The sequence below is a fragment of the Portunus trituberculatus genome, chromosome 41 (genome assembly GCF_017591435.1).
Source record: "Portunus trituberculatus isolate SZX2019 chromosome 41, ASM1759143v1, whole genome shotgun sequence".
Taxonomy (NCBI): Eukaryota; Metazoa; Arthropoda; class Malacostraca; order Decapoda; family Portunidae; genus Portunus; species Portunus trituberculatus.
In genome coordinates this window covers 12,981,496-13,053,584 of record NC_059295.1, presented here as the reverse complement: position 1 = coordinate 13,053,584, position 72,089 = coordinate 12,981,496, and the positions used below count along the sequence as shown (strand labels likewise).

The window sequence follows — 72,089 nt, the reverse complement described above, 5'->3', positions numbered from 1 at the left end:
ATGTAGGATAGACGGCATTCCTTCACTACTGTAAACTGAGAGAGTGGAAATTGCAACTTTGCTAGCATTGCAGGGTATTATAAGCCTCATTTATAGCAACATCTAGTCAGTCAATTTAAGTTTATAGTTCATCCAAAAGTTCTTATAAACTTTATATATATATATATATATATATATATATATATATATATATATATATATATATATATATATATATATATATATATATATATATGTGTGTGTGTGTGTGTGTGTGTGTGTGTGTGTGTGTGTGTGTGTGTGTGTGTGTGTGTACATGTTTTAGATGTTATTGGTATAATAGCAATTGTTATCAAATGCTATGATGTACTTTTAGTTTAGTTAGGGGGTAAAACTATACTTTTATATATACCTTTCCCTCTTCAAAAGTGAATAAAAATTTTTTGTTCATTCATGAACTTAAAAATGCACCACAAAAACAATTACAAAAGTTCTTATTGAGTAATGAGGTCTACATGTGTCTCAAGTGATGCTTTAAGAAATTGCCTGGAACTTTTTTTTCCTTGTGTCACTTGCAATTAAGGGAGATGGAAGGGTTGTCTTGATACCTGGCAATATGATTAGGCAATTTTATACCAGATGTATTTCTTTTGAATAGTTATCTATCATTTATTTTAAAAATGGCAGCAACTATGACAACAGTTTCAATCAGTCCAAAAGAAATTACTAGATTAACGTTGTATTTCGGTCTCTTTTATTCCTGTTAATTTTTGGTGTGGTCTTGAAACTACCATCTTTTATTTGTTACATTTACTACCTACTGCAATATATTGATTAAAAAAAAAATCACTCACAATAAGTAATACATGGTACTTCATGCTTCATTAAAAAATTAATAAATGAAATAAAAAAAAATGAAAGAGGGAAGACATTTGCATACATAAAACAACAAACATTTCCTCATGTATCAAGTTTTTAGTGCTGTACTAGGAGATAGGACACCTCCTCTCTATCTGTACAAGGGCAACTGACCTTGTGTTTTGTTGAGCATTTTTCTATTCATATACTAGTATATACAATGAGAATCATGCAAAATGTATATGAGAGTAGAACAAGGCAGTTATTTAGTTTTCTTAGTTATTTTTGGATTTGATATTGCTCATCCTCTTCTGGTGTTGGAAGTTGCTTTTTCTATTCCATTAGCAGACCTTATACTAGAGGAAGGGATGAACTTAAAGGTATAGTGTAAAAAATGTACACCAAATTTACTTATACTTAAGGTGGTGGCCTAGTGGATAAGGTGGTGAGTGTAGGATTGGGCAGACGTCCACGCGTAGGTTCAAATCCCACCATGTACCGTCTTGATACTTTGCCATTTGTCGAGTGGTTTACTGTTACAGTAATACTCCGCTTAATGAGCATTCGTCTAACGAATTTCCGGTTTAACATACTATATAAAGTTGGACCAAAAAGTCTGCATAACGTACAACCACATCCGTTTTAGTGAATTTTCTGGGTTTGAATGTTCCGGGTGAGAGACCAAACGCGGCAGCTTCACTGTGATTGGCTGGCTCCCCACCTCTGTTTAACGCTCCTGGGGCCGGATCCAAGAAACTGGTTATTGTCTATGTTGGTACAGACAGCCTTCATAGCAACCTCCTCACATACCAACCTTCGTAAAATAACATCCACAAAGATTCGTTGCTGTTGAAGGGTGGAAGTTGGTAACCTGCATAAAAGTGCTCATTGGCTGCCAGGAGCTCGATCCAAGAAACTTTAACAACGTCAGAGCAACCTCCTGCTGCGAAATGGCATCCATGAACGCTTGGAGGGATGGTAACGAGGTTGCTAATTACTAATGAAATACCACGGTATTTCATTAGTAATTCACTATCACTCAGTGCCACGGAGTCGAGGTTATCCTTATGGCATGAGCGTATATGAATACTAAGATATGATATCCACTATAGCAGGCAATAGAGGAGTGGAAACATAAATTTAATGTTGTGGTGAAAACAACACGCAAGCTAAAAAGGTCACAAGAAGAAGAAGCTGCTGAGTCACCGTGAGTCTCCGCCTCCTCTGTGGCCAATCTCATCTCTGCTTTATTTTTTGGTATTCCATGTAAGATTTCACTTTATGCATTACAAAACAATCCTTTCTAGGGGGCAAGGTTTGTAAAAAGCTAATAGAAATGTTGTTTTGTGAACATAAATGCATATACAGGCAAGCCCCGCTTAACGAAGGTTCACACAACGAAATTTCGCTACAACGAAGGTTTAATTTTACTACCATCTACTCGTTTAACAAACACCAAACTCGCTTTAACGAAGTTTTATCCAGGTAATATTTTCCAAGTTTGAAAGCACCGCCGTATCATGCAAGCCGACAGGCTTTTTAATTCACCAGCGCCTCTCGTGGACAACACGCGCACCACTCACTCCCCCTGTTCAAAACAATAACAGTGTCAGCAGCAGCTCATCTTCCCTCACTCAACTTACCACCAAAACGCCCTGCAATGTCATCTAGCGTTGCTAAGAAGACCAGGAAGTCTCTTACTCTCGAAGTGAAGCTGGATATTATTCACAGACACGAGAGGCCAGAAAACTAATAACATTGTTTGCCACCATCTTGACTACATCTACTGTCTCTATTATTTTCAAGTCAACAGACTCTATTAAGAAGGCTGGTGAGACCGTATCTTCCTTGCAAGCTAAAAGAACCACCCGAACTCGTGACTCTACAATGGAAAGCCTTGTGGAAATGTGGTACATAAGTTTTGTATGCGGTACAATGATGCGTCCTTTGTTTACATTCCACAGGTTGCCGGTTAGTGTCTTTCCCGTTTCACTCTCCCTCCCTTCATAAATTTAAGATCATCAACATTATAAAGTTATGTACATACATACATTAGTGTACATCATAATGACCTAAATTAAACTGCCTAAATGTATAACTTCATAATTTTTACTTTCACTAAACCTTTCACTGTACTATGATGCACTCTCACTTTGTTTACTCTCAATGGAAGTTCAAGTCAGGGGTTAAACTTGTTATAATCGGTTCGCTTAACAAAGTTTTGCTTAACGAAGGTTTTTTAGGAACGTAACCCCTTTGTTAAGCAGGGGTTGCCCGTATAAGACAGTAACACCACCTCAAGAGGTACGTAGTGTTCCCAGCACCCTCAGAGCAACCTGATAGCAACCTTGTCACCGTCCCTCCAAGCGTTCATGGATGCCATTTCGCTGCAGGAGGAGGCTCTGACGTTGTAAAAGAATCTTGGATCCAACTCCTGGTGCTGGTATTGGCTGCCTCAGTCTCACTCTCTCCCATTCCACAGTACGAAGAGGTTGACCTGCATTTCTGCTCCGCTTAACGTGTTTTCGCCGCTTAACACGTTACCCGCGTTACTGCAATACGCTAGACTCTACCTCACCGCGGCGAACTTTGATCTGCTCCGGCATAAATTACAGTGGAGCTATCAGTGAGAGAATTTGTACATAGCTTGTCTAACTTCCAATAACTCATATGACATCATAAAAGTAGTGGTACACCGGTGGCCCAATACACTGCAAAACGTATATATAATATTTTTCTAACCCATGTGGTAAGTTGAGGACCAGCCCAAAATGCATCCCCCCTATTTCCATCATTTCCTATGGGAAAATTACGTCCGCTTAACGAATTTTCGCTCTACGAACAGCTTTGACACCCCCTATCCTGTTCGTTAAGCAGAGTATTGCTGTACCTACATGTCACCATGATATCCAGGTTCTAGGTGATTACATCAAAGATGTGCTTGGGTGGTGATGTGGGCCCTAATATGGGTACCATTATAAATAAAACTGCCTGCGCCACTAATGGGTGGAAGCTTAACAGCACTTCCCATACTCTTCAAGTATACCTACAGGCACTATAGACCTCTCCTTAGATAAAACAGTCAATTGAACAAGGCCATTACCCTCATATTGCTATCTCTTACTCCCAAAGCAACTCATCTACTTCCAGGAAATTATATTGAACAATGATAGTTAACTTCTGTGAGAGCTGTATTCCAATACATTAAAGTCATGCATAATGAAGTGCATGTGTGTAAAATTATCTTTAAGTATTTTTATTACATTGTTAGCATCAATACATATAGTTTCATTAAACATGACAATGTTGTTTTTTCCCCATCTTAAAGAATATAATTGATTGCACCTGCATGACTAATATGTGGAGGGAATAGACTTGATGGCATTTGATGCCTTCAGGTGAAATATTTATTCTTCCAAAAGACTAAAAAATGCTCAACCTTACCATTTCTTATTAGTATTTCATCATAGTAACTCTCATTTAACTAATGTCATTATCTTTTGAGGCTACAGCTGTGTTATGTGTATACTATATACTATATACAATGTGCATGTTGCTAAAACTAAACAAACTAAGAAGTAATGCTTCTGAATCTACTTCTTGAATTTTAGGCTATAAAGAGATTACATAGTCAGTCATCTTTGCTATGAATTGTTCTATGTGCATTTTACTCTCATTGGATTATTGACTTCAAACATTTGCAAGAAGTCTCACACTGAGCCAAGTACATGAAAATGCAAATTAACCATTTAAACTTTGTTTTTCCCAATAGGTCTCACCAGTTAGATTATGTAGTTTTATTTGATGTTTATATTGTTAAATATTAGATTATTATTCTGAATATGAAATTACACAATGAGAAAATGCCATAACTTATATCTTCATATTTCTTTTTAATGATATAATAATCAATAATGAAGTAGAATATTGTTCTCACTAACCATAACCTACCAACCAATATGGTAAAAAAAAAAAAATGCTTGGAAAATGGAATTTGTTATGGTATTCTGTAAAAGACTGGATAAGAACCTGACTGAAATTCAGATTAATATCAATAAGTGATTTGAGTATGTCCTATGTGAGTTATGCATTCACTATGTCATGTTCATCAAAAATTAAGATATCCAGCATGGCATGTGAAAATCTGTTTATTTGTGAATAGGTGGGAGTTCATTGTTATATAGATTAGACAACTAAATAATACTCCACCTGAAATTAGGAGATATGATATATAATTGTCTTGGCATTTGTTTAAATGTCACAAAACTAACTCATAATTAATCAAGTATCATGAGAATGTGAGTCCACAGACACTTCATGTTGATATATTACTGTATATTATTGATATGGGTAATCAGATAAGGGATGAGGTTTACTCAGCATTTTAAATAATGACGTAATCTACACTTCTTTATATTTTATAAGTAGTGAGGTAACTTTTTTTCTGTCTCTCTCTCTCCACATATACTGGTGTCAGGGATACTGAAATTCAGTATGACAATAAACTAAGGTATATGAGGATAAATTACAAAATAGATTTGTTTAATGGGTTAGTCAGCTGTGTTATTGTGAATCATGTCAAAGCAGCAGTTGTCTTTGTATAGTACAACTCAAACTCGTATGTGTGTATAGGTATGTATGAAGGTTCACAACATACAAACACATAAAATAAATTCTACCTAATACATGAGTAAGTATTGTGGTGTGCACATTCATTGATCTACTTAGTGACTTTGTGAATGAGCATTTAGTGTTACTGAGGCCTATTGTTGTGGTTGTCTGAAAGCTTTGCACACACTTAAAAGATTTTCAATTTAAAATGGCATTTGATTATCTAAAGCATTTAACAATTAATTTAGACATGTCATAGTATAAGTAATCACTCAACTGGTACTTATATGAAACTAACAGTTTTTTGTCATCTCATCCTGTACTTACATCATTTATATCATTAGTATGTAGTTTGAATGTACATGTAATTTGTTGGTGTGAAAGGTAATACAGCCAAGTTGCCACTGATATAGAAGAGAAGTTCTGCTTTAGTTTTAATTAAACCATGGGCAGAAGATAGCTATGGTTCTGACCTAGCAGTGATAGAGTCTCCCAAAAGTAAAATATAAATATTTCCAGAATACGTACAACACTCAAATTCTTTATGTATAACAAATATATACAAGTTCATAGAACATCACAAAATTAATGAATAAAAACTGGTTCACTACAGTAAGACCTATATATTTTCATGTCCCTGACTAAATTTTCTTAACTTCAGATACTCGTGGACAATTAAATACTGATACTAACTTTGGATTACCAGTACAGTGCAGAAATAATAATGAAAAATACCATACCAAAGTATTGTTTACATAAACAGCTGATGAACATTAATATTTATACCAGCTCATAATGTCAGTATTTTTTTTCCAGTTTTTATATCTTCCCAAGTTGATGTTCCAATGTTCATTATTTGGATGCAAAGTCTTTGTCACAAAATGCAAGTGATGAAACAATAGTTTACTAATGGCATAAGCAAGTGACTTTAGTGTTGTAGTTCCTTGAACAAAGCTACATAGTTGCCAAGTATGCAGGCATAGGTTGGTCGCTAAATGGTATCATTCCACGGGATGGAAGTAGCAGGGATGGTGACTTACAGCATGGCTTGGAAGCAAGCTGATCCCCCTGTGTTAAACTTGATTTATGTTACCATACCATTTGTTAGTGGCAACCTGACTGTAATTTCATTAAGTCCACTTGGAGTTTTCTTTCAATTGTAGTATGTGAAGATGCACTAAAAGCATAAAAGTGCATTAATTACAAATTCTCTTTTGTTACTGATTGTTATTATTGTCATTATTATTATTATTATTATTATTATTATTATTATTATTATTATTATTATTATTATCAATGCTATTATTTTTTTATTTTATCTATTTACATATTTTGTGGTATTGGGTGGTGAGGAAGCAGGATGTTATTTAGCTTAGTTTTATAAATAATCACAGTCACTATATGATGACAACAAGTTTCCTCAAGAAATGCTAATAATAAGCAGTGACAATGTGAAATCACTGAAAGAAGCTCTGCTACTGCTGCCTAATTAATGTATTTTGTAAGCATATAATGTCATGATGACCTACTTTTATAACAATATGGTTTTATTTTATAACCATTTTATATAACTACTCTGGAATTGCATAGGAATGTAATACAATAGGACTGTTTGCGGGAAAATGCCAGAATGTTCTAGGATTTTAGTGTCTTACTATTTGAGAATTACTCAGGCAGTGTTGAGCAGCTTGGTTATATTTCAGTTAAAATTGTAGTTATTTATTATGATTGTTATTCTAATTGTACATTATTTATCACCTTGGCATTTCAAAACACACACTTAAACTGCTAGCTCAGTGGTAATATCCTTCAGTGTCATTTAGCAAGTTCACATTGTCAAGGAATTTTTAATGATGAGCAAATAGCTACTATCCTTCTTTAACACACACACACACACACACACACACACACACACACACACACACACACACAGGATAGTAAGTAGGTAGCTCAAGTTTCCATGGTATCTACTCCATGCTAAATCAACAGCATCAAAGGAGGTATGCTTAAATTATGAAGATTTTGACCACAGACTTTTTTTTGAGTGAGCTAGGCATGCTAAATGTCAGATCATTATCTTGTAGATTACAGCAATGCTATTTGAAAATTATTAAAGTATCATTACTGGTTTTTATATTATTCTGGATGAGGAATCATTGTTATACGATATAAATTTATCCTTATCCACATCGTATGTACATGATCATTGCTAGTGGTAATGGTGAACAGATCATGTGATCTGCATCATATCATCTTACAAACATTTCATACTTAAATTATTTTCAACATAGCTGAAAATAATCTCATAGTACAGTGAGGTCTGTGACAACATTTGATGCTGGTAACACAAATAGAATAATGAACTGGATTACCAAGAAAATTATCAATCAAATATTGAATAAGTTTCATTAAACCCTTCTTTGCCCTGCAAACATCCATACCATCCATCCATCCATCATCCTGCAGGGCCCAAGAACATCCCCACCAACCATACATCCCCCTTCAGGTATTATTAATGTCCATGTAACCCATGCAAGTTGGTGCTCACATGCACTCCAGTGCCAGTAACCATGAACTATGAACTAACCAGCATAACATACAGCCAGTAGTAATCTCAATGTCACATTCCTCATAAGTTTGAGTGTTTTTGTAGTATTTTGTTTACCTACACTACCAAAATTGTTGTCATCAGAAGACTGTGACAAAGAACAAACAGGAACATGCAGGAGATAGGAACACCACATAAGTTCATTGATATGATAACCTAAGGATAGTTAAGTTTCATTTTATATATATATATATATATATATATATATATATATATATATATATATATATATATATATATATATATATATATATATATATATATATATACAGTGATACCTTGAGATATGAGCTGCCTGAGATACAAGTTTTTTTTAGATAAGTGCTACAATTTGGTAAATTTTTTATTTTGAGACACAAGCAAAGTTTTGAGATACGAGTCATGCTTGGGGATGTTGCTGCTGTAGTCAGGGATTTGACACGTCGGTCCAGCCTCAGCTATGTGTTTCCTGTGGATCTCATGCACTGTTATTGTTGTTTCATCATTTTCACACTACTTACTGATCTTTTTTATTGTCTTAAGAAAGTGCAGTTTTAATAATATTTATGTTTAATGTTTACATGTGAATGGTGCCTATATCCTTTTCTCCTTTCTCCTCCTCCTTTACCATTTACCACCATTAACTGAAAACATGTCTCCAAGGTAAGAACACTGAACATTCTTTTGCTATTATATCATATATTTTCATGCATTGATAAAGCATGCTTGTGTACGTAACTGAAAAGGCAAAGCAAATTTCTCTTATCTCCACTACTTCCTCCACCAACGCTTATCACAAAGGGAGGGGGAATGTAAATAAACCTCTACCCCGGCTCCTCTCTCTCTCTCTCTCTCTCTCTCTCTCTCTCTCTCTCTCTCTCTCTCTCTCTCTCTCTCTCCCTACTAGCATTTGAATTGACCAAATCATAGCTCGTATTTAAAAAACTCGCATCTCAGGCAGCTCATATCTCAAGGTAGCACTGAAATATACATAACAATAAAAATAAGTAACCTGCTCCATATATATATATATATATATATATATATATATATATATATATATATATATATATATATATATATATATATATATATATATATATATATATATATATATATATATATATATATATATATATATATATATATACACACACACACACACACACACACACAGTGTGGAACGCCACTATTCATACACTATCCATTCAAGGAGGCTGTACAAATGGCAAATCATTTTTTTTTTTTTTTTTTTTTTTTCATATAAAATCATCTAAACTAGATAAATTAATTCCAGATCCACAGATGATTGCTTATATAACCCTTAACTGACGGTAATCATCCATGTATGCACACACCATCCAGTTTTGAGGTTGGTGGTGATGGCTGGCTAGCCTGTTATATTTATATGTTCACCTGTTGCTTTATCAGACAATGGAGAGGGGAGTTTCTTTTATCTTTGGTTACCTCTTAGGATTCATCATACATTTCATTATGATGAATGAATGAGCTTGCATTGTATTTTATGATTATAATTCCTTTTCTTAAGTATGTTGTCATTGTTCATGTGTTTGTGTGGGGAGGGAGAGAGAGAGAGAGAGAGAGAGAGAGAGAGAGAGAGAGAGAGAATTATCAAGTTTTCATACACACACACACACACACACACACACAGAGGACCGAGGTTCGATTCCCCAGCCGGATGGAGATATTTGGGTGTGTCTCCTTTCACGTGTAGCCCCTGTTCACCTAGCAGTGAGTAGGTACGGGATGTAAATCGAGGAGTTGTGACCTTGTTGTCCCGGTGTGTGGTGTGTGCCTGGTCTCAGGCCTATCCGAAGATCGGAAATAATGAGCTCTGAGCTCGTTCCGTAGGGTAACGTCTGGCTGTCTCGTCAGAGACTGCAGCAGATCAAACAGTGAAACACAAACACACACACACTTGCTTTTTTAAACAAAAATAATAAAGGGTGGCAATAAAATAGCACAAAATTTCACAAAGCTTGCATATATGATGCTTTACATACAGAAGCTAGCACAAGACTGTCCTGAAGCGAGTGTACATTGCAGTCAGTAACAAGGCAACACCATATGAATGGCAAGTTAAAATTTACGTGAAAAAGTTGTATGATTTGTGAGGTGTACAAATGGTGGAGTTCCACAGTACATAATATATATATATATATATATATATATATATATATATATATATATATATATATATATATATATATATATATATATATATATATATACGTGTATATATATGGTTAACAAATCACTTTACAGATTAAGTTAATCATCATGGACCTTTCTGCATATTGTCATTTCAAATATACATGAAAGTTACTCAACTCTACAGTTTGTAATCAATACTTCAAAAGGATGCTTTGAAAAAAAATAACCATGTTAGCATCTAGCTCACCCATAAAAGGAAAAAAGAATAATTCCTGTGGTGTAAAGCACTGTTGATCTTTGCTGTAGACAGTCCTTTTTGTAGAGTTCAATAATTTTCACTAATTTCATATATTCTAAAAAAATCATAAATCCTAAAACTGAATAAGCTAGTGTGACTGCTGTACTTGCTCAAATAGCAACTCATTTTTATATGCCTAGAATGAAAGTGTCCCTAAACCTAGATTAGCATTTGTGATGCACTAATAAATACATCACCATTATGTTGAAAGAAGAATTGCTTAAGAAAATACCATGTATATGTATGCCACTTGCAACAGGACTAGATTTTGCTTCATTGTAAATCTTGATCTTCCTTTTTGCAAGTCACACAAATTTTCTACAGATTTTGTATCAGTTCTGTAAGTTAAGTGTACTCAGTACATGTATTACTGATAGCCAAGCACTTATGTAAGAAGAAAAAACTATATGAATTGAGCATTTATCCCATACAGCAGTGGCTTGGCTGAGTGACATCATCCTCATTTACTTTCTGTCACTTACGACTCATTTGTTCTTGAGAGCAAATTTGTGTCACTCAGTAATTTATATGAATGTTATTCTGTAAGCTGTTAAAATGTTGACAGTATAATAGCAGTAATCTGTTATAACTCTGTGGTCATCACATTGGAAATCCTTAAAAAATCAGCATTATATCTACACCAGTTAGGAGCTGTTGTCTATGTAGTCAATTGATATGTAAGGCATATGGAAACAATGCTTTAAATTTATTGCTGATCAAAAATTTTACTTTTATAGACAGTACTGAAATATTTTTGTGGAACCTCACTAATCACAACAAAATCAGTAACAGGATAAAACAAATCCTATATTATGTGTTGAAGAATTTATCCTGATAAATTCCATAGGCTCTCCAGTACGTCTAATCATAAGTGACCACTGCCAATTCTTTCATGATTGTGAAGTGTTTGGTGTAATTTGGTCTGCACAATCATAAGAAATTTTACTTATAAAAGATAAATTGGCCATCATGATTACATATGACCTCCATCCATGAGTGAGACTATGATCATAAATGTGAAATTCTTTTAGGTTAGTGATAAAGATTCAGAAGTTGAGAAAGTAAAAGATGACTAAAAATAAATCAAATTTATAGTAATATAACATGTATGTTAAAGCTCCCACTTCTTAGATATACTTTTTAATGGTGTAGGTAAATTATTTTATACATACATGAAATTTATACCTTGTTTTTCTATATAACTAAATGTTCAATCTTTTCCCAGAAATCATCTTTGATGCACCTTCATCTAATCGTTACATGTTAAGAGCCAAATTCACATACTAGAATTGACCTCATTAGTGTAACATTGGGTTACTCATTAAAAATTTTGGGAAAGTGAATAGAACCATTTGTTATAATGACATATGGTACTTTTTATAAAATCTTGTTGCCAGTACTTGATTATTTGTAATGTCTTTCATGTTGTGTATTTATACCCATTGGCATTAAATGTCAGAATATTTATAGTCTTCTCATTTGCCTACTGTTGTAGCATGAAGCAGGAAGACATCTGCTATTAGCTTTGTAAGGCATTCCTGGAAGTTGTATGGTAAGAGATAGGGAAACACTCCTCAAAGGCTTATCATCAAAACATCATCTTGTACTCTTGACCCTTACTGCCCAGCAAGATCTAATTGCACTAGTTCAAGGGGTGCTGTGAACTTTCCATTAAAGCTAGTTTTAATCTCACTGAATGTTTCCCTTTGTGTCTCACAACTCAAGGGGGCAGTCACAGCCTGCTTTCTAAAGACAACTCTCCTTCTTCACACAAAACTACATGCACTTACCACACACATATCCTTTACTTAAAATTCAATATTTAAAAATGACAACTCCAAATTAAGCCTCAGACTCCCCTTCTGGGGAGAGGATCTGAAATGTCCCCAGGTTGCATTGCTCTTTTGGTGGTGATCCAAAATATCTTCACACCTCCCTCAACTTTTTCTTCAGTAACTTCTGCAACATTCAGTCTTCGATCTCAATCTGTAGAACACCACCTCTCCTCTACTAAACCTCATTTTCTTTTCCTCTCCAAAACACAGCTGTCTGAAGCAACTGACAGTAGCCTCTTCTCTGATCCTTCATACTTTATCTTCATTTTCATTCTAAAGCTGGATGTTGTGTTGTCTTGCACAATGACTTAACTTGCTCCTGTGCCTATGCTCTCAAATCTTCCGAGTTTTAAACCATCTGGTTTTGACTCGAAAGTCACTCTCAAACTAAATTTATCTGTGCTGTATATCTCTCCCCTAACTCCTCTGACTATAGTAAATTCTTTGACTATTTAACTTCCAAAGTGGAGCACATTCTGTCCCTCTATCCTTTTCTGGAGATCTCCATCCTGAGAGATTTCAATGTTCACCACCACCTTAGGCTTTCCTCTCCCTTCAATAACCATCTAGGTGAACTAGCCTTCAACTTTGCTATCTTCCATGACCTGGAACAACTGGTGCAACACCTTACACGCATTCCTGACTGTCTTGAAGATACGCCCAATATTCTTGATCTTTTCCTTATTTCTAGTCCTGCTTATGCTGTTACCCTATCTTCTCCGTTGGACTCCTCCAATCACAATCTCATTTCTGTATCTTGCCCTATTTCCCCAATTCCTCCTCAGAATCCCCCAAACTAGAGGTGCCTCCAGCATTTTGCCTCTGCCAGTTGGGGTATTTGAGGAGGTATTATGCTGATTTTCCCTGGAATGATTACTGTTTTCGTGTCAGAGACCTATCCCTGTGTGCTGAACACATAATAGAGGTGATAGTACACAGGTGCAGTACATAGCATGGTTAATAGGTACTCGGTGAGCGGGGCGTGTGTGGGCAGAGTTATGCTACATCACAACTGACTGTTGCCTTGCGTGTGCCATGTTGTGTACCTATTCAAGGCGTGCTATGTACCACCTGACTTTTTTGCAACTGCTGTACACGGTACTTTCTGCGCTCAGTACTTCTGCATACTGTACCTACACCTGTGTATCTGGCATGGAGGCATACATTTCTCATTCTTTTTCTCAACCTAACCTTCTAAACCTGGGTTTAACACAGCTTGTTCTTGTGCTATACATGATATAGGTTGCCCACAAAAGGTACTTGAGCCTTCCATCTGAATCTCATGCACTTTATATTTCTGTATGGAATCATGCTGTCTGTTCTTCAACTTGCCAAACACTCTTTCATAAAAATATATTAGACATATCAAAAGCTTTAGATAGAGTCTGGCACAAAGCTTTTAAAACTACCCTCCTACAGTTTCTATCCTTCTTTCTGCAATTTTATCTCAAGTTTCCTTTCTGACTATTCTATTGCAGTCGTGGTAGACGGCCACTGTTCTCCTAAATCTATTAATAGTGGTGTTCCTCAGGGTTCTGTCCTGTCACCTACTCTCTTTCTGTTATTCATTAATGATCTTCTTAACCAAACTTCTTGCCCTATCCATTCCTATGCTGATAATCTTTCCACATCCTTTCAGAGATGACCAACCCTTCAGGAAGTCAACAGATCATGCAAAGATGCCACAGAACGCCTGATTTCTGATTAGGGCAGAGAAAACTTAGTAGTGTTCAATGCCTCTAAAATTCAATTCCTACATCTATCAACTCAACACAATGTTCCAAACAACTATCCCCTCTTCTTCAATAACATTCAACTGTCTCCCTTTTCCACAATGAATACCTCGGTCTGTCCTTTACTCATAATCTTAACTGGAAACTTCACATCTCATCTCTTACTAAAACAGCTTCTATAAAGTTAGGCGTTCTGAGGCATCTCCGTCAGTTTTTCTCGCCCCTCTAACTGCTAACTCTGTACAAGGGCCTTATCCGTCCTTGTATAGTGTACTCTTCACATGTTTGGGAGGTTCTACTCACAAGTTTTATTAGACCAGGAGGAATCAAAAGCTTTTTGTCTTGTCAACTCCACTCCTCTGACTGACTGTCTTCAGCCTCTTTCTTACAACTGAAATATTGTATCTCTTTCTATCTTTTATTGTTATTTTCATGCTAACTGCTCTACTGATCTTGCTAACTGCATGCCTCCCCTCCTCCTACGACCTTGCTGCACAAGGCTTTCTTTTTCCTCTCATCCCTATTCTGTCTACTTCTCTAATACATGAGTTAACCAGTATTCTCAATCATTCATGCCTTTCTCTGGTAAACTCTGGAACTTCATGCCTGCTTCTGTACTTTTCATCTTACTACAACTTGACTTCTTTTAAGAGGGAAGTTTCATGACATTTGTCCCTGTATTTTCCCAAATTCTTTACCAATCTTTAAGGAAATTTGCATTTCAAGTTGGTCTTTTTTTTTTTCTTTTGTTGCCTTTGGCTAGTTTCCCTCTTGCATAAAATAAAAAAAATGTCATACCTATTGTCCATCCATCATTTCTTATTATTGTCATTAATGCTACAATCTCTTCTAGGAGGACTCTCTCTCAGAGCTTCCAGTTTCCCCATTCATATTTTTCTACGCGTTACTTTTTCCTAAAGAGATTTTGCATTCTCCTTACTGTTGATTTCCTTCCACCCTCTCATAATCTTCACATTTATATACTTCATTCCTATTAAGCACAATTGCCTCCTTTTTTATATAACATTTTCTTAAATCCTCTATGTGGTTATCAGTTAACAAATATCTATTTCTATCTCTTCCAATTTACTCTAACAATAATAATGATCTTTTTTACTTCTCTTTGTCGGCAATTTTTCTGCTTCTTTCTTTGATATTACCTTACATCAGTGGTTCCCAACCTGTGGTACGCATACTACTAGTTTAACATGAAGACTTTCCAGGTGGTGCATGAGCATTTTTGGGATCATAATCAATTTTTAGTTAAATTTAATTAATTTCTTTCATTATTGCATAGATCAACTAGTGAAGAAGAAATAGATGCATTCCTCACATTAAACTGAGTTGTGTTCCTTGTTGTTTGTTCATTTGTATGTTCTACAAGTGAATAAACTGATATTTGCTGGAACTGAGTTTCTGTGGAACTAGGTGGTACAGGGGAACTGAATGGAACCTCCATGTGGTACTTGCTCCGGAGAAGGTTGGGAAACACTGGCTTACATAAATGGGAAAAGCAATACAAGTATAAAATATATACCTAAATTCAATTGAATCTTTATTCTAACATCAGTAGAATTAAATTTCATGTGGAGATTAAATTCTATAAGTGAAAAGAGAAACTATGAAAAAAATCACAAGAAAAAATTACATAATAATTTACATTTTATAATTCATGTCAATTCTTATTCAATATAACAAATTATTTACTATATACAGTACAATGAAAATAGAGAAAATTGAGAACTTTCTTATCATTCTGTATAGAATGCCAATCACTTACTCAAAAGATCAGATTTATAGTTGTCTTTTATTTTTTGTAATGCTTCCAGTTTCAATCTTTCCTGCCTATTCTTAATTTTTTTTTCTTCTTCCTTTTTCATCAATTCCTTGATAAGGAATTCTGGCAAATGCTTGCTCTTCCAGGTCTTTGGAATGGGCTTCTCCTTAGTTTGCCGCAAGAAGTCCTTCACATACTCCTCAGCATCAAATGCATCATATCTGCGTACTTTGGCCATCTGTTCTGCCTATAAAAGTACAAGAAAATTCCATTTTTATTAGATTAATAGTCATATCCTTAAAAATTTTAATAATTACATATTCTTTAATAAAATGTAGAATATACTGTAATAACATACAAATTATGCTAATAGTATACTAACGTATCAATGCATACCTCAAAATTTGTTCATAATAGATAGGTAAGTCACATGAGGGGATGGTCATGAAATACTTAATAACAGAATGTTGGCTCACATCCTAGTACGTATGGGAAACCCCCATATAATTTTTCTCTTGCAACATACCTGAAATTGCTTCTCTTTCCTATACTCCCTTTTCTGTCTTACTTTTGCCCAGACAAACTTCATCTTCTTACGTAGTTTCTTCAACTTGTGTTTCCTCATTTTTTTTCTTCTTGTAATAATCAACCTTGCTGCTTGTTTCTCAGCTACCTGTTAAATAAAAAAGACATAATTATTATCAATATGTTTGAGAAAGTAAGAAAATCTTACTGTGAAAAATATCCATCAACTGTGTAGAAATGCAGCAGTTTCTAAACATATGAAAATGAAATTTAACATGGGTGAAACAAGATATATAAACAGCATAAATTTGGCCATGTTTAAAGAAAAACACAGAAGAGATGAATGAAGCATAAACAGTGCCTATTTTGAAAATGCAGTAGAGTATCAATACAAATTCCACAGAGTATGGAAAAGCTGTTATCTGTCAAATGTTAAATCATCCTAACACATAACCTCTCTTTCAAAAGTAAAGATCCCTAATCAAGAAGGAAACTTTTGAACACTGAGAAGGCTTATGGAAATAGATGATAGGTAGCATCTTCTGATACCCTCACATCTAGGTAATTAACCCCTTGGCTACCGATGACAAACCATAGTACGTCCTATGAAATAATCATTACCAAACCAATGAAGTATATGCATACACCATCACTCCAATAGGGCTTCATCTACTCAGTGTGTTTTTGTTTTTTTATTCAGTGACAAAGTGACTAACTGGCACCTTTTGTTTTCAAGGACATTGGGTAAGTTGGCTTAGTGGGGGGGGATCATGAGGCCTGAGGGGAGGGGGTGGTGACTGGCAAGCAGTGTGCCAGTGTCGCGTAATGGCATTGTCATTGTCATCCTTGAGTGATTCTGAAGGTGATCTGGATCTATTAGATGAATTACAGGATTCTGAGAACATTGAAACTCAATCGGAAGGCCTCATTAGTGACTCAGATGAGGAATATTTGCCAGAAAATGACAGTGAGGCCAGTAGCTACGAGGAAGAAAGTGATGAAAGCAGCGAGGATGACGAGCGGCCAAGTAGCCCTGCACTGCATGCTTCCCTCCACACTTTCTTTTATCTGATCCCTTTGCTGACCAGCATCCTGATACTATTCTGGTCCTGACTGAGGATTTTTCTGGCGTTCATCCTGATGTACCAAGGAATGACATGAGTGCTTTGAACTGCTTCCAGCTATTCATGTCAGACGAGCTGGTAGAGTCGCTGTGTTTGTGGACCAATGTTCATGTAGCCAAGTTTTTCATGGACAACCCAACAATTAATCTCCAAAAGTGGGAAAAAAGTGGCTTGATGTCACAAGGGACGAAATGAAATGTCTTCCTATGTCTGCAACCCCAACAAAACAGTGCAAGTGGATGGGGGGTTATGCAGCATGGGAATGACGAAGTCAGTAGCGAAGGGGTTAATATTTTCCTTATAAAGAAGGATTAGATACCTTATCATTTACCAGTAAGTATATAAGGTATACATAACCATATGTGAAAATTTCATGCCATCTGATAAATACAAATAGCAAGACAGGGATGAAATGGGTAAAAATATTTAGGAGCCAATATCTCAGAGTGGTTTTTACACCTTCCATCTTACAAAATCAGTAATGAATGATATTAATATCAATAATAATAATAATAATAATAATAATAATAATAATAATAATAATTGTGATAGAAACAAAAATTACATAATGACCTTAAATCCCAACAAGTTTTTTGAAAGTGACAAGCAATAATTCACAAGAGAATTAAACAAACACAAAGCCTCATTTACCTGGTTGGCAGGTGCTTCAACTTTCTGCGAAGATGCACTAGGATCAGTCTTTTCAAATATATTTAATACTGATGGAAGGTCTTTTTCTAGCATTACCCCATTATACAATGTGGGGAAGGTGATGGTGGCGGGTTTCAGCAAAGGTGGCAATCTGCAAGTAATAAAAGGACTAATGTAAAAAAAAAAAAAAAAGAAAAAAAAATGGTAAGATTGTATGTTAAAATGATTTTTATACATAATGTGGATTTGGAAATAGATAAAAAAAACACTCCTGTTCAATTTTTTTTCAAGATAGTACACTTTCTATTATATCATATTAATTTCCAGCTGTAGGATTTCATTTCTTATTTTTTTCAATAAAAATGTGTATTTACCTAGTTGTATTGTACATGGTTCGAGCGGGGCTTATAATGTCCTGTCTCCATATCTCCATTTATCTAATTTTTCCTTAAAGTTATTCACATTATGTACTATAACAACTTCATTATCCAATGCATTCCATTTTTCCACTGTTCTCTGTGGAAAACTATATTTTCCAATATCCTTCACACTGCCTCATTCTCATCTTTTCATGTCCTCTTGTCTTTCCTTCTTCTTCTGTCAACAGCACCAGGTCTTCTTTGTCTATCTTTTCAATATCATTTACTATCTTATACATTATTACTAGGTCCCCATATTCTCTTCTATCTTGTAAGGTTGGCAGTCCCATTTCCTTCAGTTATTCTTCATATGTGAGGTCCTTTAATTCTGGCACCATCTTTGTAGCAATCTTCTGTATCCTTTCCAATTTTCTTATATCCTTTTTAGAGCTCGGAGACCACACCACTGCTACATATTCTAGCCTTGTGCGTATCATGCTTGTGATCATTTTTTTCATCACATCTTTATCCATGTAATGAAATGCCACTCTTATATTATTCAACATTTTATATGATAGTCCAAATATCTTGCTTATGTGTTTTTCAGGGCTCAGAGTTTCCTGTATGATCACTCCCAGATCTTTTTCCTCTTTAGTCTTCATTATTTGTTCATCTCCCATCAAATAGTTCTATACTGGTCTTCTCTTACTCCAATTTCCACTTCCTGCTCCTCTCATAGATTTTGTTTATATCTTCCTGTAACAGCAGACAGTCCTCTCTGGTTTTGATAACTCTTAGCAGCTTTGCATCACCAGAGAATAGATTTATATAACTGTTTATCCCAATGTGAATGTCATTTACATAAATCTGAAATATAATGGGGGCTAACACTGACCCTTGTGGCACTCTGCTAGTTACTTTACCCCAAGTTTAGTATGTATCTCTTATCACAGTTCTCATTTCCCTATCCTTCAAATAATCTCTTGTCCATTTGAGCAAAGTTCCTCACAGTCCTCCTATGTTCTCTAGTTTCCAAAGTAGTCTTCCATGAGGGACTTCATCAAAAGCCTTTTTAATATCCAGGTATACTATGTCTACCCATCCATCTCTGTTTTCAAGTCCTGCAATAACTCGAGTAGAAGCTTAATAAGTTTGATACACATGACCGCCCTGTCCTGAACCCAAATTGTCTGTTCGATATAACTTGCTCCTCTTCTAGAAATTTAACCAATTTTTCTTTGATAATTATTTCACTTAACTTCCCCAAGACAGTGTGTATTTACCTAGTTGTAGTTTTACAGGGCCTGGACTTTATGCTCATGTCACCCCGTCTCCATATCTACACTTATCCAATTTTTCTTTAAAACTATGCACACTCATTGTTGACACCACTTCCTCACTCACACTGTTCCAAGTCTCAACACATCTTTGCGGGAAACTATATTTTTAACATCTCTCAGACATCTTCCCTTCCTCAGTTTCTTACTATGCGATCTTGTGCTTCTAATGCCATATTCTTCTCTCAGGATTAGTTTCTCATTATCAACTTGATCCATTCCGTTAATCAATTTATAAACTTATATTATATCCCCTCTCTCTCTCTTCTCTGTTCCAGGGTTGGTAGATCCATAACTTTTAGTCTCTCCTCATATGTCATCCCTTTAAATTCTGGAACCAGTCTTGTAGCCATTTTTTGTAGTCCTCCAATTTCTTTATGTGTTTCTTTTTATGAGGGGTCCACACAACTCCTACATATTCCAATCTGGGTCTTATTTTAGTACTTATCAATTTCTTCATCATTTCTTTGTCCAAGTAGTGAAATGCTAATCCAATATTCCTTAGCAAATTATATGTCTCTCTGAAAATTCTATCAATATGGCTTACCGGTTGATTGTTTTCTTCCATCGTCACTCCTTTTCCTTTTTTACTTTTTCTAGTTCTACTCCATCTCCCATCTTATAGATTCCCACTGGTCGTCTTTCACTGTTTCCTATTTCCATGACATGATGGCTTTTGTCCACATTGAATTCCATCTCCCATGTTTTACTCCATTTCTGGATCTTGTTTAAGTCTTCCTGCAGTATTTCACAATCCTCTTTTTGTTTTATGACTCTACACAGTTTCACATCGTCCACAAATAGATTTATATAGCTGCTCACTCCCTCTGGCATGTCGTTTATATATACTAGAACAAGTATTGACACTAATACTGACCCCTGTGGCACTCCACTGTCTACTGCTCTCCACTTGGACTTCATATCTTTAACTACCATCCTTATTTCTCTCCCCCTCAAGTAATTTTCCATCCATCTCAATGTGCTTCCTTTTAAGCCGCCCTTCTCCTCTAACTTCCATAGTAATCTTGCATGTGGCACTTTGTCAAACGCTTTTTTAAATCTAAATAAATATAGTCAATCCATTCCTCTCTCTCTTGTACTTTATCAACTATTCTAGAGTAGAAACTCAATAAATTTGTTACACACGACCGCCCTTTTCTAAAACCAAATTGGCTATTTGATAATAATTTGTTGTCTTCAAGAAACTCAATCCACTGTTTATTTATTACTCTTTCACACATCTTGCATATTACACTAGTTAGTGATACCAGTCAGTAATTTAAAGGTTCTTCCTTCCTTCCGCTCTTATATATGGGAACCACCTCAGCTCTTTTCCATTCTACTGGTACTGTTCCATTTTCTATTGAGCATTTTATGATGTTGTATATAGGACTTGCTAGTTTCTCTCTACATTCTTTTAATATTCTGCCTGAGACTTCATCCGGTCCCATTGCCTTCTCCCCATGTGTGTGTGTGTGTGTGTGTGTGTGTGTGTGTGTGTGTGTGTGTGTGTGTGTGTGTGTGTGTGTGTGTGTGTGTGTGTGTGTGTGTGTGTTTACCTATTTGTATTTACCTATTTGTCTATTACAGGGCCCGAGCTAAGCTCTCTGTGTCCTGTCTCCTTGTCTACTCCTGTCATATTTCTCTTTCATCTGATTGACGCACACCGCGTCAACGACATCACTGCTCAGTTTATTCCACTTATCAATACTACGATGCAGGAAACTGTACTTTCTCACGTCATTTAAACAGATGTCTTTTATTAGTTTTTTTCCATATCCTCGGAGATAATTGCTTATGGTCACCTTTATCAATTCTATGTCCAATATGTCAATCTTGTTCACAAATTTATACATAGTTATCATGTCACCCCTTGTTCGTCTCTCTTCTAATGTGGTCAGGCCCAGCTCCCTCAGTCTTTCCTCATAGTCTAATTCCTTGAATCCTGGTACCATCCTTGTTGCCAGCCTCTGTACCCTTTCCACCTTCTTCACATTTTTTTCATGTGTGGTGACCAGACGCAAGCTGCATATTCTAACTGGGATCTTATTAAAGTGCATAGTATCTTCATCATTCCTTCATCTAGGTAGTGGAATGCAAGACCAATATTTTGAAGCATATTATATGTTTTCCCAAATATCTTGTTTATGTGTTTCTCCGGTGACAAGGTGTTTTGCACGGTTACTCCTAAGTCTTTCTCCTCATTGGTCTCTTCAATTTTCTCATCTCCCAGCCTGTAATCCTTGTTTGGTCTGTATCTACTTCTTCCCATTTTCATAACATGGCTCTTGTTTATATTAAATTCCATCTGCCACTCTTTACTCCACTCATATATTTTATCAAGATCTTCCTGTAACTTGTTACAATCTTCCACATTCTTTACTCTCCTCAAAATTTTAGTATCGTCCGCAAACATATTCATGTAACTGTCTATTCCTACTGGCATATCATTAACATAAATCAAAAACATGATGGGATCAAGCACTGACCCTTGTGGAACTCCACTGGTTACCTTTTTCCACTTGGACTTCTTTCCCTTCACTGTTCGCATTTCTCTTCCCACTAAGTAATTTCCTCCATCCATTTTGCTAGTTTATCACTTACTCCTCCAATCTTCTTTAGTTTCCACATCAATCTATTGTGTGGCACTTTATCAAAGGCCTTTCTCAAGTCCAGGTAAATAGCATCCACCCATCCCCCTCTATGTTGTAGTATGTCAGTCACTCGAATAAAAACATAATAAATTGGATACGCACGATCTTCCTTTTCTGAAACCAAACTGCCTTTCACTCAGGATGTTTTCACTTTCTAGATACTCATCCCACTTTGCTTTAATTACTTCTTCACATACCTTGCACAATATACTAGTCAACGATACTGGTCTGTAATTTAACAGTTCCATTCTACTTCCATTCTTATATATAGGCACAATGTCAGCTCTTTTCCACTCTTTCGGGACTATTCCTGTTCATATGAAGGTTTCCACAATATCAAATATGGGACTCAACAATTGATCTTTACATTCTTTCAGCAACCTCCCAGATATGCCATCAGGCCCCATTGATTTATTAATATCCAAGATAATTATAATTTTTCTTATATCTTCTTTAGTAACCAGAAGATATAAAATGTGTGTGTGTGTGTGTGTGTGTGTGTGTGTGTGTGTGTGTGTGTGTGTGTGTGTGTGTGTGTGTGTGTGTGTGTGTGTGTGTGTGTGTCTGTATTTACTTGGTTGTATTTACCTAGTTGTAGTTTTACAGGGCCTGGGCTTTATGCTCGTGTGGCCCCATCTCCATATCTACACTTATCCAATCTTACTTTAAAAGTATGCACACTCGTTGCAGACACTACTTCTTCAGTCAAACTGTTCCACGTCTCAATACATCTTTGCAGGAAACTATACTTTTTAATAGCTCTTACACATCTTCCCTTCCTCAGCTTCTTACTATGCGATCTTGTGCTTCGACTGGCATATTCTTCTCTCAGGATCGGATACTCATTGTACACTTGGTCCATTCTGTTTATTAATTTATAAACTTGTATGAGATCCCCTCTCTCCCTTCTGTGCTCCAATGTTGGAAGATCCATAGCCTTTAGTCTCTCCTCATATGTTATCCCTTCAAGTTCTGGGACCATTCTTGTAGCCATTTTTTGTAGTCTCTCCAGCTTCCTTATGTGTTTCTTTTTGTGAGGGGTCCATACTACTCCTGTATATTCCAATCTGGGTCTTATTATAGTACTTATCAGTTTCTTCATCATTTCTTTGTCCATGTAGTGAAATGCTATTCCAATATTCCTTAGCAAATTGTATGTCTCTCTGAAAATTCTATCAATATGGCTTTCTTGATTGTTTTCTTCCATCGTCACTCCTAAGTCCTTTTCCTTTTTTACTTTCTCCAGTTCTACTCCATCTCCCATCTTACAGATTCCCACTGGTCGTCTTTCACTCTTTCCCATTTCCATGACATGGCTTTTGTCCACATTGAATTCCATCTCCCACTTTTTACTCCATTCTCAGATCTTATTTAGGTCTTCTTGCAGTATTTCACAATCCTCTTTTTGCTTTATAACTCTTCATAGTTTCACATCGTCCGCAAACAGATTTATGTAGCTCTTCACTTCTTCTGGCATGTAATTTATATAAATGATCAAAAAAGTCCCTCTCCATATTTTGTCCAGCCAACACTGACCCCCTGTCACTCCGCTTTTACTGCTCTCCACTTGGACTTCATATCTTTACTCCATGTCCTTATTTCTCTTCCCTCAAATAATTTTCCATCCATCTTAATGTGTTTCTTTAAGTTCCTTTTATTCACCCTTCTCTCTAATTTCACAGTAACAATTATTTTGTTTATATGTCTCTCTTGCATGGCACTTTATCAAATGTCTTCCTTTTTAAATCCAAAATACAATCAACCCATCCTTCTGTTGTGAGGTGTGTGCATTCTCTTAAAATCCATCCTGATACCCCATCAGGTCCCACAGCTTTTCTCACTTCTAAACTCCCCATCATGTTCTTGTGTGTGTGTGTGTGTGTGTGTGTGTGTGTGTGTGTGTGTGTGTGTGTGTGTGTGTGTATTTACCTATCGTTAAACCAGTCCTGCTTTCCAACTTCTATGTGTGTACAAATTTTTCTCACCTTCTTTGTATATTTTTATAAATTCCTTCCACTTTTCATTTGCTCCTTAGCACTCTTGAATTTCATCCAATTTGTCTCTTGAAAGAATTTCTTTAGGTTTCCAAAATCTGTCTTGGCATAATTCCATCTTCCCACTTTATATTCTTCATTTCTTCTGATTTCTCTTCTATCACCTTGTGTGTGTGTGTGTGTGTGTGTGTGTGTGTGTGTGTGTGTGTGTTTTGTATTTACCTATTTGTGTATTACAGGGCCCGAGCTAAGCTCTCTGTGTCCTGTCTCCTTGTCCATTCCTGTCATATCACTCTTTCATCTGATTGACACACACCGCATCAACGACATCACTGCTCAGTTTATTCCACTTATCAATGCTATGATGCGAGAAACTGTATTTTCTCACGTCATTTAGACAGATGTCTTTTATTAGCTTTTTCCATGTCCTCGGAGATGATTACTTGTGGTCACCTTTATCAACTCTCTGTCCAGTATGTCAATCCTGTTCACCAATTTATACATAGTTATCATGTCTCCTCTTGTTCTTCTCTCTTCTAATGTGGTCAGCCCCAGCTTCCTCAGTCTTTCCTCATAGTCTAACTCCCTGAGTCCTGGTACCATCCTTGTTGCCAGCCTCTGTACCCTTTCTACCTTCTTCACATTTTTCTTCATATGCGGTGACCAGACACAAGCTGCATATTCTAACTGGGGTCTTATTAAGGTACATAATATCTTCTTCATCATTCCTTCATCTAGGTAGTGGAACGCAAGGCCAATATTTTGAAGCATGTTATATGTTTAATAAAAAATCTTGTTAATGTGTTTCTCCGGTGACAAAGTGTTTTGCAGTTACTCCTAAGTCTTTCTCCTCATTGGTCTCTTTAATTTTCTCATCACCCAGCCTGTAATCCCAGTTTGGTCTGTATCTACTTCCCATTTTTCATAACATGGGTCTTGTCTATATTAAATTCCATCTGCCACTCCTTACTCCACTCATATATTTTATCATGATCTTCCTGTAACTTGTTACAATCTTCCACATTCCTTACTCTCCTCATAATTTTAGTATCGTCTACAAACATGTTCATGTAACTGTCAATTCCTACTGGCATATCATTAACATAAATCAAAAACATGATGGGACCAAGCACTGACCCTTGTGGAACTCCACTGGTTACCTTCTTCCACTCAGACTTACTTCCTCTCACCACTGTTCTCATTTCTCTTCCCACTAAGTAATTTTCCATCCATTTTGCTAGTTTATCATTTACTCCTCCAATCTTCTTTGGTTTCCACATCAGTCTATTGTGTGGTACTTTATCAAAGGCCTTTCTCAAGTCCAGGTAGATAGCATCCACCCATCCCTCTCTATGTTGTAGTATGTCAGTCACTCTTGAATAAAAACATAATAAATTGGATACACACGATCTTCCTTTTCTGAAACCAAACTGCCTTTCACTCAGAATGTTTTCACTTTCTAGATACTCACTCCACTTAGCTTTAATTACTTCTTCACATACCTTGCACAATATACTAGTCAACGATACTGGTCTATAATTTAGCAGTTCCATTCTACTACCATTCTTATATATAGGCACAATGTCAGCTCTTTTCCACTCTTTCGGGACTAATCCTGTTCGTATGGAGGTTTCCACAATATCAAATATGGGGTTCAACAATTGATCCTTACATTCATTTAGCAACCTCCCAGATATGCCATCAGGCCCCATTGATTTATTAATATCCAGATTGCTTATAATTTTCCTTACATCTTCCTTAGTAACCATGATGTCCTGCATTTGCTTTATTTCCGTAGGCCTTCCTCCCATAAAATGCTCCTCCTTTGTAAACACTTTGCAAAAGTTGTCGTTCAAAATTTCAGCTATATCTCCAGCATCCTCATATACTTCTTCCCATTTTTACCTTTTCTATTGCCTCCCTTGTATTTAGTTTTCCATTTATGAATTTGTAAAACATTTTGGGTCACTATCACAGTTTTCCACCACCCTCTGTTCATATTCCTTCTGTGCTGTTCTCCTTACTTCAACATATCTATTCCTTGCTGTTTTGTAAACTTCTCTTGATAATACATCACTGTTTTTCTTAAGTTTCTTCCATGCCTTTTCTTTGTTCTTTTTGCTTCTTCACAATTTCTATTAAACCACTGTTTATTATTTAAAGTCCTCTTTCTGTAATATGGCACAAACTTTTCACAGCAGAGTTATACAAATCCATAAATTTATCGTATTTCAATTGCATATCCCTTTCCTGGTATACCACGGACCAGTCAATTTCATTAAAGAACTCCCTTATATGGTTATAATTTGCCCTAATATAATTTAATTTTTCCTCCCTCGTTCCACAATCTTATTCGTGCTTAATTCCGTATCCAGCTCAAAGCTTAGGACATCATGATCGCTTTTCCCCAAGGGACATTTATGTTCAATTTCCTCTTTTAGAGATGCCCTGGTAAATACCAAATCCAACCTTGCTGCAACATCTTGTCCCCTGCACCTTGTTGGTGATCTCACCCACTGTGTCATCAAATTATTTGTTGCTACCTTTAACAATTCCTCTGCCCACTCACCACCGTTCACCACTTCATAGTCCTCCCACACTATTTCTTTACAATTAAAGTCTCCAACTATCATCACTCTATCCTTTCTGATGAGTTCTTGCTTCATTCTGTCTAGAGTATTTCTCATCACCATTTGGTACTGTTCATATTCCCAAGCACTGGTTCTGGGTGGTATGTATACTGTTATAATATTAATGTCCTTCTTGCCATCTGTTATAAGCATACTTATCACTTCCTCATTTCTCTTACTATAGTTCACCTCCTTCACTATCAGATCTTCCTTAGTAAGAACCATTATACCACCACCTCCTTTATTTTTCTATCATTTCTCCATACTTTCTAGTGTTTTACAACAAACCAGTCTAGCTTTATTTCGGCCCTTAGCTTTGTTTCCACTACACACATTATGTCCGGTTCGTTATTTCTTAGGTAATCCATACATTCTAGCCTCTTAGACAGAAATCCATCTATATTCATGTAAGTCACTTGTATTCCATTCCTAGTCTCTTTCTTCCATGTAATGTCTATTCCTCTGTTTTATCCACCACTTCTTTAGCCTCCCATTTCTCATCCTCCAAAAACTTGGTCTTTTCCTCCTCTGTTCTTTCGTCATTCCTCTCTTTCACTTCAGTTACAAGCTCTTTCATTTTCATTCGCTCATCCTGTGACATATTTCTTCTTATGTAAATTGTTTTGGTTTCCTCAGAGTCCTTAAGTTTCCAAGCCCTCCTCAACAAGGCCTCAGCTGCCACCTGAGACTTTAATTTCAATTTTAACGGTCTATTCTTGCCTTCCTCAAAAGTTCCCAATCTCACACTTTCTTCTACCTCAGCATATAGGTTTTCTTCCTCCACAGAGATCTTATTCAGTAAAGACTTAATCCTGTCATTTTCCTTATTCCTCCTATCCTGCCAGTTTCTGTTAGCTTCCTCCCTCAATCCTGTTATGATCACACATTTTTTCTTTTCAGCAATATCTCTCACCACATACTCATTTTCCTTTAGTGCCTTTACTATTTCACTCTGCGTAATCACTTTATTTTCCTCTTCCTGCTTTTTCACTAGCTCCCTAAAGGACCTTTGTACCTCCTGATGTTCATGGGTCACTTCTTTCATCCTAGCATTAATTAGATTAAGGCATTCCTCCTTCCTCAAATCCCCTTCGGATATTTTCATCTCCATTTCTAGGAGTTTAGCCTTCATCTCTTCACATTGTTTCCTTAGTTGTTGGTTTTCTTTCTCCATCTCTACTTTTTCCTTCAATAGCTCTTAATTCGCTTTCGTTAACAAATAGATCTCCTTTTTGAACGAATCATTCTCGGCTATAACTCTATCCAGTTTTTCTTCAATGGACAAAATGTTTAGGAACTTACTTTCCAGTGCCTGGATTCTTGCATCCATATCTAATTTCTCCAATCCTCTTAGAGTAGTTACGTGTGTGTGTATGTGTGTGTGTGTATTTACCTATTTGTGTATTACAGGGCCTGAGCTAAGCTCTCTGTGACCTGTCTCCTTGTCCATTCCTGTCATATCTCTCTTTCATCTGATTGACACACGCCGCATCAACGACATCACTGCTCAGTTTATTCCACTTATCAATGCTACGATGCGGGAAACTGTATTTTCTCACGTCATTTAGACAGATGTCCTTTATTGGCTTTTTTCCATGTCCTCGGAGATGATTACTTGTGGTCACCTTTATCAACTCTCTGTCCAGTATGTCAATCTTGTTCACCAATTTATACATAGTTATCATGTCTCCTCTTGTTCTTCTCTCTTCTAATGTGGTCAGCCCCAGCTTCCTCAGTCTTTCCTCATAGTCTAACTCCTGAGTCCTGGTACCATCCTTGTTGCCAGCCTCTGTACCCTTTCCACCTTCTTCACATTTTTCTTCATATCGGTGACCAGACACATGCTGCATATTCTAACTGGGGTCTTATTAAGGTACATAATATCTTCTTCATCATTCCTTCATCTAGGTAGTGGAATGCAAGGCCAATATTTTGAAGCATGTTGTATGTTTTCCAAAAATCTTGTTAATGTGTTTCTCCGGTGACAAGGTGTTTTGCAGTTACTCCTAAGTCTTTCTCCTCATTGGTCTCTTTAATTTTCTCATCACCCAGCCTGTAATCCCTGTTTGGTCTGTATCTACTTCTTCCCATTTTCATAACATGGGTCTTGTCTATATTAAATTCCATCTGCCACTCCTTACTCCACTCATATATTTTATCAAGATCTTCCTGTAACTTGTTACAATCTTCCACATTCTTTACTCTCCTCATAATTTTAGTATCGTCCGCAAATATGTTCATGTAACTGTCAATTCCTACTGGCATATCATTAACATAAATCAAAAACATGATGGGACCCAGCACTGACCCTTGTGGAACTCCATTGGTTACCTTCTTCCACTCGGACTTCCTTCCTCTCACCACTGTTCTCATTTCTCTTCGCACTAAGTAATTTTCCATCCATTTTGCTAGTTTATCATTTACTCCTCCAATCTTTAGTTTCCACATCAGTCTATTGTGTGGTACTTTATCAAAGGCCTTTCTCAAGTCCAGGTAGATAGCATCCACCCATCCCTCTCTATGTTGTAGTATGTCAGTCACTCTTGAATAAAAACATAATAAATTGGATACACGATCTTCCTTTTCTGAAACCAAACTGCCTTTCACTCAGAATGTTTTCACTTTCTAGATACTCACTCCACTTAGCTTTAATTACTTCTTCACATACCTTGCACAATATACTAGTCAACGATACTGGTCTATAATTTAGCGGTTCCATTCTACTACCATTCTTATATATAGGCACAATGTCAGCTCTTTTCCACTCTTTCGGGACTAATCCTGTTTGTATGGAGGTTTCCACAATATCAAATACGGGTTCAACAATTGATCCTTACATTCATTTAGCAACCTCCCAGATATGCCATCAGGCCCCATTGATTTATTAATATCCAGATTGCTTATAATTTTCCTTACATCTTCCTTAGTAACCATGATGTCCTGCATTTGCTTTATTTCCGTAGGCCTTCCTCCCATAAAATGCTCCTCCTTTGTAAACACTTTGCAAAAGTTGTCGTTCAAAATTTCAGCTATATCTCCAGCATCTTCATATACTTCTTCCCTTTTTTTACCTTTTCTATTGCCTCCCTTTTATTTAGTTTTCCATTTATGAATTTGTAAAACATTTTGGGTCACTATCACAGTTTTCCACCACCCTCTGTTCATATTCCTTCTGTGCTGTTCTCCTTACTTCAACATATCTATTCCTTGCTGTTTTGTAGACTTCTCTTGATAATACATCACTGTTTTCTTAAGTTTCTTCCATGCCTTTTCTTTGTTCTTTTTTGCTTCTTCACAATTTCTATTAAACCACTGTTTATTATTTAAAGTCCTCTTTCTGTGATATGGCACAAACTTTTTCACAGCAGAGTTATACAAATCCATAAATTTATCGTATTTCAATTGCATATCCCTTTCCTGGTATACCACGGACCAGTCAATTTCATTAAAGAACTCCCTTATATGGTTATAATTTGCCCTAGTATAATTTAATTTTTCCTCCCTGCGTTCCACAATCTTATTCGTGCTTAATTCCGTATCCAGCTCAAAGCTTAGGACATCATGATCGCTTTTCCCAAGGGACATTCATGTTCAATTTCCTCTTTTAGAGATTCCCTGGTAAATACCAAATCCAACCTTGCTGCAACATCTTGTCCCCTGCACCTTGTTGGTGATCTCACCCACTGTGTCATCAAGTTATTTGTTGCTACCTTTAACAATTCTTCTGCCCACTCACCACCGTTCACCACTTCGTAGTCTTCCCACACTATTTCTTTGCAATTAAAGTCTCCAACTATCATCACTCTATCCTTTCTGATGAGTTCTTGCTTCATTCTGTCTAGAGTATTTCTCATCACCATTTGGTACTGTTCATATTCCCAAGCACTGGTTCTGGGTGGTATGTATACTGTTATAATATTAATGTCCCTCTTGCCATCTGTTATAAGCATACTTATCACTTCCTCATTTCTCTTACTATAGTTCACCTCCTTCACTATCAGATCTTCCTTAGTAAGAACCATTATACCACCACCTCCTTTATTTTTCTATCATTTCTCCATACTTTGTAGTGTTTTACAACAAACCAGTCTAGCTTTATTTCAGGCCTTAGCTTTGTTTCCACTACACACATTATGTCCGGTTCGTTATTTCTTAGGTAATCCATACATTCTAGCCTCTTAGACAGAAATCCATCTATGTTCATGTAAGTCACTTTTATTCCATTCCTAGTCTCATTCTTCCATGTAATGCCTATTCGTCTGTTTTATCCACCACTTCTTTAGCCTCCCATTTCTCATCCTCCAAAAACTTGGTCTTTTCCTCCTCTGTTCTTTCGTCATTCCTCTCCTTCACTTCAGTTACAAGCTCCTTCATTTTCATTCGCTCATCTTGTGACATATTTCTTCTTATGTAAATTGTTTTGGTTTCCTCAGAGTCCTTAAGTTTCCAAGCCCTCCTCAACAAGGCCTCCGCTGCCACCTGAGACTTTAATTTCAATTTTAATGGTCTATTCTTGCCTTCCTCAAAAGCTCCCAATCTCACACTTTCTTCTACCTCAGCATATAGGTCCTCTTCTTCCACAGAGATCTTGTTCAGTAAAGACTTAATCCTGTCATTTTCCTTATCCTCCTGTCCTGCCAGTTCCTGTTAGTTTCCTCCCCAATCCTATTATGATCACACATTTTTCTTTTCAGCAATATCTCTCACCACATACTCATTTTCCTTTAGTGCCTTTACCATTTCCTCTGCGTAATCCCTTTATTTTCCTCTTCTGCTTTTTACTATCTCCTAAATGACCTTTGTACCTCCTGATGTTCATGGTTCACTTCTTTCATCCTGGTATCAATTAGATTAAGGCATTCCTCCTTCCTCAAGTCCCCTTCGGATATTTTTATCTCCATTTCCATGAGTTTAGCCTTCATCTCCTCACATTGTTTCCTTAGTTGTTGGTTTTTGTTTCTCCATCTCTACTTTTTCCTTCAATAGCTCTTTATTCGCTAATGTTAACAAATAGATCTCTTTTTTTGAACGAATCATTCTCGGCTAGAACTCTATCCAGTTTTTCTTCTATGGACAAAATGTTTAGGAACTTACTTTCCAGTGCCTGGATTCTTGCATCCATATCTAGTTTCTCCAGTCCTTTTGGCGTAGTTATAAAACCTACAAAGTCTCTGGCTTGTCTAGACGCCATTTTTGTTATCGTCAGCTGATTACGGCCAAAACAATCACCACCCACACTCTCCTCTCAGGGATCACTCTCCATATCCCTCACTTTCAACACTAAGCGACAGTAGGACATTAACAGGACCCGGGCCCTGTAACACCATAGGTATTTTCCTTCTTCCCATCCGCAGCCGGAGACGAGCCGTCTCTGTGTGTGTGTGTGTGTGTGTGTGTGTGTGTGTGTGTGTATTTACCTAATTGTATTTACCTAATTGTAACATACGGGAAAAGAGCTATGCTCGTGCTGTCCCGTCTCCATATCTATTAATGTCCAGCTTTTTCTTAAAATCATGAATATTCCTTGCGTTGACCACTTCCACGTCTAAACTATTCCATGCTTCCACCCTTCTATGAGGAAGCTATATTTTTCACATCTCTCCTATAAGTGGCCATTTTAGTTTTTCCCATGCCCTCTCGACATTCTTTCATTCCACATACACAGATCTTCCCTATCCATTTTTCCATGCCAATCATCACTCTGTATATTGCTATCAGGTCTCCCTTTCTCTTCTGTTTTCCAGGGTCGGAAGTTGCATTCTTTTCAGTCTGTCTTCATAAGTCAAATCTCTTAAGTCAGGCACCATTTTGTTGCAGCCCTCTGTACTTTCTCTAGTTTCCTTATGTGTTTCTTTAAGTTCGAGCCCACTGTATTGTTGCATATTCAAGCCTCGGTCTTATCATTGCAGTAATTATTTTCTTCATCATTTCTTCATCTAAATATCTGACGCCACTCTTATGTTCCTCAATAAGTTCAATACTTCTCCAATTATTTTGTTTATATGTCTCTCTGGCGATAGGTCATTGGTAATTGTCACCCCAAGGTCTTTTTCTTCATGACTGGTTTTATGTCTTCATTTCCTATCTTGTACATACTCCTGATTCTTCTTTCACTCTTGCCAAACTCTATTTTCTTGCATTTTGTCGTGTTGAACTCCATTTGCCATGTACAGCTCCATTTCCATATTCTGTCCAAGTCTTCCTGGAGTAGTTCGCAATCTTTGTCACATCTCACTTTTCTTAACAATTTTGCATCGTCTGCAAATAGGCTCACATAACTGGACACCCCATCCACCATGTCATTTATGTAGACCGCGAACATTACTGGTGCCAACACTGATCCCTGTGGAACTCCACTCTCCACCAAGCCCCATTCTGATGGTCTGTCCTTAATTATTGTTCTCATTTCTCTTCCTACCAAAAGTCTTCCATCCATTTTAGTAAACTGCCATGCACTCCTCCTACCATTTCAAGTTTCCAGATCAGTCTCCGGTGTGGTACCTTATCAAAGGCCTTTTTTAAATCCAGATATATTCCATCAGCCCAACCATCTCTTTCCTGTATTACATCTATCACCCTCGAATAGTAACATATCAGGTTTGTCGTGCATGAACGCCCTTTTCTAAAACCAAATTGACACTCACAAAGTATGTCATTTTTCTCCAAGAAGTCTGTCCATCTATTCTTCACCACCCTCTCACACATCTTAGCTACCACACTTGTAAGTGACACTGGTCTATAGTTCAATGGGTCTCTCTTGTTACCTGATTTATAGATTGGGACAATGTTAGCTCTTTTCCAGTCTTGGGGCACTACACCTTCCCTTAATGAGGCATCAATTACTTCACAAACTTTTTCTGCCAGTTGCTCCCTGCATTCTCTTAAAATCCATCCTGATACCCCATCAGGTCCCACAGCTTTTCTCACTTCTAAACTCCCCATCATATTCTTGATCTCCTCCACAGTTACTTGAAACTCCTTCATAATCCCTTTCTGTTCCATTACCAGTGGTTTGTCAAAAGCAGTCTCCTTTGTGAATACCTTCCGAAAGCATCCATTCATAGCCTCTGCCATTTCCTGGGATCTTCACTGCATACTCCATTTACTTCTAAACTTTCAATACTTTCTCTATTTTTGATGTTGTTGTTCACATGTCTGTAAAAAGCCTTGGTTGGTCTTTACATTTATCAATTATATCCTTTTCTTGTTTCTTTCTTTCTTCTCTTCTAATCAACACATATTCATTTCTTGCTCTTTTGTAACTTTCCCACTGCTTAATCCGTCTTTTCCTTCTCCACCTCTTCCATGCATCCTCTTTTCTTGTTCTAGCCTTTTCACATCTATCGTTAAACCAGTCCTGCTTTCCAACTTCTCTATGTTGTCTTATTGGTACAAATTTTTCTCACCTTCTTTGTATATTTTTATAAATTCCTTCCACTTTTCATTTGCTCCTTAGCACTCTTGAATTTCATCCAATTTGTCTCTTGAAAGAATTTCTTTAGGTTTCCAAAATCTGTCTTGGCATAATTCCATCTTCCCACTTTATATTCTTCATTTCTTCTAGATTTCTCTTCATCTATCACCTTGAACTCCAAAACTGCATGATCACTCTTTGCTAAAGGGCACTCCACCCTCATCTCCTCAATGACCATTGGCTCTGTACTAAAGACCAAGTCCAGTCTTGACGATGCTCCCTCTCCTCCAAACCTAGTATCTTCTTTGACCCACTGAGTTAACACATTTTCCATTGCCAGTGTCAATAGTGTATTTCCCCATGTTGTCTCTGATCCTTCCATTGACCAGTCCTCCCAACACACCTCTTTACAATTAAAATCTCCCATCATTATAGTTCGTTCACAGCCACCCAACATTTCTTCCAGACATGTTCCTGTATCACTTATCATTTCTTCATATTCCTGTACTGACCATGCATTTGTCTTAGGTGGTACGTACACCACTATGTAGTGCCTCTTTTTCCTTCATTAGTTTCTGCTCTGATCTTTAGCACTTCTGCCTTTCCCATACCTTCTTTCACTTGATCCACCTTTATATCTTTTTAACCAGCAACATCACTCCTCCTCCCATCTTACCTACTCTATTTCTTTTCCAAACATTATATTTCCCTTCTCCAACCATCATCAGGTCTTCTCCTCTCTCAGTTTTGTTTCAGTAAGACCCACAATATCTGGGTTCTTGTCCCTCAAGTAATCGTTGAGTTCTAAAATCCCTGATATCACTCCATTTATGTTGGAATACATTACATTCCGCTCATACGTAAGTTTCTTTAGTCCTTTCTTGCTGTACTTTTCTCAGTTATGAACCACTCCTCAGTCTCATATCCAAGACTGAGTACAGCAAGAAAGGACTAAAGAAACTTACGTGTGTGTGTGTGTGTGTGTGTGTGTGTGTGTGTGTTTCTGTGTGTCCTCCATGACACAAGTCCTCTGTACAATACCACAGCTCAAAATGCTACTAGGATTGTTGCCCCGATGCCGTAAAAAGCTGATATAATAACAATAATCTCTTGATTGAGATAGAAGTAATAAACTATAGCATAATTTGGTCTCCCCTATAAAGTTTTCTACGTTTTCTATGATACTCAGGGCCGGATTCTACCGGACGAGTCACGAGGAGTTGCCAGGTGTCTCCTACTTTTCCGTGAAAACTCAAGTGAGGCCCTTGTTATAGTATATGGAGCCCTCATGATGGCAACACTAAGTGGGGAGGAGTCACAAGAGCAGGTCTGAAGGGAAACGCACCACGAAAATTCAAAACATTCCCCGCGAAAATTCATAATTACATAAGCGATCGCCGCGTCACAGTACTCAAGAGGCTTCATTATATAAGCGATCGCCACAGTTTAAGGGTTAATGCAACATTTTGATATTGGTTAGTTAGATATTACGTTAGTCAAGTCCAGTGTGTGAGCGTTGCTTGGTCTTCTGTCCTCAGTTCTCTAAGCAAGCGGAAAGCTACAATTTCTTTTGCCCTCCTCTGAAGCCACGGACGACTCCAAAGACGCTTCCGTTTGTTTCTTTGCTTGATTTTGACTAAGCAAGCTGCCACCACACAAAGAGCCAGATCCTCGTCCATCTTCAGTGTTGTTGATGGGACTGAGGAGGACTGGCCGCATGGTTTGTTAACGTCAGATACGGTTCGGCTTTGGTGCCGATCAAAACACAATGCTGAATTTGGAGGTAAAATTCGGCTGGACTCGTGTGACCAGAAACTAGCATTAAGTTGCCAAAACAAAAAGTTGCTGCATTAAATTGTGGCAACTAGTCGTTCGTGTGACCCAGCCTTAAGGGAAAAAAAAACGAGAAAAGGACAAATAGAGAAGAAGAATTTTTACTGGAGGGTTCTGGATATGAGACTAAAGAAGTGGTACCTAAGGAAGAAAGAGCAGGTCGTGGAGGAGGCAAGAAATTAAAAGTGACTTTTCCTAATATAGATGGGTTGTTATCAAGCATATTGGAAGTTAGGGATTATTTGAAAAGAGAAAAAAGCCATATGTAATATGTATTGTTAAAACAAAATTAAGAGAAAGGATACATGTTAACTTTAAAGAGGAAGAATATAATACCTGGAGGAGAGACAGGTCACAGGAAGGATAAAGGGGGAGGAGTAGTGCTAATAATGGTTCGTGATAATATACGTGCAGAGGATCTGCAATATGGTGAGGACAAAGTGGAAGTAATGGGAGTAACAATCAAAATAGAAGAATTGAAGAAGAGAAAAATTATAGTTACATATGTTCCACCAAAGACTAATACATGCTTATCAGAAGAACATAAAGATATGCAAGAGAGGTGATGAAGTGCCTAGATAACATAAGAAGAGATAGAAGAATACTTTTAGTTTTGAGACTTTAACTGTAAAAAAAGTAAACTGGAGAGAGATGGAAGTAATGGATAATGCTGGGCAGTGGAGCGAGAAAGTGTTGCAGTTGACTATGGTTAATGCAATGGACCAGTGGGTGGAGGTGTCAACAAGGTACAGGGGGAAGAAGAACCATTGTTGCTTGACCTAGTTTTCACAAAGAAACCAGAGCCCCCTTCAGTCATACAATACCTTAGTCCAATGTGGAGAAGTGATCATGTGACATTAGAGATGCAAATTCAGAAAGATGAGATAAGTTACAGAGATGATTTTTTTTTTTTTTTTTTATGGTAAGGTCTATAGCACCTGTAGGCACACTTGAAGAGTGTATTGGAAGCGCTGTTCAGCTTCCGCCCATTAGTGGCGCAGGCAATTTTATTTATAGTGGTACCCATATTAGGGCCCATATCACCGCCCAAGCTCATCTTGAGTGTAACCACCTATAACCTGGGTATCATGGTGATATGTAGGTAACTTTAAACCACTCGACAAATGGCAAAGTGTTTTAAGGCTGTACGTGGTGGGATTCGAACCTATGCGTGGACGTCTGCCCGACCCCACGCTCACCACCTTATCCATTATGCCACCGCCTCCCTCTATAAAGGACTATAAAGGAGACATTAAATTAGGCAAGAGCAGATTTTAAACAATTAAGGATCTATTTTGCTCATATTGGGTGAAGTAATAATTATGTACAAAAAGACAGTACAAGGGAAATATGACATATTCTTACAGAAATATAATGAAGGAGTAAAAAAATTTGTACCTGTTTATAGAGTTAAGAAAAAAATACATGCTTGGTACAATAATAGATGCATACAAGCTAAAATGGCAAAAGATAAAGCATGAAAGAAACTCACAAAACAGGGAAATGACCATAACAGACGGCAGTACAAAGATGCCAGAAATTAATATATTAGAGTAAGGAGAAAAAAAGAAAAAACTTTGAGAAAAATGTAGTGAATAAAAGCAAAGATGAACCTAAACTTTTCTACAAGTTTATGAACAGCAAAACAAAGAATAAGGAAACAATTGAAAAAATAATTAAAGAAGGGAAGACATACCAAGCAGAGAAGGAAATGTGTGAAATAATGAATGAGAGCTCCAAAACAGTGTTCAGTGCAGATGATTTCACAGAACCTAATAGGACATTGGATTGCCAAGGATTACAGGAGATTGCAGTGCACAAAGAGGATATTGGAAGATTATTGGAAAAGTTAGGATGTCAGAAAACCAATGGGGCCAGATGGTGTATCAGGCTGGGTGTTAAAAGAATGTAAGGAGCAACTACTGGATCCAATTTGGGAAATAATTACAAGTTAAATAAATGAAGGGAAAGTTCCACTTGAATGGAAGAGAGCCAACATAATACCAATATTTAAAGGAGGAAAGGCAACTGAACTACTAAACTACAGACCAGTGTCACTTACAAGTGTCTTGGGGAAGTTGTGTGAAATATTTATCAGAGAAAAATGGGTTAAATTTCTAGAAGAGGAGCAAGTCACATCAAACACACAATTTGGGTTCAGGACAGGGCGGTCATGTGTATCAAACTTATTAAGCTTCTACTCGAGTTATTGCAGGACTTGAAAACAGAGATGGATGGGTAGACACAGTACACCTGGATATTAAAAAGGCTTTTGATGAAGTCCCTCATGGAAGACTACTTTGGAAACTAAAGAACATAGGAGGAGTGCGAGGAACTTTGCTAGAATGGACAAGAGATTATTTGAAGGATAAGGAAATGAGAAATGTAATCAGAGATACATACTCAACTTGGGGTAAAGTAACTCACAGAGTGCCACAAGGGTCAGTGTTAGCCCCCATTATGTTTCAGATTTATGTAAATGACATTCACATTGGGATAAACAGTTATATAAATTTATTCGCTGATGATGCAAAGCTGCTAAGTTATCAAAACCAGAGAGGACTGTCTGCTGTTGCACGAAGATATAAGCAAGATCTATGAGTGGAGCAGGAAGTGGAAATTGGAGTTTAATGCCAAGAAATGTCACATAATGGAACTAGGAAAGAGTAAGAGAATATGGAACTACAGGCAAACCCCGCTTAACGAACAAGTTACGTGCCTAAAAAACCGTTCGGTGCGTGAATTTTAGTAAGTGAACCAATTATAACAAGTTTGACCCCTGACTTGAACTTCCATTGAGAGTAAACAAAGCGAGAATGCATCATATTACAGTAAAAGGTTTAATGAAAGTAAAAAATTATGAAGTTAAACATTTAAGCAGTTTAATTTAAGTCATTATAATGTACACTAATGTATGTATATAAGTAATTTTACAATGTTGATGATCTTAAATTTATGAAGGGAGGGAGAGTGGAACAGAAAAAATGCTAGCTGGAAACCTGTGGAATGTAAACAAAAGGCGCATCATTGTACCGCATACAAAACTTATGTACCACATTTCCACAAGGCTTTCCATTTTATCCATTGTAGAGTCATGAGTTCGGGTGGTTCTTTTAGCATGCAAGGAAGATACGGTCTCGCCAGCCTTCTTAATAGAGTCTGCTGACTTGAAAATAGCAGAGACAGTAGATGAAGTCAAGCCATGGTGGCGAGTACAGCAATACTCCGCTTAACAAACAGGATAGGGGGTGTCAAAGCTGTTCATACAGCAAAAATTCGTTAAGCAGACATAATTTTCCCATAGGAAACAATGGAAATAGGGGGATGTGTTCTGGGCTGGTCCCCAACATAGCACATGGGTTAAAAAAAAAAATTATATATATTTCTATTAGCTTTTTACAAACCTTGCCCCCAAGAAAGGATTGTTTTGTAATGCATAAAGTGAAATCTTACATGGAATACCAAAAAATAAAGCAGAGATGAGATCGGCCACAGACGAGGTGGAGACTCACGGCGACTCAGCCGCTTCTTCTTCCTATGACCCTTTTAGCCTGCGTGTTGTCTTTCACTACGATATTAAATTTGTTTCTACTCCTCTATTGCCTGCTATAATGGATATCATATCTTAGTATTCATATACGCTCAAGCCATGAGGATAACCTCGACTCCATGGCACTGAGTGATAGTGAATTACTAATGAAATACCGCGGTTTTTCATTGGTAATTCACAACATGCAGGCTAAAAGGGTCACAAGAAGAAGAAGCGGCCAAGTTACCGTGAGTCTCCGCCTCCTCTGTGGCCGATCTCATCTCTGCTTTACTTTTTGGTATTCCATGTAAGATTTCACTTTATGCATTACAAAACAATCCTTTCTTGGGGGGAAGGTTTGTAAAAAGCTAATAAAAAAATGTTGTTTTGTGAACATAAATGCATATATAAGACAGTAACACCATCTCCAGAGGTGGTGTTCCCAGCAACCTCAGAGCAACCTGATAGCAACCTCGTCACCGTCCCTCCAAGCATTCATGGATGCCATTTTGCAGCAGGAGGTTGCTCTGACGTTGTTAAAGAATCTTGGATCCAGCTCCAGGAACGTTAGAAACAGAGGCGGGAAGCCAGCCAATCACAGCGAAGCTGCTGCGTTCAGTCCCTCACCCGGCAAATTCAAACCCAGAAAATTCGCTAAAACGGATGTGGTTGTATGTAATACAGCCTTTTTGGTTTAACTTTATATAGTACGTTAAACCGAAAATTCGTTAGACGAACATTCGTTAAGCGGAGTATTACTGTAATGCTATTAGTTTTCTTGCCTTTCTCGTGTCTGTGAATAATATCCAGCTTCACTTCCTGAGTAAGAGACTTCCTGGTTTTCTTAGCAACTCTAGCCGACATTGCAGGGCTGGTTGCAGGGCATTTTGGTGGCATGTTGAGCGAGGAAAGACAAGCTGCACGTTTTGTCCACGAGAGGCACTGGTGTATCCAAAAGCCTGTCAGTTTGCGTGATACAGCAGGGCTTTCAAACTTGGAAAACATTACCTCGATAAAATTTCATGTCAATTGGGAAGAAATGGATGCAAGCAGTTGCGCTGGACGTTGGGGGAATGATGTGCTACAACTGGCAATGGTAAACACATTGGATCAATAGGTGAAAGATTATACAAGGTATAAAGGTGAAGAAGATCCATCAATGCTGGATTTGGTATTTACAGAAAGACTGGAGCCATGTCCAAACATCAAATATCATACTCTAATAGGAAAAAGTGCTCATGTGGTCCTAGAAATCAAATTCGAGGATCAGCAAATTTTGGAATATAATGAGGGACACAAACACAAGAGACGGAACCATGCTAAATCAAATTTTGGGGGATTAAAAAGTTATTTTGGTAGTATTGATTGGAAAGAAATTATGTATGAAAAGACAATTCAAGGAAAGTATGATATATTTCTAGACAAGTATAATGAGGGGGTAAAGAGATATGTTCCTGAATATAGAGTAAAAGAGAACAAACACACCTGGTATAATGCTATATGTGCAAAAGCTAAAAAGTGTAAGGATGCTGCATGGAAAAAATTAAGAAGGCAATGTAATGAAATAAATAAGAAGCAGTATAAAGAGGCATGAAATGAATCCATTAGGATAAGAAGGGAGGAGGAGAGAAACTTTGAAAAGGATGTAGTGAAGAGATGTGAAAAAGAACCCAAGCTTTTTTTATAAGTATATAAATGGTAAAGTGACAGAGAGACCATTACTAAGTTAATTAAGGGGAATACGATATACGAAACATCAGAAGAAATTAGTGAACTTATGAATGAGAGCTTTAAATCACTATTTAATGAAGAGGGAGAGTTTATAAAGCCAATCAACCCAGCAGCACAGTAAGGATTAAGAGACATCATGGTAAGAAAACAGAAAATCAGAGAATTGCTAGAAAAGGTGGATGTGAGGAAGGCAATGGGACCAGATGGAGTGTCAGGATGGACACTAAGGGAATGCAGTGAGCAACTGGAGAACCAATTTGGGATGTAATTAACAACTCTTTAAAGGAAGGGAAGGTACCAAAGGAATGGAAAAGAGCCAATATAGTCCCATTATACAATGGAGGAAAAAATGACTGAGCCCCTAAATTATAGACCAGTGTCACTAACTAGTGTGGTGGGTAAGATCTGTGAAATTGTTATCAAAGAAAAATGGTTGGAATATCTGGAGAGAAATGAAACCATTAATAACTCCCAATTTGGTTTTAGAAAAGAAAGATCATGTATAACAAACTTACTAAGCTTTTATACAAGTGTAATACATGAAGTACAAGAAAGAGATGGATGGGTGGATGCAGTGTATCTAGATATTAAAAAGGCTTTTGAGAGAGTACCACACAGAAGACTCCTATGGAAAATAGAACACATGGGTGGAATTAACGGAAATATCTTAAATTGGATGACAAATTACTTAACAGATAGGGGAATGAGGACAGTGATAAGAGATACACTATAAAGTTGGAGCAATGTAACCAGTGGCATACCACAGGGTTCGGTGTTGGCACCAATAATGTTCCAAATATATGTTAAAGATATACAAGAGAGTTAAAGTAGCTACATAAAATTTGTTTGCAGATGATGCCAAGCTTTTGAGAGTTATAAAAAAAAACAAAATGATTGTATGGAATTGCAGAAAGATATTGATAAGATCTGGAGATGGAGCCAGAGGTGGAAATTAGAATTTGATACTAAGAAATGCCATGTAATGGAAATGGGTAAAAGTAATAGGAGACCTACATGGGAATATAAAATGGGTGAAGAGATTATAATGAAAAGAAGAGAAGAGAAAGACCTGGGAGTGATTACAGAAGACATCCTGACTCCAGAAATACATATAAATGGATTATTTCTTTCAACATACAAGACACTAACAAACATCAGGGTAGCATTCAATCACATGGATAAAAGTATGATGAAAAAGATACTAACCACTATGATAAGACCTAGACTAGAATATGCAGCAGTAGTATGGTCGCCATATAGGTAGAAAGATATCAAGAAACTAGAAAGGATACAAAGGACTGCTACAAAGATGGTCCCTGAAATAAAAGATCTTCCCTATGAAGAAAGACTGAAGGAGATTGAGCTACCAACTTTGAAGGATAGACGGGAAAGAGGAGACCTAATAACGATGTATAAGTTAGTAAACCATATGGAGAAGATAGATAGACAAGACCTGGTAACACTGACGGAGCAGGAAGACAGACAAACAAGAGGACATTCCAAGAAAATCATGAAAAGTCAGTGTCATAAAAATATCAAGAAGTTCAGTTTTCCACATAGGACAGTAGACATCTGGAATGGATTAAGTGAAGAGATTGTAACAGCAGAAAGTGTGCGCAAATTTAAGGAGAAGTTAGATAAATGTAGATATGGAGACAGGTCACTATGTGCCCCACTCAAACCCTGTAACATACAACTAAGTAAATACACACACACACACACACACACACACACACACACAAAGCCGCGCCACCGCTGAGTGCGGGAGTCCTGAAGACAGCTCGTCTTCAACTGAGGATGAGGGAAAAGGAGCAATTACCTATAGTGTTTACAGGGCCCGGGTATCTCTATAGGGTGTAATTAGTGTCCTGTCGGTGTCCTGTTCTCAAAAAGTGCAGAAAATAGTCCATTTACAAATGAAAATGGAAAATAGTCCCTAACTGGAGAGTTTCGGCAATGTTTTTGTTTTGGGTGAAACAGCTGGCGGTAACATGACGTCGACACTTAGAAGCAGGAGGGACTTTGAGGGATTTGTGACCACTCCAAGTGGATTAAGCAAATTGGACATGGATTCAAGAATTCAAACCTTAGAGAGTAAGTTTGTCAATATTAGATCTATAGAAGAGAAGTTAGATAGAATTATAGCGGAGAATGATACCTTCAAAAAAGAAATCTACATGCTAACGAAAGAGAACAAGGAATTACTGAAAGAGAAAGTGGAAATAGAAAAAGAAAATCAGCATCTAAGGAAACAATGTGATGAAATGGAAAAGAAAATATCTGAAGGTGACTTAGGGAAGGAGGAGTGCCTCAACCTAATTGATGCTAGAATGAAGGAAGTGAAACATGAAAACGAAGAAGTACAGAAGTCCTTCACAGAGATAATGAAAAAGCAAGAAGAAAATAAAGTGATTAGACAGAGTGAAATGGTTAAGGCTTTGAAGGAAAATGAGTATGTGGTGAGAGATATTGCTGAAAAGAAAAAATGCGTGATCATAACAGGTTTAATTAAGAGAGGAAACTAACAGGAATTGGCAAGATAGGAGGGATAAGGAAAATGAGAGGTTAAAGTTTTTACTGAATAAGATCTCCAAGGAGGACGAATGCCTATATACTGAAATAGAGGAAAGTGTGAGACTAGGAGCTTATGAAGAAGGCAAGAGTAGACCATTAAAATTGAAATTAAAGTCTCAGGTGGCAGCCGAGGCCTTACTGAGGAGGGCCTGGAAACTTAAAGACTACGAGGAAACCAAAGCAATTTACATAAGAAGAAATATGACAGGAGGAAAGGTTGAAAATGAGAGAGCTTGTAACTGAAGTGAGAGAGAAGAATGAGGAAAGAACCGAGGAGGAAAAGACCAAGCTTTTTTGGAGGAAGAGAAATGGGAGGCTGAAGAAGTGGTGGATAAAACAGACGGAATAGACATTACACTGACTGAAACATGGAAGAAAGATATTAGGAATGGAATTCAAGTGACATACACAAATATAGATGGATTTCTGTCTAAAAGGCTAGAATGTATGGATTACCTAAGAAACAGTGAACCGGACATAATGTGTGTGGTGGAAACAAAGTTAAAGCCCCAAATAAAGCTAGATTGGTTTGATGTAAAACACTACAAAGTATGGAGAAATGATAGAAAGAATAAAGGAGGTGGTGGTATAATGGTTTTTACTAAAAAGATCTGATAGTGAAGGAGGTGAACTTTAGTAAGGGAAATGAGGAAGTGATAAGTATGCTTATAACAGATGGTAAGAGGGACATTAATATTATAACAGTATACATACCACCCAGAACCAGTGCTTGGAATTATGAACAGTATCAAGAGGTGATGAGAAATACTCTAGACAGAATAAAACAGGAACTCACCAGAAAGGATAGAGTGATGATAGTCGGGGACTTTAACTGTAAGGAAATAGTGTGGGAAGACTACGAAGTGGTGAATGGTGGTGAGTGGGCAGAGGAATTGTTAAAGGTAGCAACAAATAACTTGATGACACAGTGGGTGAGATCACCAACAAGGTGCAGGGGACAGGATGTTGCAGCGAGGTTGGATTTGGTATTTACCAGGGCATCTCTAAAGAGGAAATTGAACATGAATGTCCCTTAGGGAAAAGCGACCATGATGTTCTAAGATTTGAGCTGGATACGGAATTAAGCACGGAAAAGAGTGTGAAGTACAAGGAGGAAAAATTAAATTATGTCAGGGCAAATTACAACCATATGAAACAACCATGAAATTGACTGGTCTGTGGTGTACCAGGAAGTGGATATGCAATTGAAATATGATAAATTTATGGATTTATATAACTGTGCTGTGAAGAAGTTTGTGCCATATCACAGAAAGCAATTGATATATGATAAATTTATGGATTTATATAACTGTGCTGTGAAGAAGTTTGTGCCATATCACAGAATGAGGACTTTAAATAGCAAGCAGTGGTTTAATGGAAATTGTGAAGAAGCAAAAAAGAACAAAGAAAAGGCATGGAAGAAACTTAAGAAAAACAGTGAAGTATTATCAAGAGAAGTCTACAAAACAGCAAGGAATAGATATGTTGAAGTAAGGAGAACAGCACAAAAGGAATATGAACAGAGAGTGGTGGAAAACTGTGATAGTGACCCTAAAATGTTTTACAAATTCATAAATGGAAAACTAAATAAAAGGGAGGCAATAGAAAAAGTAAAAGATGGGGAAGAAGTATATGAGGATGCTAGAGATATAGCTGAAATATTGAACGACAACTTTTGCAAAGTGTTTACAAAGGAGGAGCATTTTACAGGAGAAAGGCCTACAGAAATAAAGCAAATGCAGGACATCATGGTTACTAAAGAAGATATAAGGAAAATTATAAGTAACTTGGATATTAATAAATCAATGGGGCCTGATGGCATATCTGGGAGGTTGCTGAAAGAATGTAAAGATCAATTGTTGAACCCCATATTTGATATTGTGGAAACCTCCATACGAACAGGAATAGTCCCGAAAGAGTGGAAAAGAGCTGACATTGTGCCTATATATAAGAATGGAAGTAGAATGGAACCGTTAAATTACAGACCAGTATCGTTGACTAGTATATTGTGCAAGGTATGTGAAGAAGTAATTAAAGCAAAGTGGAGTGAGTATCTAGAAAGTGAAAACATTCTGAGTGAAAGGCAGTTTGGTTTCAGAAAAGGAAGATCGTGCGTATCCAATTTATTATGTTTTTATTCAAGAGTGACTGACATACTACAACATAGAGGGGGATGGGTGGATGCTATTTACCTGGACTTGAGAAAGGCCTTTGATAAAGTGCCACACAATAGACTGATGCGGAAACTAAAGAAGATTGGAGGAGTAAGTGATAAACTAGCAAAATGGATGGAAAAATTACTTAGTGGGAAGAGAAATGCAAACAGTGGTGAAAGGAAACAAGTCAGAGTGGAAAAAGGTAACCAGTGGAGTTCCACAAGGGTCAGTGCTTGATCCCATCATGTTTTTGATTTATGTTAATGATATGCCAGTAGGAATAGACAGTTACATGAACATGCAGACGATACTAAAATTATGAGGAGAGTAAAGAATGTGGAAGATTGTAACAAGTTACAGGAAGATCTTGATAAAATATATGAGTGGAGTAAAGAGTGGCAGATGGAATTTAATATAAACAAGAACCATGTTATGAAAATGGGAAGAAGTGGATACAGACCAAACAAGAATTACAGGCTGGGAGATGAGAAAATTGAAGAGACCAATGAGGAGAAAGACTTAGGAGTAACTGTGCAAAACACTCTGTCACCGGAGAAATACATAAACAAGATATTTGGGAAAACATATAATATGCTTCAAAATATTGGCCTTGCATTCCACTACCTAGATGAAGGAATGATGAAGAAGATATTATGTACCTTAATAAGACCCCAGTTAGAATATGAAGCTTGTGTCTGGTCACCGCATATGAAGAAAAATGTGAAGAAGGTGTTTCGAAAGGGTACAGAGGCTGGCAACAAAGATGGTACCAGGATTCAAGGAGTTAGACTATGAGGAAAGACTGAGGGAGCTGGGGCTGACCACATTAGAAGAGAGAAGAACAAGGGGAGACATGATAACTATGTATAAATTGGTGAACAAGATTGACATATTGGACAGAGAATTGATAAAGGTGACCACAAGTAATCATCTCTGAGGTCATGGAAAAAAATTAATAAAAGACATCTGTTTAAATGACGTGAGAAAGTACAGTTTCCCGCATCGTAGTATTAATAAATGGAATAAACTGAGCAGTGATGTCGTTGACACGGTGTGTGTCAATCAGATGAAAGAGAGATATGACAGTAGACAAGGAGACAGGACACAGAGAGCTTAGCTCAGGCCCTGTAATACACAAATAGATAAATACAAATAGTTAAATACACACACACACCTCAAAGCTGTGGTATTGTAGTATTTGTGAGGGGAATTAAAAAAAAACACCCAGTCCACCCATTCCATGATACACGTCACATGAGTTGCCAAAGCTCCATAAATTATAACAAAGATCTTTGTTCCCAAAGAGAATACCTCTTCCCCCTAGTGATTTAGTTACCACATGTCTGCAAAACATCAGAGAAAAGAATGATCCATCTGATTTCAAAACACAAGGCATAAAAAATCATGCCTTGATAGATGACCACTGCAAGCCAGCCACTGGAACACACCTAAGTAAATGACCACTGCCGTTTAAGGGTTAAATTCTCCTATTAGTCAACATTTAAAGACATGGCCAAGCAGCTAACAGGAAAAAGTCACAGGTCTGAATGGGACTCATCAATTTCTATTCCTATCTAAGATTAATCCAAGTACATAAAAAAAAAGGTTGGTTATATCAAATCAATAAACAAGACCTTACCTCAATTCTTTGATATTATTTAAAAAGTTTGCTGATATTGGGAATTGTGCTGACAACTGCATCTCAACAGGAGATAATGTCAGGCTTTGAAAACTGAGGTGAAGATCATCTTTTGCATTCTGAACTAGAGTGGTGCCAAGAGGAGATATCATCTTCCTGGTCATGGCTGGACCTGAAAACAAGTAACTCATCTGAAGTCTCTTTAATAAATAGATCTATTCTAAGGGCTCTATGGTAAAACTAAACTGTACTGACACAGGGTGAGGCTGATAATCCATGCAACGTTGCCATATCTCTCATTACTTCAAGGAAAACAGAATAGCAGTTCTTTATTTAATCTACTACATCACTTTGCTGAAAAAGGTTGGGGGGAATGGGGGGACAAGAGACATTAAAGATCTCTGGTGATTATGCCTTATGCAAATTAAATGTCGTTAAGGTGCTGGTCATAGAAGTGAAAATGACTGATAATTTACAGAATACTTACTGTTATGTCTTCTCGAGATACCCAGTTTAATATAATGTGTGGTAAAAAGAATATAGATGAGACAGTATTCTATATTAGTTATTACCTCAAGATGACTTATTTATTGAAGACCATTGGATGATGAGAATTTAAATTTTTTTCCTTGGTCTGTCTGAATAACACACAGTTAAGACAGAGAAGCGTCAGAGTGTCCTTCCATTGTGGCGACCAGATGAGAAATGAGTCAATTTCCACGTGCATGGTGACCTCAATCCCCCTCTTCCCCAATGGAAAATCCTGCCTGGGGTTGAATGGCAACGTCACCTGACCTGATATGCCACATGGTCATGTATGTACATAAATACAGGCAACACCCGCTTAACGAAGGTTCACACAACAAAATTTCGCTACAACAAAAGTTTACTACCATCTGCTCGTTTAACGAACACCAAACTCGCTTTAACGAAATTTCATCCAAGTAATTTTTTCCAAGTTTGAAAGCCCCGCTATATCACGCAAGCTGACAGGCTTTTCAATACACCAGCGCCTCTCGTGAACAAAACGCACACCACTCACTCCCCCTAGTTCAAAACAATAACAGCATCAGCAGCAGCTCGTCTTCCCTTACTCTACATGCCACCAAAACGCCTTGCAATGTCGCCAAGCATTGCTATAAAGACCAGGCAGTCTCTTACTCTCAAAGTGAAGCTGGATATTATTCAAACATGAGAGAGGCAACAAAACTAATAGCATTGCTTCCCACCATGGCTTGACTCCATCTACTGTCAACCATTTTCAAGTCAGCAGACTCTATTAAGAAGGCTGGTGAGATCATACTTTTCTTGCAAGTTAAAAGAACCACTTGAAATCGTGACTTTGCAATGGATAAAATGTAAAGCCTTGTGGAAATGTGGTACATAAGTTTTGTATGCGGTACAATGATGCGCCCTTTGTTTACATTCCACAGGTTGCCAACTAGCGTATTTCCCACTCCACTCTCCCTCCCTTCATAAATTCAAGATCATCAACATTATAAAGTTACTACATTAGTGTACATTATAATGACTTAGTTTTAAATTAAAATACTTAAATGTTTGTTTAACTTCATAATCTTTATTTTCATTAAACCTTTTACTGTACTATAATGCACTCTCACTTTGTTTACTCTCAATGGAAGCTCAAGTCAGGGGTTAAACTTGTTATAATTGGTTCGCTTAACGAAAATTCGCTTAACAAAGGTTTTTTAGGAACATATCCCATTTGTTAAGCAGGGGTTGCCTGTAGCTTCATTTGAGTTGGTATACAACAGTTTTTTGTATCACCTGATATTTAATGAAATAGTCAGAATATGACTATGATTAGAGAACTGTGAGTAATATATGGTGATGTTTTGGTTGGAGATCTGGTAGGATGGTGAACAATACCATGGGTCAGTATAATTTAGTTTTACTATAGTGTACTTAAGCTAACTTCAATCTTCTGATGTCTTTTATCAATATGAAAATGAAAAGCCTTGCTCTAGTAGCCACATACTGCAAGTGCTCACCCAGACGAAGAACACTCCTGGCAGACAGCACTGCCCTCATAGTTTCCACAGCAGCCATCTCCACAATAGGGAAACATCTGGAAATTAGATTGAGGTAAGTACTAAGACAATGGGTATTACAACAAAATACTGGAAAATATTTACATAAAGAAAATTGTGGGAACATTTAAATTTGACCAGCTTTGGTTTTGACTCAACACATCTGCTGCTTGTTACAGGAGTTGATGGCCACAGAATCCCTGGAGCTGGTTATTATCAGCAATGGGTGTAACATCCACCAGAATATGTTCAACAGAGTACAGTCTGGCAACGGAGCAAGTGGTCATGCATAAGGAGGTCTTCATGTCTACTACCAATACTAATGCGTCCCAATGATCTAAACAATTTCCACCTGGATTGTGGCTGGTTGTTAAAAATGAGAATGATGTCCCAAGCTCACAGCCATATTAACCTTTCTGTAGCAGTTATGCACCTATCGGACTCCTTCAGAGATAAAAGATATTCTAAAAACCACTTTCAACTTCTCCACAGATCATTTAAGAATTTATTCATATAATGAATGATTTCCTCCACATTTTGTGTAGAACCATAGGAGAGGTCAGATATTTCTTTGGGGAATACAAAGGTAACCTTGATGCAAAAAGAAAAAATAAATAAACAAAAGAAAGAAAAGCTAATAAATAGTAAAGAGGCATACAGTCCTGCTGTTCTTGTTGTGGTATCTATCATGTTCTTGAGCTTGCTCTTATTGCTAGCATCCTAACTAAACTATGCAGTGAGTTAACCCACTACAGGGGTGGTAGCTAAGCTGTGAGAGTGGTTGCAGGTGTCAGAGACTCAGCAAGGGTGTGAACAGGTGGAGCACTGCACAACATCTGGGACCAGGAGCACTACACTTACACTTGCTGATGTTTTACATATATTTGTTCATCCCCTTTTTCACTTACAACACTGGGGCTGATATGCCACAGCACCCTACAACTCACTCACACACCACAATAATCTTCTAACCTAACTAACCCTACTGGGTGACACCTAACCAGGTGCACCTACCCCAACACAACCTGGGTTCACTCATGGAGGGTCAAATTGACCTCAACAATGGGTGAAACCCTACCCTAACACCTAACTCAGACCATATGCTTGACACTACGAGTTTCCTCCCCACATTTCTTCGTCAAGAAGCTGGGGTGAATTGGGCCACTCCTCAAAAATTTATGAAAAATTTGAAAATTGAAAAAAGTGAATACTGGGTTTGAAAGCCCTCTTCAGTATCTACACAACCTTAAAAAAGTTTTTGGTCCTGACCAAAAACTTAAGGTCCCTAGGACATCCCCCCAAAAAATGTGTTTTTCAAAGTTGCAAAATTTTTGTATCTGAAAAAAAAAAAAAAAAAAAAAACTTTTATTCATTTTCTTCTGAAAGTACACAAAATTTTGTTGCATTTTTATAAAAAAATGCAGGTCATGTAGATAATTCTCTGTTCTTTTGCATGCTTTAATCAGAAATTAAAAATTCCTTTTAGTTTTAGTGCTATAGGCACTTCAATGAGTGGCCCGATTCACCCCGGTGTATTTCATCTACCGGGGTGTATCGGGCCACCACACTTTCATTATGTTTTTGCTAAATTAAAGCTTCCTAATGTTTTTTTTTTTAGTTATAATAGTGTGGATTTTTTTTGTTTGTTTTTTTCAGTTTAGTGATTAACTAAAACACTGAAGGGTGCAAAGAAAAGAGACAGTCATGCCTAGAAAATATGGAAGAGTGAAACCAGAGAATAAGGACCATGAAGAAAATCTAGAAAAAGCAGTGAAAGCAGTGAAAGAAGATAAAGTGAGTGTAAGAACAGCTGCTAAGATGCAAGGAATTGCTAGAACAAGCCTCCAACAAAGACTGGCCACAGGAGAAAAGCCAAAAAAGACTGTGGGTGGCCAACTATCTCTCCCAAAGGAGGCAGAAATGGAACTGGCTGAATGCCTAAAAATCAAAGCTAAATGGGGATTTGGAAACAGTATGAGTTAAGACACTTTGTTAAAATGTATGTTGATTACAATATTTATGAGGACACAGAAATAGGAAGTTACCTGCAGAAATACTGCAAATTTAGGAATAACATCCAAGGAGAGAATTGGTGCACTGCCTTCTAGAAAAGATATAAGCTGTCATGCAAGCTCCCATCAAGTTTTGAAAAAACAAGAAAATCAGCACATTCAGATCCTGAGATTATTTATGGCTATTTTGATATCCTTGAAGCTGAAATGAAAAGACTCCAGCTGCAAAATCGACCAGAATGTATCTGGAACATAGACGAAACATGTCTTTCTATTGATCCTTCAAAGACAAAGGTTATCGCACCTGTTGGAGAAAAGGCTTCCCGTGTTACTGCCACCTCAGGAAGAGAGGCAACCACTGTCACGGCAGGAATAAGTGCTGCTGGAGATAAGCTCCCTCCATTCATTCTCTTCAAGGGGAAGAAGTTTTGGTCATCCTGGAAGGGATCAAAGCCTTATCCTGGAACGCAATATGCCTTTTCTGATTCTGGATGGATGGTGGCGGAGGTCTTTGCCGCCTGATTTGATTTCTTTGCTCAGTACATTATACAAAGGCCTTTGCTTCTTGTTTATGACGGGCATTCCACCCATCTAACATCAACTATCATAAAGAAGGCCAGAGCAGAGGACATAACCATCCTTAAACTTCCTCCTCACACCACTGATGTACTGCAACCTCTCGATGTTTGCTGTTTTAAGCCTTTGAAGACCAGGTGGGATGCCACTATTGCCAAATGGCAAGCAGCAAACTATGCTCGGAAAATTACCAAAGGGGAATTTGTAGATTTGGTAGGCAAGGTTTGGGATGAATGTTTCAGTCTCCCAAATGTAAAACTGGTTTGTATCAACCTGACCGCAGTGTTCATCCAGTGAAAACATTCAACCCAGATCTGTATAAATTATACAAAAGTGTCCAGATATCTTCAGAGCCAGTCCACAAACCAGTGATTCCAAAAAAGGTCAGTCCTCCCAGAGAGATGATTTCCCCTTCAACCTCTTTCGAGCAGATAATGGCAGATGTTTTCAGAAAGTCCTACCCAACCACTAGTGGTACAACACAGACAGTGGCAAGAAGAAAAATAGATGTCTGAAGTCGTGTCATAACGCACAATGAGTTCTTAGAAGCAGTCGAGGAGAAAGAAAAGATGATCCTTGAAAAGAAGAAAGCAGAAAAAAAAAACAAAGAAACAAAACCACAAGAAAGAGGAAAGAAGTTTCATCTGGGGAAGAAGATGTTGACGACTTTCTGGAAGAGTTTGAAGAAGACTGTAGAAAAGAAAAGGAAAGCACTAGGAGAAAGGACATCAAGGAAGAGATTCCACAACAGCACTCCACTAAAGGAGCCCAGTTCAACAGAGGAGGAAAATTCTGAGCTATTGAACAGCAGTCATTCTTCAATCATCAGTATAGACGACACGGACAAAGATGAAGAAATTGAAGGTGTTTAATGCTCGAAAGTACAGTGAAATACAGAAAAAGAGAGAAATAGAAAAAAATGGCTACTATGGGGTGGATTATGGAAAAGCGTGTGATTATGTGTGGCAAAGAGTTCTTGAAAATGAAGTTTTTGGAAAGAAAACCAAATGACAGGTTGAAAAGGGATGATATTGATGACTCTGTTGGTGTGAAATATGTGTTTTGTGGACCCATAAAGCTTGTGGGCACAACACCTTATCAGATTTGAGGTATGGATGTGGCCTATAAGAACTATAAGAAATCTAAAAACATTCAAGAGAGAGAGAGAGAGAGAGAGAGAGAGAGAGAGAGAGAGAGAGAGAGAGAGAGAGAGAGAGAGAGAGAGAGAGAGAGAGAGAAGTGAAAAGAAAACGTAAAATACATAAAATATACTGAAAAAACATTAAAACTTTAGTGGCCCAATCCACCCCATAGTGGCCCAAAGGCTTTCTCAGTGCCAGTGACAGCATTAAAGTCACCCAAGACAATAAGTGCATCATGACAGAGACACTGGTCCAGTACAGAGTCGAGTTTGGCATAGAACGTCTCCTCTTCAGTTTCACACACCTCAGTAGGAGCGTATACTGCAACAACAGACATGAAGCCTAGACTATACTTTAGCCTCAGTCGCATTATACGCTCATCAACCAGAGTAACCTCTACAACGGACAGTTGCAGTCTGATGGAGACGTCTATGGTTATCCCCTTGACATGGTGACCATTGCTCATGAAGAACCAATAGTAAGTAAAATCCTTGCTACTGGTCTTGCCAATGTCAGGCCTCCTTGTCTCAGAGTCCCACTATATCCATCCTCAGCCTACTGAGTTCATCCGATAGATGAGGCAGTCGGTGATCCTCTGAGAAGCTCAGGACGTTCCAAGAGCCTACACATAGAACCCTCCTAAGGTTTACCCCAGGAATGGTCTGATGGGCAGGTGCTATGTCTGCAACCCCACCAGCACCCCCAAAGCTGAAAATAGGGTGAGGGGATCCTCCCGTCCTCTCAGGGCACAGGGATCTTGCAAGCTCTCCCCTGCATCCATCACATGGGTAGGCAAGCCCCTCTGGTGCCTTGGCACCAGAAGGGCATGGTCTGACCCCCAGCAAAACTGGATCAGGGTTGTGGCTAGAGGCTCACCCTCGCCTAAAGCCTCAATCCCAACCTCTACCTCCAACTCTGGTAGCAGCTGTGGACTTTTTTATAGGGAGGGATTGCAAGCCCCACCCAAACCAGATAGGTCAGCCTTGGGCAGGGACACTGGTATCCCTGAGGGTAAAAACCCTGGCTGTCTGAAAAAAGGACAGAAAGGGAGGCAAAGACAGCAGAAACAGAAAGGAACTGAGCTAAGGGAGATAGAGGGCACTCACTCCTCACTTGGATAGAATCCACCCACCACTAAAATCAATAATGTGGTTATCTTCATATTAATGATTTTGGTAAATGTTAAAACAAGACATGCTGCTCTATTTACTAATGTTTGTAGCTCTTAACCCCAAACAAAGGAAGGATTTTCAGATTTGGTCAATAATACTTTTACCCAACCAACGATTATCTGACGAAGCTTATGTTTTTTTTCTGGTGAAACATGTAGTGAATTGTTCTATACAATTTCCATTGTAAATTGAAAGTTTTCAAACTATGACTTTTCAACCCTCTCTTCCCCAACAATCTTCTGGAACCTGTGGGAAATTGGATTTTTTTAGTGATAGGATCATTAAATTGAGTGATGTTCATTGCAAAAGAGATCAGAAATCAACAAAATCACATAAAAATCTCTATGAAAATAAACACATTACACCTTTGATGGTGGCAGTGGCAGGTGCCACAAGTATTGTTGTGTTATTGGTCTGCAGCACTGCTAACGATCAAGAGTTACTAATCTAACATAACATTATAACATCCTAGCTTGGGGTGCAGTTCTAACCAAACCCAACATTTAATCTTGATTTAATGCTCTGCCTAACCCAAAAAAAAAAAAATTTCCCACAGGTTCCCCCAGATTGATTGTGATGAGAGGTAGGCATAAGTTGAAAAATCATTACTTGGAAACTATCCATTTGCAACAGAAATGTGAATCATCAATCAATTCACACCTCACACCAGGAAATACATAAACCACGTCAGAAAATCACTGAGAGCGTGGAACTATAAACTGTCCACAAATTTTTGCAGAGATTTCAATCTTCTGCCTGTCAATAGCTGCAAATGAGTAATAGCATTGAGTTCATTGATAGCACTGTTCACAAAGATTTAGGATCTATAATTTGTAGCAGATTAAAGTTCTGAAATGATAGTAATCAGTTCATCAAATGTGACTAATGATTTAATAGTAAACTTTTACTATCATGCCGTGCCCATATCATGATGACTTTTTTTGTGTGTGTGTGTGTGTGTGTGTGTGTGTGTGTGTGTGTGTGTGTGTGTGTGTGTGTGTGTGTGTGTGTGTGTGTGTGTGTTTACCTAGTTGTAGTTTTAGTTTTACAGGGCCTGGGCTTTATGCTCGTGTGGCCCCGTCTCTCTCTGTGTGTGTGTGTGTGTGTGTGTGTGTGTGTGTGTGTGTGTGTGTGTGTGTGTGTGTGTGTGTGTGTGTGTGTGTGTGTGTGTGTGTTTCACTGTTTGATCTGCTGCAGTCTCTGACGAGACAGCCAGACGTTACCCTACGGAACGAGCTCAGAGCTCATTATTTCCAATCTTCGGATAGGCCTGAGACCAGGCACACACCACACACCAGGACAACAAGGTCACAACTCCTCGATTTACATCCCGTACCTACTCACTGCTAGGTGAACAGGGGCTACACATGAAAGGAGACACACCCAAATATCTCCACCCGGCCGAGGAATCGAACCCCGGTCCTCTGGCTTGTGAAGCCAGCGCTCTAACCACTGAGCTACCGGGCGTGCGCGCGCGCGCGTGTGTGTGTGTGTGTGTGTGTGTGTGTGTGTTTAATTCACCTCAGTCACTTGCTGGTCACCCAGCTAGTCTTCCCCATTACGGAGCAAGCTCAGAGCTCACAGACCGATCTTCGGGTAGGACTGAGACCACAACACACTCTGCACACCGGAAAAGTGAAGCCACAATCCCTTGAGTTACATCCCGTACCTATTTACTGCTAGGTGAACAGGGGCTACACATTAAGAGGCTTGCCCATTTGCCTCGCCACTTCCCAGGACTCGAACCCAGCCCTCTCGATTGTGAGTCGAGCGTGCTAACCACTATACTACACGGTGTGTGTGTGTGTGTGTGTGTGTGTGTGTGTGTGTGTGTGTGTGTGTGTGTGTGTGTGTGTGTGTGTGTGTGTGTATGTGTGTGTGTGTGTATTTACCTAGTTGTATTGTACAGGGTTTGAGCGGGGATCATAGTATCCTGTCTCCATGTCTCCATTTGTCTAGTTTTTCCTTAAAGTTATGCACATAATGTGCTGTAACAACTTCATTATTCAATGCATTCCACTTCTTCACTCTTCTGTGTGCCATTGACTCTTGTACATTGTTATTAGGTCCCCTTGTTCTCTTCTATCTTGTACGGTTGGTAGTCTCATTTCCTTCAGTCGTTCTTCATATGTTAGGTCCTTTAGTTCCAGCACCATCTTTGTAGCAATCTTTTATATCCTTTCTAATCTTCTTGTATCCTTTTTAGAGCTCGGAGACCACACCACTACTGCATATTCCAGCTTTGGACGTATCAAGCTTGTGATGATTTTTTTCATCATATCTTTGTCCATGTATTGAAATGCCACTCTTATATTAGTCAACATTTTATATGATATTCCAAACATCTTGCTTATGTGTTTTTCAGGGCTCAGATTTTCCTGTATAATCACTCCCAGATCTTTTTCCCTTTAGTCTTCATTATTTGTTCCTCTCCCATCAGATAGTTCCATATCAGTCTCCTTTTGCTTTTTACTAGCTCTATTATGTGACATTTCTTGGCATTAAACTCCAATTTTAATTTCTTACTCCACTCATAGATCTTGTTTATACCTTCCTGTAACAACCGACAGTCCTCCCTGGTTGTATATATAAATGACATGCCAGAGGGAGTAAAGAGTTACATGAACCTCTTTGCACTTGATGCCAAGCTGCTCAGACAAGTAAAAAATGAAAAGGACTGTGAAATATTACAGGAGGACCTTAATAAGATCTGGAGATAGAGTAGGGAGTGGGAGATGCAATTTAATGTGGATAAAAGTAATGTTATGAAATTGGGAAGGAGTGGAAGACGACCAGAGAGGATCTACAAGATGGAAGATAGTGTAGAACTGAGGAAAGTTAACAAGGAAAGGGACCTGAGAGTGACTATACAAGAGAATAATCAACAAGATAGCCATTTGGACAAAATATTTGGTGAGACATACAATTTGCTATGAGATATCGGATTGGCTTTCCACTACATGGATAAAGATATGATGAAGAAACTGATAACCACTGTGATCAGACCCAGATTGGAGTATGCAGGGATGGTGTGGTCCCCACACAAAAAGAAACATGTACAGAAATTGGAGAGACTCTAAAGGATGGTAACGAGGATGGTACCAGAGCTGAGATGACATATGAGGAGAGAATGATGGCTTTGGATCTACCAACACTAGAGCAGAGAAGAGAGTGGGGGGATATAATACAAGTCTATAAACTAATGAATGGAATGGATGTAAAAGATAATGAGGAGCTGTTACTAAGAGATGAAGTCAACAGTAGAAACATAAAATGTCATAGTAAAAAGTTGAGGATGGGAAGGACGTGAAAAATTTCAGCTTTCCACAAAGAAGTATAACAGCATGGAATAGCCTGCGTGAAGGTTATGTCAGCAAGGAGTCCGCATTGCTTTAAACAAAAGTTGGATAAATGTAGATATGGAGACCAGGCCACACGAGCATAATGCCTAAGCCCTGTAAAACTACAACTTGGTAAATACACACACAGAACTAGAAGTTCTACTGGAGAGTGCTAGACATGAGGTTAAGGAAATGGTATATTCTAGAGATGTAGCAATACCAGAATTTTGACCAATACCGATATCACAAAATTTGACCGATACCGGTACTACTACCGATACCAATACCGGTACTACTACAAATACCGATACCGATACTACTACCGATACCGATACCGATACTACGAGTACTATTGATAATTCACCGTGTAACAAAGCTTTTGTCCTTGAGTTGAAACTGTTATTTCTTATTTGCTTATGTCTAGAAAACATGAAAAAATACTTGTATTCATTTCTAATTTTGCTTTTGTGTCCAGGATAATGACACTTTTTAAATTTACCCATTCTCATAGGGACAAAGTGGGAAATTTGAAGTTTGACTTGAACAAGTTGATACAAAACGACATATAATGCAATAATAGCATTTATTTATTCAAGAATTATACTAGTGAGACAATAGACACATTAGAAATGAGTAGTTCTTTTAGATTTATGCTTATACTGTAGATTACTTCCATGAATCAGTTCTCAAATGTAGTCTCCCATCATGTTTTCATTATAAGACCCCTGGTAGTGGCGTTCAAAGTCCAATATATCCTAGTGGAAGCGCTCGCCCTGCTCCTCGGAGTATGCTCCCATGTTTTCCTTAAATTTATGAAGATGGGCATCAAGGATATGAACTTTAAGGGACATCCTGCAACCCATCTTGCCGTAGTTTGTCACCAAGTTCTCAACAAGCTCCACATAGTTTTCAGCCTTATGATTCCCCAAGAAGCCAAGAACTACTGCGACAAAGCTATCCCATGCTGCTCTCTCTGTCCTTAAGAGTTTTTTGGGAAACTCCTTGCACTCCATGACCTCTTTTATTTGTGGACCAATAAAGACACTGGCTTCAACTTTCACTGCAGACAACTTGGGGAAGAAATCTTGGAGGTACTCGAAAGCTGGGGACTCCTTATCTAGAGCTCTGACGAATTGTTTCATAAGGCCCAGTTTTAAGTGTAGTGGAGGAAACAGTACTTTTCTGGGATCCAACAATGGCTCCCATTTGACATTCTTCCCCCACACTAAACTCAGTTCGCTGTGGCCAGTCCCGCTTGAGGTAGTGTGCCATGGTATCTCTGCTGTCCCAAAGGCAAAGAAAGATAACAAGGATACTTGGTAAAGCTGCTTTGGAGACCCATCAGGAAAGCCACCATTTTGAAGTCTCCTATAAGCTCCCAACGGTACTCTTCATATTTCAAGGCATCTAACAACATCTTGACACTCTTTGAGCTGGACAGAGTGGGCGAGGGGGAGAGATGGATACATATTCCTGTTATGAAGCAGCACTGCTTTGAGGCTTCTGCACGAGCTGTCGATAAAGAGCCGCCATTCTTTGGGGTTAAGGGTAATTCCAATTCCCTCAAACAGACCGGTCACACTGTGGCAAAAGCAAAGGTCATCTTGACGAGTGAAAAAGCTTGAAAAATGCTGGTGATGCTTTCTCTGACCTGATATGTGCACACTCTCATCTAGCAAATTTCACTGCTTGAGTCTCGACATTAAAAGCTCGCCATTTGACTTCGTAAGGCCAAGATCTCTGATCAGGTCATTGATGTCTTCTTGGCTGGGGTAGTATGAATTTCTCTCATCAGTTGCATCTCTGAAATCTGGATCAGTGTCTTCATGTTCTTCTGAACTACTTTCCTTTTGTAAACACTGCTGCTCTCTCTTAGGAGGAGTTGGTACGGGGAGCTCAGAGCAGTGTGGCGCTGACGCAATGGATGACAGAAGGTAAGGATATATGATAGCAGGTGCTTTTTTGCCTGCTCAATGTTTGGAAGGGTCTACCATACAGAAAAAGTAATTGCTTGAGTGATCAGTTGGTTCCCTCCAAATTCGGAAGATTGCAAATCTCATAGCTCTGTTTTCCCCTCTGTACCAACCTGTAAAAAGCAGAATGAAAACATAAGTATAAAAATATGGATACATTCAACTCAGTGTAATAGGATATGTTAAAATAAAAAAGTATATACTGTATATATGTATATACCTATATATATATATATATATATATATATATATATATATATATATATATATATATATATATATATATATATATACACACATGTGTGTGTGTGTGTGGGTGGGTGTATATATATATACCGGTATATATATTCTTACCTTCCAGAGTTCTTTTGCAATGAGGTGCTCAAGGTTTGTCCTGATCCCCGACAGGTATGCCGAAATATGCATTGTAAGCCTCGCACATTTTCAGTGATCTTTCCAGAGAGTACTTTTTAGCTCTAGTTTTGATAAACTCGCCACAGACGTAGCAAAATGCGTCTGCCGGATGCTTAGAACCTCTGGATGCCATGCTTGATGAATGCAGATAGTAATGACTGATGACGATCGACTTGTTTATACATTAACGGCTAGAAGTGAACTGACCTGTTGAGCATACGTTCCCTGCATTTATACTGCCATATACGTTGCAAGAATGTTCTAGAAGTTCGTGAAACGTTTGGAAAGAATAGTTTTGAAGGTTCTGGAGTCATCTAGAAAGTTCTTTTAATTTTTATTTCACCAAATTAGTGTAGAATCTGTCTGGATTGGTGGGGATAATTGAAATTAGCCTATTATAGGTAATAGGCTAATTTCAAAACATCGCTGGCCAGTTTTATAAAAATCAAAGTTTAAAGAGAATAAGCATTATATTCTTCGCTTTTTAGATGAAAGGAAATAGAAAATAACATCAAAATTTTTTTACACCATGTAATGAAAAGGGCATTGTAAACCAGTCTATAACATTGTTGCCCACAGTTGCATGTGTTTTTTTTAAGTATGACGTTAATGTTAATATTATAATTATTATTATTATTAATTATTATTATTATTATCATTATTTTTATCATCATTACTATAATCATCATTATTACTATTAATATTATTATCATTATTATCATCATTATTATTATTATTATTATTATTATTATTATTACTGTTATTATTTGATTAGGTTAGGTTAGTTTTGTTTGATTAGGTTAGATTATATTTGGTTGGTTTACATAAGTTAGACTGATGATGTTTGGACAAATTAAAAGTTGTTAAAAATAACAAGGGTGATCATGAACAAACATATACCCAGCAATCTAGATAGCACACTGTCCACATAAAGGAATAGCCAATCTTTATTCATTTATTTGTATCATATTTTCTAACCGTGGAAATAGATGTGTAGACCCTCATCTGTCCAGTTTGAACAATCTATAGGGAAATAATAAGTCATATTGAGTGTTATGGGTTCCAATGTTTTGTCCACAGGAGGAAAATCCATGACATCACTTATAAATACCACTAAACGCCCCTATAATCATCACCCACACGTTGAGTAGCTTCCTGCCCAATGTTCTCATGAATTTTGATTGGATATTACTTTCCAACAATTTGAGTTGCTAAATACATATGCATTTCAGCAACATTTTCGGTGCAATGTTACTTCATGAGCAAAAGTCACCAACAATGAGCAGAACATCCAGTCGGTTGAAGCACACACACACTAGGAATAATGTCATTATTTCTCTTTGTCTTTCTTGAATTGAGATATGAGTATTCTTGAGTGCTTAGCCTAGGAGGAATAGGGTGATGATTCTGTTACTTTAGCATCTGAATCATTTGCAACATTCTTTACAAAATTGTGGGTTAAAGATGGTAGAGCAGAAGTTGAGAAGCAACATATGCCACTGTATTCAAATAAATGCCTTTGATTACTAATATGAATATACAGCTGCCTTATAACCAGAACTGTTATTTATAGTCTACCAGTCAGAAGAATTAAAATCCTAGAGATAACAAGTAAAACATGATAAAACTGGTAAATCTCAACTCATGTACACACAGCAGACAGTAGTGTGCCTGCTTATATACAAATACACACTACCCATCTATCTGCCCACCCAATCATCCACTCAAACACACACACACACACACACACACCGCGTAGTGTAGTGGTTAGCATGCTCGACTCACAATTGAGAGGGCCGGGTTCAAGTCCCGGTAAGCGGCAAGGCAAATGGGCAAGCCTCTCACACACATACACAAAGAAATACAGAAAATACACATAAGCACAGATAAAGGCACAAGTCTTTAGTATGCAAGTGAGCAAGATGTGGGCAGTAATGTCCTCCCACCTCTCTCTCTCTCTCTCTCTCTCTCTCTCTCTCTCTCTCTCTGAACTGAGGTGAAGGACGTAACAGAGACGCGAGTCCACTGTCGACCTGTCTCATACACATAGGGTAGCAGTGATGATTCATTAGCAAAAAATATATTCTATTACTACGCACCATGGACTCAATACGCTGTATTATACTAAATAATTTGGCATTGTCATCAATTTATTTTTATCGCAATAAAACATCCAAATTCTGCTTAACAAAACAACTTGTACAGTGAGGTACACAATGTAATAAATTCTTGTTTTAAGTATCAATATTATCAGCAAAAAATAAGCCGATACCGATACTCCTTAACCCTTTCAGTGCTCCGGACCACGATCGTGGCTTTGAGGGAAATGCCTCCTGTCCACGATCGTGGTCCCATATTTGACGAGTCACAGAATTAAACCGCACGCCTCTTGGCTGCTGCTAGTTGCCAGATGACATTCTCCCACCCTCCCTCGACTCATGGGACGCACCATCAGTTGCATGGTAAGAAAAATATAGTCACAATGGCATCCACAAAGTAGACTAACAGATGCCCCTTTTCTCACAATTATTATTATTTTACGACGTCACTAGTGGCTATTTGTGCATTTATTTACATAAATAATAAGAGTAATGGTCAAATCTTGTTGTTACAGAGCAGATATGCCACATATTATTCGCTTATTGTTAGTATATTGTGTATTTCATATATTACCATATATGGGCATGCGTATCCTCGCTCAAGATAGTATGTACATCAAGAAAACACTCTGAAAACATATTTTACATTATTTGTGTGGCCATAATGTATGCACAGGTGTGAAAAATAATTTCTCTAGCATATTCTGGAGCAGTTCTGAGCAACTGCAGTTCAAATCAGGCAGAAAATTCTGTGTAATTTAGTGAGAACACCTGCACAAGTTGCGGCGGAAAATAACCACCCGCTACAATGGCAATACTCAACAGCGCACAACGTACCACCAAAAAGGCAACTTCCCATCATTATTCCACCACATTCCATGATGAGTAGAGACCTAAATTTTTTACAGTAGATACGTAACACTCTATTATGCATGAGAATATTGATTTTTTCCATTTTTGCATACCTCAATTTTTCGGCAGAATTTGTGTCTCACAGACATGACCCAAAAACCTATTTGCGCCCTGAAAGGGTTAAATGGGCCAATACTGCCAATACCAAACCGATACATTGGTACATCTCTAGTATATTCAGGAAGTGGGAGGAAAGCATTGAATCATGTATACAAACACAGATGGATTTATATCAGGAAGCTTGGAGTGAGAGATTATGTACAGGCAACCCCCGCTTAACGAACGGGTTATGTTCCTAAAAAAACGTTCGTTGAGTGAATTTTCATTAAGCAAACCAATTATAACAAGTTTGACCCCCTGACTTGAACTTCCATTGAGAGTAAACAAAGTGAGAGTGCATCATAGTACAGTAAAAGGTTTAATGAAAGTAAAAATTATAAAGTTAAACATTTAAGCAGTTTAATTAAAGACAAGTCATTATAATGTACACTAATGTATGTATGTAAGTAACTTTACAATGCTGATGATCTTAAATTAATGAAAGGAGGGAGAGTGGATCAGGAAAAACGCTAGCCGGTAACTTGTGGAATGTAAACAAATGGCGCATCATTGTACTGCATACAAAACTTATGTACCACATTTCAACAAGGCTTTCCATTTTATTCATTGCAGAGTTACAAGTTCAGGTGGTTCTTTTAGCTTGCAAGGAAGATACGGTCTCACCAGCCTTCTTAATAGAGTCTGCTGACTTGAAAATAGTAGAGACAGTAGATGGAGTCATGCCATGGTGGCAAGCAATGCTATTAGTTTTCTTGCCTCTCTCATGTCTGTGAATAATATCCAGCTTCACTTCAAGAATAAGAGACTTGCTGGTCTTCTTAGCAACACTAGGCAACATTGCAGGGCTGGTTGCAGGCCGTTTTGGTGGCATGTTGAGCGAGGGAAGACAACCTGCTGCTGGACTCTGTTATTGTTTTGAACTAAGATTGGGGAAGGGTATGGTAGTGAGTGGTGCACGTTTTGTCCACGAGAGGCGCTGGTGTATTCAAAAGACTGTCGGCTTGCGTGATACGGCGGGGCTTTCAAACTTGGAAAAAATTACCTCGATAAAATTTCATTAAAGCGAGTTTGGTGTTCATTATACGAGCAGATGGTAGTAAAAGCAAAACGTTCGTTGTAGTGAAATTTCGTTCCATGAATGTTCATTAAGCGGGAGTTGCTTGTATTGAAAAAAGGACCAGATGTGGTATGTATAACAGAAACAAAGTTAAGTGAAGATGTCCAAGTGAATTCTAAAGAGCAGGGATGTAATATTTGGAGGAGAGACAGAAGAGGAAAAGCAGGAGGAGGAGTACTGATAATGACTCTAGAGGATATATATGCGTGGAGGAGGTACAGTGCAAAGATGGACTGGTAGAGGTTTTAAGCATAACAATTAGGACCAGTGGGAGGGAAAAAAAGTCATATCATAGTAACAAGTGTGCTATCAAAGACTAATACATGAAGACTTGATGTACACAAAGAAATGCAAAAGGAAGTACTAAATTGTCTGGACAATATGTTAAGGAAGGACAGAAGAGTGCTACTTGTGGGAGATCTAAACTGCAAACATGTAAATTGGGAAGAAATGGATGCCAACAGTCACACTGGATGTTGGGGGAGAAAGTGTTACAACTGGCAATGGTAAATATACTGGACCAATGAGTGAAGGGCTATAAAAGATATGGAGGAGAAGAACAACCATCAGTGCTGGATTTCTTATTCACAAAAAAAAAAAAGTCTTGTCCGAGTATCAAATATCATAACCTAATGGGAAAAAGTGATCATGTAGTCCTAGAAATCGATTTAGAGCATCAGGAAATTTTGAAATGCAATGAGGGACACAAACAAAAGAGACAACCACACCAAGTCAAATTTTGGAGGATTAAAAAGTTACTTGGTTGTATGAGTGAAAGGAAATTATGCAAGGCAAGACAATTCAAGAGAAGTATGATATATTCCTAGACAAGCATAATGAGGGGTAAAGAGGTAAGTTCCAAATACAGAGTAAAAGGGAGAAAACACTCATGGTATAATGCTATACGTGCAAAAGCTAAAAAGTGTAAGGATGCAGCTTGGAAAAATCAAGGAAGCAATGAAATGAAGTAAATAAAAAGTAGTATAAAGAGATACAAATTGAATACATTAGGATACAAAGGGAAGAGAAGGAGGAGAGAAGTTTTGAAAAGGATATAGTGAAGAGATGTGAAAAGGAACCCAAGCTTTTTCTGTAAGTATATAAATGGAAAAATGACAAACAGAGAGACCATTACTAAGTTAATCAAGGAAAATAGGATATATGAAACACCAGAAGAAATTAGTGAACTTATGAATGAGAGCTTTAAATCAGTATTTTATGAAGAGGGAGAGTTCATAGAGCCAAACAGCCAAGCGACACAGGAAGGATTAGGAGACGTCGTGGTACAAAAACAGAAAATTAGAGAAATACTAGAAAAGGTAAATGTAAAAAGGGTAATCGGACCACATAGTGTTAGGATGGACACATAGAGAATGTAGAGAACAACTGGTGGAACCAATGTGGGATGTAATCAACAACTCACTAATGGAAGGGAAGGTACCAGAGGAATTCAAAAGAGCAAATATGGTCACAATATACAAAGGAGGAAAAAAGACTTATCCCTAAATTATAGACCAGTGTCATTAACTAATGTTGTGGGAAAGATATGTGAAATTATTATTAAAGAAAAATGGTTAGAATATCTGGAGGGAAATTAAATAATTAATAAAGTTCTTCCAATTTGGTTTCAGAAAAGGAAGATCATGCATAACAAATTGACTAATCTTTTATACAAGAGTAATAGATGAAGTATAAGAGAGAGATGGATGGGTTGACACAGTGTATCTAGATGTTAAAAAGGCTTTCAGCAGAGTTCCACATAAAAGACTCCTATGGAATATAGAAAACATGGGAGGAATGAAGGAAAATATCTTAAAATGGATGACAGACTACTACTAGTATTTAATACTAGGAAATGCCATGTAATGAAAATTGGTAAAAGTAATAGAAGACCTGTGTAGAAATATAAAATGGGAGAAAAGATTACAATGAAAAGGAGTGAAGAGAAAGACCTGGGAGTGATTATACAAGATACCCTGACTCCAGAAAGACACATAAATGGAATATTTGCTTCAAAATAAAAGACTGGGTAGCATTCAATTACATGAATAAGAGTATGATGAAAAAGATCATAACCACTATGATAAGACCTAGACTAAAATATGCAGCAGTGGTATGGTCACCATATAGGCAGAAAAATATCAAGAAACTAGGAAGAATCCAAAAAACTGCTACAAAGATAGTCCCAGAAATAAAGAATCTTCCCTATAAAGAAAGACTGAAAGAAATGGAACAACCAACTTTGAATGATAGACAGAAAAGAGGAGACCTAATAACAATGTATAAATTAGTAAAACCATATGGAAAAGACAGATACACAAGACCTGGTAACACTGACAGAGGATGGAGATAGATGAACCAGAGGACATTCCAAGATCATGAAAAGTCATTGTCTGAGAAGAAGCTCAGTTTTCCACATAGGACAATGGACATCTGGAATGGATTAAGTGAAGAGATTGTAATAGCAGAAACTTCAATTTACTGTACAAAAATTTGAGGAAAAGCAGGATAAATGTGGATATGGAGACAGGTCATTATTAGTCCTGCTCAAACCCTGTAACATACAACTAGGTAAATAAACACACAAATATACACATCTTAATAGTGTAAAGGAGGTATAGCATTTTTGGTCTTCTCCCTTGTCAGGCTACAGGATATCATGATCACAATACTGTAGTCATGAATGCAATCAGCTCTTAATTAGATTGGAGGGAGAGAGAGAGAGAGAGAGAGAGAGAGAGAGAGAGAGAGAGAGAGAGAGAGAGAGAGAGAGAGAAAGGATAGTTCTTTGGTTAGATTGGCCAAGTGTATATCTGGCTAAGATCTGGCAACTACTGGCATCCCACTAGCAGTCACCGCTGAGAGGTAATTGATGAGATGTCTATACTCTATACCAGGGTTTCTCATCGGGGATCCCCTGGAACCCTACGGTTCTGCAAAAGGTCCCTAAGGGTTGTGCAAGAACAAGCAAGATAAGCTAATGCACTTTAGACTTTTTATTTAATTTCATATACATAATATAATTAAACACGCACAATACATTATTGGTTATTGTAATATTACAATATATTATTTTTTTCTTAAACCAGTTATTCAAAAATTTATATTATGATATTTGTCACGTGATATACGATGAAAATAAAATCAGAAATATATGGTATATAATTTTATTTTCTGTGCAGGGGTTCCTTAAGATATGTAATTAATTTTAAGGGTTACGCAAGGGTAAAAAGATTGAGAAACGCTGCTCTATACTATGATAATGACGAATTTGTAGCAAGCTATACTGACAGCAGGGTCACTCATATCAGAATTAAGCCATGTCAAACACACACCGCACAAGGCCACATTATAGCTAGAACACAATTCAAATTCAAAAGGATAAAAGTAATAACAATAAATTATGTACTGGGAGTCTAGGACGTTAGCATCCCGCTGGTCTTGTTATTAACCCTACCATGTCTTTTCCCATCATGGCCCTTCATTAGACACAGCCCTATCCCTCAACGGTAAGGAGAACTATTATAAATTAGTTTATAAACTGGCATGTACGTAATACACGCATCTAAAAGTATTACTTACCTAAGACGAGGCAACTGCTGTGCGCCGGTGTGGCCTCCAGCCTACATACACCAGGGACTACGAACATATCTTTATTATTATATTCTTAGTTGTTACCTAAGTCCTAAGGTGTCTTTTTTAGTCCTCGACAACCCTTTATATTAAAATATTACCATTTTATAATATAATAGTTTTTTTTCTGTTGTTTATCTGGAAGCTCACATACCTTACAACTACTTACCGCTACAAGCTTTATGTTATTTATTTATTTATTTTTATTACCGCCGTCCTTGCATGAATTTGGCTATTTTATTTCATTTAATCATTTTCAGTATTTTTTGGGGGGTTTTCATATGTTTTACATAATTACAACATACAAATTCATTCCTTCACACACGTTTCATTCATATGGGCGTTGCAGTACCAAGTTAATTGCGACCTTGCGATTTTGTTGCACAATGAATTTCAAAGTCGCAAAGTCGAAAGTCAAAAAAGAAAAAAAAAATGAACGGCTAAGCAAAGTTGTACCGCTAATTTTTCGCGACTATTCCGCGACTTTGAACAGAAACAAAGATTTTTTTTTTTTAAGAACTACCGCGACTGAAGATGAAACAGGTGGACATAGGAGAAGCGGAGGAGGAATACTTATAGATATTAGTTTAGGGTGTGTTAATTTTAACTTAGAAATAAAAAATAATAAATGTTTCTCTGCCTTCCAAAAAGCAAGTTTTTATCACGCTACCTTAAGTTTATTTTGTAATCTAAGTAGCGGAGTAGCACAGGAAAAAAAAAGATGCAGTCACAAAGTCGAAAGAAGTCGCATTGGGGGTCCTAATATGCATAGAGTGGCAAAATCGTAGTCGCACAACAGTTTAAATCTGGTGCACACAAAAGTTATACTTCTATGGGGTCCATAGTTCACCCAGCTGGTCATCCTTCATTGGGTTAGCCAATGTGATGAAAGTATCTGGATAAATCCCTCAGAATACAAAAGGTGTTCCCTAGTGTGAGGGATAGTATAGGCGTTTTCAGTAGCGGCGCGGCTGAGGGCAAACGGCGTCAAACGCAGGCAAGTTTTCGCAAACGCGAGCAAACGCCTTTCCAAAGCGTTTGCTCTCGTTTGGCAAACACTTTTTAGCCAATCAGCGTGGAGCAACCCTATCAACCTCATGGAATGAGATCAAGGAGTTACATTTCGAATAAAACTGAATAGTTAGACGTATGTTAGGCCATAGAAGTGGGTACTGTAGATGTAGATTTACGTTTACATATTGTGCGGCATACTGGAGAGAACCGATATAAAAAAATACGGCGTGAAATAAATTAAGGAGCTGGTGGTAGCTGGTGACATGTCGCATCTATCCGTCCTTGTTGTGGGTGTTGTCCGATTCCATACTTCTAGTCGTGACTTCGATACAATAATGGAGTTACTTTTCTATTATTAGGTGAAAAAATAATAATATTTTTGCAAATCCTTATATCATAAAGTAATGAATGATGGTAAAAATAGATTATCTGCTAATCATTGACGTAATTCAATTATATAGGCGTCAGAAAACCGCAGCCATACATCTACAATGGAACACCTTCAAAACAAGCCCGCGTAGATCAAACCACTTCCAGGACTGATGACCTGTTGTTTTTGATGAGTATTGCGCTGCTCGGCCCTCGGCATATACAAATTATGAAACACTGGTGACCTATAATACTCCCCATCAAGGAATAAATCTCCAAACTATTCCACCATGCTGCTGTGTTTACGTCTTGACCATAGTGCTGGCTCAGGCGACTGATGTGTACGATAACTTCTACCAGGGATTGAGATCACAGTGACACGGTCGTCTGCCACCACCGACGGTGTCCTCAGCACTCTGTTCAGCGTGAACTCTAACATGTTTGGCCTTGCGGTGACGCTACTGAAAACGTCTATAGTATTATCCAACACAGACTTAATGAGTAAATTTAAGAGACAGATGATCGTCAAGGACACGCACAGCTTAGGTGCTAACACACTATACCTGATGATGAGAGGGCAGATTCCAGCTCAGTAGGAGATTGATGAATAAAACATGGAGTGGATGGAAGTCAGCTGTGTAAATGGCGGCCATGTTAAGATTCTCCTCATCAGGAGGGAACCAACCTGCCACCTAGCGGTGATACCCATAAGATACGAGCGCGGAGTTTCAAAATTAATCCATGGGGGATTTAAAATGTTTCATGGAGCCTTGTATATTGTTTGATCATTACACTACTACTACTACTACTACTACTACTACTACTATTACATTCCCTCATGCACTTCCATTCCTCACTATTTTTTTTCTTTTTCGCATCACTACACTTTATGCATTTCAGCCGGACAGCAGCAAAAAATAAGATAGGATGAAATGTTGATGAGTTAATATGGGAAGGAGGGGATTGGTGGGAGAGGTGTCATGGTTCGGGTCAGGGTTGGCACCAGGTGGTCTGAATGGAGGTATATATAACCATTGTCTTATTTAGCACAGTAATGGACCATTTATCTATTTAGGTGGTTGATTCTTGCTTTATTTCACTCTCTGGCTCTGGATACACAGAGGAATGCAGGCAAACATTGGTAGGCTGACCTCAGAGGAAGACAAGGCTGAAGTGCTCGTGACTAAATATTTATGTATGGAATTCATTTTAGATATTGTGAGAAGAAAAAGTCAACGAGGCTGGAATGCACCACATTTTTAGATGCAAAAAATACTTTAACTAATAACTGAAATCTAATAACATTATAGAGTCCATTGTTTACAAAGCTAAGTCCAATGAACCATCTGTATTTTAAACTAACGGTGCCACAAACATTTCATGTCACAAAGGAAAACAACACAGCCGCCCTACATCATGTTATATTATTTAATATGAATTATTTTTTGTTTTCCAGCTAAAGAAAAAAAAATACAGATTCCTTGTCATATAAAAATTTTGGTACCATTGCAAATTTTGAATTTGAAAATACGAATAGTTAGATTAGATTTTATGAAATATTATTACCTAGGCCATGTTTTTCATATTTTTAAGTGTTATATTAAGCACCAAAATAATCTTAGGTATGCTAATTATACAAAGTTATATTTTGTACAGTGACATTAATGTTATTTTCCGTTAAACAAAAACATACGTATACTCGATTCTATTGCGGCTTGAAACTTGCTTTACTTTACTTATAACAAATCAGATATCAGAACAATGCCAACTCCGTTAACAATAGAGAAATATTCTTACCTTTACCCAAGATGTTTTATTTTGCACGTTTGGTGAGTGACTCCTCTTCCCCTCCCCGTCCTCCCTCTCACATTCCACCTTTCCCTTCCAACTTCTTCTCCATCTCCTCCTAAACCAAGAATCCCGAAAACACCTATAAACACATGTAAAACCTAAAAATTCGAATTTCTGAGCACTTGGGAGTATCGTATGGAACTAATGTTCGTATCACTCAGCCTAGTTTCTCAAATATAAGAGAACACGCATTACAATTATATATATGCATTTACTGATCAGGACTTTAACATAAAGTATAGGGCATATTGTAACTCAGACCTTAGGATAGCGGAATCTTTATTTATTGTGAAAGAGAAGCCAGAGTACAGAACTAGGTACCAAAATATTAATTTTTACTTAATAATTTC

At 37.7% G+C, this 72,089-nt stretch overlaps 1 protein-coding gene across 2 annotated transcripts; it reads right to left on the bottom strand.

Moving 5' to 3' along the window:
• Nucleotides 1-15,618: 15,618 nt before the first annotated feature.
• LOC123516516 lies at nt 15,619-70,536 on the bottom strand. 2 transcript variants are annotated; one of them, XM_045275938.1, is made up of 6 exons: nt 70,452-70,536; nt 50,016-50,092; nt 48,004-48,175; nt 18,154-18,304; nt 16,380-16,526; nt 15,619-16,100 (listed from the first exon to the last, which is right to left on the bottom strand). In XM_045275938.1, exons 2-6 carry the CDS (start codon nt 50,071-50,073, stop codon nt 15,849-15,851), a joined length of 780 nt encoding a protein of 259 aa, XP_045131873.1. In that variant the 5' UTR covers nt 50,074-50,092; nt 70,452-70,536; the 3' UTR covers nt 15,619-15,848. The 2 variants fall into 2 exon arrangements, with proteins under 2 accessions (XP_045131873.1, XP_045131872.1); XM_045275937.1 differs by lacking the exon at nt 70,452-70,536 and adding an exon at nt 68,455-68,525.
• Between the last annotated feature and the right edge of the window lie 1,553 nt (nt 70,537-72,089).

What these genes read in the sequence shown, in the direction of transcription:
- LOC123516516 (XM_045275938.1), bottom strand. Translation starts at nt 50,073, where the DNA reads ATGGCTGCTGTGGAAACTATGAGGGCAGTGCTGTCTGCCAGGAGTGTT. An exon ending in CAGGAGTGTTCTTCGTCTGG is followed by an intron (nt 48,176 to 50,015) that starts GTGAGCACTTGC and finishes ACTTGTTTTCAG; the next exon opens with GTCCAGCCATGACCAGGAAG. An exon ending in AATAATATCAAAGAATTGAG is followed by an intron (nt 18,305 to 48,003) that starts GTAAGGTCTTGT and finishes TATTACTTGCAG; the next exon opens with ATTGCCACCTTTGCTGAAAC.